At 39.1% G+C, this 72089-nt stretch overlaps 2 protein-coding genes across 10 annotated transcripts; both read left to right on the top strand.

Annotated features, from left to right (window-relative positions):
• The first annotated feature begins 33481 nt into the window (after positions 1-33481).
• On the top strand, positions 33482-36380 carry LOC107824008 (uncharacterized). 9 transcript variants are annotated; one of them, XM_075248368.1, is made up of 7 exons: positions 33482-33625; positions 34442-34529; positions 34635-35005; positions 35088-35245; positions 35316-35610; positions 35712-35780; positions 35889-36380. In XM_075248368.1, the coding sequence occupies exons 3-7, from the start codon at positions 34931-34933 to the stop codon at positions 36018-36020; spliced, it is 729 nt and encodes a 242-aa protein (XP_075104469.1). In that variant the 5' UTR covers positions 33482-33625; positions 34442-34529; positions 34635-34930; the 3' UTR covers positions 36021-36380. The 9 variants fall into 9 exon arrangements, with proteins under 9 accessions (XP_075104469.1, XP_016506222.1, XP_075104468.1 ...); XM_016650736.2 differs by having other exon boundaries at positions 33482-34354; positions 34817-35005; XM_075248367.1 differs by having other exon boundaries at positions 33482-34354.
• On the top strand, positions 34090-34515 carry LOC107824007 (uncharacterized). Its single transcript, XM_016650728.1, has 2 exons — positions 34090-34354; positions 34442-34515. Exons 1-2 carry the CDS (start codon positions 34090-34092, stop codon positions 34513-34515), a joined length of 339 nt encoding a protein of 112 aa, XP_016506214.1.
• Positions 36381-72089: the final 35709 nt, after the last annotated feature.

Raw genomic sequence — 72089 nt, 5'->3', positions numbered from 1 at the left:
CCCATTTGTGTTTTAAATTTTAATTTATAAGTTGGGACTCTCTCTTAAGTGTTAGGGCACATGGGATTTGAGTTGTGAATTTAATCCAATTTCCAATTGGGAGGAATGAACAAGGGAAAATTGTTTATGATAAAGAGGCAAATTTTGAAGCTTTAGTGTCATGATTTGATTGCTACTTTGATTAACATGATGTTTGAGCGTTTGAATTGAAATGCAATTAGTGAGGAGTTTGTGATTTATATGCTTTGGATTAATTGTTACTAACAACGGATGTCACTAGATTTTGTTTAATTTATACCTTCTTGACTTGAAATGACCTTTGGTATGCCATTGAGCTTAATTGTTGATTGTATTAAAGGATGTTCTTAGTAGTTGAATTGCTTGAGGACAAGCACGAGTTTAACTTTGGGGGTTTGATAAGTTGGTATTTTACAAACTTATCTCTTCTTGATACTTAGGTTTTTGTATGATTTTGTTGAAAAACTAAGGCATTTGTTGAGGTTTATTGGCACATTTCTGGTATCATGTGATTTAGAGAAGATATAGAAGAAAACAAGTCAAACTGTGTTAAAAATGAAAAAATTAACTACAACCAGTTAATGCTCTTTGTGATCGTAAGTGATCGCGAAAATCCATGATAACAGTCATCGCGAACGCGATGGAAGTGTTGCGAACACAAAGAAAGACGGCTGGCCAGCCATAGTGTCACGACCCAAAACTCAACATATCGTGATACCGGCTATCATAGAATTAGGTAAGCCGACAATCACAAATAACTACGCATTTTGAATTTAAAACATGATGAAACAAGTTTCAGAGTGATAAATTTGCAGAAATAACGGATAAGAATATACCCCGACTGAATACAAAATCCCCAAAATTCGGGTGTCACTGAGTACATGAGCTATTAAAATGTCAATACAGACAAGCAGCTAATACAACTGTCTAGAAAGATAGAACAGTGCTAAATAACTGAAAAGAAGGAAAGCCGAGGTTTAGGGACGCCAAAGCAGCTACCTCAAAAGTCTCCAAGCAGATGAAGCTCCAAATCAAGCAACTGCCGTGTCTGGATATACCTAGATCTTCACATGAAGTGCTGAGTCTAGTATGAGTACAACTGACCTAATGAACTCAATAAGTAACAGGACTAACCTTGGGCTGAAAGCAGTGACGAGCTCGGAAAGGTACAGTCCAAATCCGGATAATAACAACGCAGATATGACAGGAAAATGACAGTAATAACTCAAAGGAAATCTCATAATCAGTTAGTAGACAGTGTAGAAATGTAGACATGCTTTCAAGTATTTAACAGTTTGAGCTCAACACAGATAAAATATGCCAAATATGACTAATATGAGGTATGTTACATCTCGATATCTACATGTCAAATATGCGTGTCAACTATAATGCAACAAAGTGATAAAGCCATATACTCATACTCTCGGAGTATTCAACCTCACTCAACACGCTCAATCACTCAGTACTCCCAATCACTCAACACTCTCAATGACTCAACACTCTCAATGACTCAACATTCTCAATGACTCAACACTCTTAATCACTCGGCACTGGCACTTGGCACTCGTTGATACCTGTGCTCACTGTTGGTATGTCACACTCCGGAGGGGTGGATCCTAGCCAAGCGCTAATATAAGCTAATCATGGCATGCTGCGGCGTGCAGCCTGATCACATAATGAATCAATAAAGCCTGCTGCGGTGTGCAGCCCGATCCCATAAATATCACTCATAATCAAGCCCTCGACCTCACTTAGTCATCAATCTCTCCAGTCTCTCGGGCTCACAAAACTCATGCCAATCAGCCCAAAACAATGATACATGATGTAACAATATATGATAACAGAGACTGAGATATGATATGCAAATGATGAATGTGATTGAGTACATAACTTCAATTTAAACAAATAACTCGACAACAAAAATGACCTATGTACGTCCCAACAGTACCAGCATATAGCCTAAACATGACTTCTAACATAAATCACGGCTCAGTTTCTCTAACACATGGAGAATACATGAATAATAACAAGATTAGATAACTAAACAGTTCCACATAATCAACTGAGTAACAATTACTGCGGTGCATGCCCACACGCCCATCACCTAGCATGTGCATCACCTCAACACCAACAACATAACACGTAGTTCAGGATTCATACTCTCAGTATCAAGTTTAGAAGTGTTACTGACCTCAAACCATGCAAATATCTACTCCAACAAGCCCTTGCCTCATGAATGTAACACCCCAAAATTTTTTGAAGTACTTAAATGTAAAGCCCGGTAAAATTTGCAAAGAAAATAATGTTTCATGGTACCGGACTAGGCTTACGTGTTGAGAATTATAGAAATTCTTCATGGCGAGCTGCGGCTCGGACTTTTTGGAAAGTAAAGGAAAATGTTTGGCGGAAAAGTACGTTTATGCGGTCCATTATGCGACCGCATAATCACTCTGCGGGCCGTATAATGACCGCATAAGCGAGTAGAAGAGGGCCATTCTGGAAGCAGCTATGCGGTCGACTATGCGACCGCATAGCTGTTATGCGGTGCATTAAGCAACCGCATAACAGTTATACGGACCGCATACACAAACAGATTTTTGATCATTTTTGTCAGCAATTATGCGACCGATATGAGATCCGCATATCCATTATGCGGTCGCATATGCAACCACAAAACCGTTTCGGAGCTCCATTTTGGGGTTTTTAAACCCGACCCTATTTTGTTAAATACACTCTTTGGGCCATTTTTGAGCAATAATCTGACACTTTAGAGTGAGGGAGAGTGCCCTAGAGTGAGAAGGTATTCTTCAATAATTTTTCTTGAATTCTTGCTCAAGTTTTGGAAGATTAAGGAGGGAAACTCACTAGATCTTCATCCTAGAGGTAAGATTCTACACCCTAACCCTCAATTTCGAATTTTGTGTAGGAATGGATAATTAGCAAGATAATTTTTGGGCATGAGGGTTGTTTATTTTACATGCATATGTTATCAAAGGGTGTAGGAAGATTGTTGAGCTAAAAATGGTAAAGATTTGGTTGTGGGATGATGGAATCCTTCATAAAAAGGACCTTGAAATCTTATGCACACCTAGTGTTTGATAAAATGCTCAAATGAGCTAGAACCATGATCATCTTCCTAATTTTGGTGCAATTTGTTATATTTCTAAAATAGATTGAAGTTGCTAAGAATTCCAGAATATTTAGAGTGTAAGGAAGCTTAAGTGAGGTATGTTAGATAAACTCTTCTCTTAGAATTGAATCCCACGATATTCATGTAAATTATGAAAGTCTCGAGTGATTCATTATGAAACTGGCTATTCCGAGTAAGAATGGGTTGGAAGATATATGTTCAACAAGCATCCCAAATGCTTTATTCATGTTATGTTACCAATTGAGGATGTGTTAAAATATGGGCTGTGCATTAATAACGTTTCGACTTTAAGTCAAGTTCAAATGAAGTCTATTATGCCAAATTTTGTGAAATATCTCTATGTGCCTTAGACTCTAAATTGCTCACATGTGTACTACACACCTTGATTTGAATTGTATTTGTTGTTGTTGATGATAATGATATTTGAAATATATAAGGTGAGCATGAAATATTAAATATGGCCAACGTGCCAAGAATGATCTTATAATTATGGTCATTAGTACCAATGAAATGAAAAGATGTGAAAGTAATATGAAATGCGATGATTGATATGAAAAGGTTGATGTCTCAAATAAGACAGCCTAGCTGGTCGGGTCGTGATCGGACACCATGCCGCACACATGGTGGTAATTGTGCATGAAATTGTGATTGTGGTCGATGTCCCTAATGGATTGCCTAGCTGATCGGGTCGTGATCGCACTCCGTGTTAAAGACGGTGGTATTGATATTGAGAGAAATTGTGGTTGATGTCTTTAATGAGATAGCCTAGCCGATCGGGTCGTGATCGAACTCTGTGTTAAGAGTACGGTTGTACCGATTTTGTGAATAACGGTATTGTGTATAATGGTATCGTGGATAATGGTATATCGATACTAAAAATCTCCCAATGTGAGATATGGAATTTAATTTGAACATTGTCTTGATCCTAAATTGAGGTCTGATGTTGATTAAGGATTTCATTGATATTATGATAATCTTGTATGTATTATTTGTCATTATATTGAGAGGGTGTTTAGTTATACATACTAGTGCTATTCAACGGTACTAACGTCCCTTTTGTCGGGGGCGCTGCATCTTTAAATGGATGCAGGTGGTTCCACAGTAGGAGACATTGATCAGTGATAGCAGTACACTCTTTTCAGCTGATTTGCTGAGCCCCACTTCATTTCGGGGTCATGTATCTTTTGTTTCTCATGTACCGTGTTTTGAGGTATAGCCGGGGCCTTGTTGCCGACATTTCCATATTACTCTTCTATTGTACTTAGAGGCTCCGTAGACAGATTGTGGGTTATGGTTGATGTTGGGAATTAAACAAGAAATGTTGGTACTTTGAAATCATGTTTTTCATTAATTCTATAAACTCGTAATATTTTGGAATTATAAATGAAGCTGCTAATAGGAATGAAATGGAAGTTATTAATGAAATCTTTTCCGTGTTGATTTATGGAGTAAATCTTCTCTTTATTCATGGAAGAGTTTGGTAGAAGGAAATCTAATAGGCTTGCTCGGCCGGGTTCTCTCGATTGAGTGCCGGTCACGCTCCCTGAGTTTGGGGCGTGACAAACTTGGTACCAGAGCCTAATGTTTTAATGGGTCCTAAGATATCTCGGAGCCGTGTCTAGTAGAGTCCTTATTATCGGTGTGTTGTCAACCACATCTATAATTAGGATGCTACATGGGCATTTAGGAATAATACCCTTCTTTCATATTCTTGATCGTGCGATAAAGCTGGTTATAAGATTGTTCCTCCTTTAACTCCTGAGTTGCTCTAATTTTCAGTACATGGCACCTAAGAAGAAGGCAAGAACTGGCCAAAGAGCCAATGTCACCCCATGAGTGTCAGTTGATCGTATAATTGATAATGCAGGTGAGCACCCAAGGAGTGAGGATATTCCTCCAGTTACTACACTGCCTGACTCTACTACAACTGATCAGATCGCACGTGTCCCTACACCTACTGAAGGTGCAACAGTTCCTCCAACTGATATACCAGTTCCAGCTTCTGATTCTGGTATTTCTGATGTTGATCTTAGGGGAGCCATACAGATGTTGGCTCAAATAGTGGCTCCCCAGACCCAGAGGTCAAATGTTGCACCCACTTCTTCCAGTCAGCCATGGGATTCAACTGGTTCCAGGGTGAACAGGTTTTTCCAGTTGGATCCTCTAGTGTTCACGGGTACTAACCCAGAGGAAGATCCCCAGGATTTCATTGATGAGATGCAAAAAACTCTCAGAGTTATGCGTGCTACTAAAACAGAGGCAGTGGAATTGGACTCCTACCGCCTGAAACAGGTGGCATATTCTTGGTTTGAACTATGGGAGGAGTCCCGTAAAGAAGGGAGCCCTCCGGCGAGGTGGGGTGAGTTTGCCAATGCCTTCATTGATCATTTCTTGCCTGCCGAGACTAAGGCATCCCATGATGCTGAGTTTGAGAACCTGATGCAAGGTAGCCTGAGTCTGTGGGATTACCATATGAGATTCATGTACCTGTCTAAGTATGCTATTTACATGTTGCCCACTATGGAGGCTAGAGTTCGCCGATTTGTATATGGCCTTAGTCCTTTGGTAATTAATGTGGCTGCTACAACTGCCTTGAATTCTGATATGAACTATGGAAAGATGGTGGCATTCGCTCAAGCCATATAGACCCGAAAATTAAGGAACAGAATGAAGCGAGAGGGTAGTAATAAGGCCCGGTCTACGGGCAACTTTGGTGGTTCTTTGGGTGGTGGCAAGTCAACATTCAGAGGAGGGTCGTCAGGGCCATCACAGTCCTTTGCTCAGTCTTCAGCTAGTGCAACGCCATCAGGGCCTAGTCAGTAGCAGCAGTGGAGTTGTTTGAGGCCCAGTCAGGGCAACAGGGCCTCATATCAGCATGGGCGTCATGGTGGTAGATCCCAGCAGCAGAGGAGGCCTCCATGTCCTCGTTGTGGAAAGATGCACCTAGGAATATGCTACATGGACTTACCCATATGCTACGGATGCGGATTGAGGGGTCACATTCAAGGGGATTGTTGATCGTCCTACCAGGGTACGAGCAGGGGCATGGCACAGCCAGCCAATTCTGCAGCTACTACATCTGTAGCACCTCCTCCAGCTCGAAGCAGTCCAACACCCACAGGGCATTGTGCAGCTAGGGGTGGAGGAAAGAGTTCGGGAGGATCCGACCATTTCTATGCTATGAGGGGTCGTCAGAATTCAGAGGCTTCTCCAGATGTTGTCACAGGTATATTGACTATCCAATCTCATGATGTATATGCTCTTATTGATCCCGGTTCCACTTTGTCATATGTCACACCTTATGTTGCTGTGGAATTTGGGATAGAACCAGAACAGCTTTATGAGTCGTTCTCTATATCTACTTCGGTTGGTGAGTATATTTTGGTCGCGCGGGTTTATAGGGATTGTGTTGTCACGTTGCATGGTCGGAACACCGTGGCCGATCTTATTGAATTGAGAATGATCGATTTTGATATGATAATGGGGATGGATTGGCTTTATTCATGTTTTGCCAAGCTTGAATGCCGAACCAGGACTGTTAGGTTTGAATTTCCAAATGAGCCAGTTGTTGAGTGGAAGGGTGATGATGTAGTGTCAAAGGGTAGGTTTATTTCTTACCTTAAGCCACAAAGATGATCAACAAGGGATGTATTTACCATTTGGTTCGGGTTACGAACACCAATGCTGAGGCACCTACACTTGAGTCTGTGCCTGTTGTGAATGAATTTCCATAAGTCTTTCTAGATGAACTCCCTGTGATCCCACCAGACAGGGAGATTGATTTTAGGATTGATGTGATGCCAGACACACATCCTATATCTATTCCACCCTATAGAATGGCACAGGCAGAATTGATAGAGCTAAAGGAACAATTAAGAGATAGGTTAGAAAAGGGTTTGATCCGGCCGAGTGTGTCCCCTTGGGGCGCATCGGTCCTTTTTGTAAGAAAGAAAGATGGGTCACTAAGAATGTGTATTGACTATCGGCAGCTTAATAAGGTAACAGTCAAAAATAAGTACCCTCTGCCAAGGATAGATGACTTGTTTGACCAATTGCAAGGTGCTAGGTACTTCTCCAAAATTGATTTAAGATCCAGGTATCACCAATTGAAGATCAGGGAGCGGGATATTCCGAAAACAGCTTGAAGGACCCGGTATGGGCATTTTGAATTTTTGGTGATGTCTTTTGGGCTAACAAATGCCCTAGCAGTCTTCATGGATCTTATGAATTGCGTTTGTAAACCATTCCTCGGCTCCTTTGTGATAGTGTTCATTGACGATATTCTTGTATATTCATGAAGTCAGGAGGACCATGCTGACCATCTCAGGGTAGCTCTGCAAACCCTGCATCAGCACAAATTATATGCAATGTTTTTAAAATGTGAATTTTGGCTCGAGTCGGTCATATTCTTGGGTCATGTTGTCTCTAATGAAGGAACTAAAGTTGATCCTCAGAAAATTGCAGCTGTGAAGAATTGGCCGAGGCATACAACTCCAACAGAGATTCGTAGTTTCTTAGGCTTAGCTGGATATTACATAAAGTTCGTGGAGGGGTTTTCTACTCTTGCCTCTCCATTGACTAAATTGACGCAGAAGGCAATTAAGTTCCAATGGTCAGATGCTTGTGAAAAGAGTTTCCAGGAATTGAAAGCAAGATAGAGTACGACACCGATGTTGACTCTACCAGAGGGTATAGATGGATTTGTGGTATATTGTGATGCTTCAAGAATCGGGCTTGGGTGTGTATTAATACAACATGGGAAGGTGATAGCTTATGCTTCTAGGCAACTTAAGAATCGTGAAAAGAACTAACCAAAACATGATTTAGAACTTGCAGCAGTGATATTTGCATTGAAAATTTGGCATCATTATTTATATGGGGTCCATGTGGATATATTTATGGACCATAAGAGCCTTCAATATATTTTCAAACAGAAGGAACTGAATCTGAGGCAGAGAAGATGGCTTGAATTACTCAAGGATTATGACATTGATATTTTATACCATCCGAGGAAAACTAGTGTTGTAGCAGATGCTCTTAGTCGAAAATCTATGGGTAGTTTAGCACACTTGGAGGCATACCAAAAGCCATTGGCCTAGGAAGTTCATCGATTGGCTAGTTTGGGAGTTCGTCTTATGGACTCTAGTGAAGGAGGGGTAATTGTGCAGAATAGGGATGAATCATCGTTTGTTGTGGAAGTGAAAGAGAAGCAACACAATAATCCATTATTGGTGCAATTGAAAGAGGAAATTCATAAACATAAGACCATGGCCTTTTCTCTTGGCATGGATGATGGTACACTAAGGTACCAAGGGCGACTATGTGTTCCAAATGTGGATGATCTCCATGAAAGAATTTTGACTGAAGCTCACACTTCTAGATATTTCATGCACCTAGGTTCTACAAAAATGTATCATGATCTTAAGGAAGTCTATTGGTGGAATAATATGAATAGGAATGTGGCAGAATTTGTGGCAAGATGTCCGAATTGTCAGCAAGTAAATGCCGAACACCAAAGGCCCGGTGGATTGGTACAGAACATACAAATTCCAATGTGGAAGTGGGAAATGATTAATATGGATTTTGTGGTTGGATTACCTCGCACCCCATGTAAGTTTGACTCGATTTGGGTGATTGTGGAACGACTCATGAAATCAGCACACTTTTTGCCGGTTAAGTCTACCTACATGATACAGTGGAGCAGTATGCTCAGTTGTATATTAAAGAAATAGTCAGGTTGCATGGCACTCAGTTTCCATCATTTCTGATCGGGGAGCACAATTCACTGCTAGCTTTTGTAATAAATTTCACTAAGGTTTGGGTACTCAAGTGAATCTTAGTACAGCCTTTGACCCGCAAACTGACGGGCAGGTAGAGCGGACTATTCAGACGCTTGAGGATATGTTGTGTGCTTGTGTTCTAGACTTCAAAGGTAGCTGGGATGATCATTTACCACTCATAGAATTTGCATACAACAATATCTATCATGCTAGCATTCAAATGGCACCGTTCCAGGCTTTATATGGTAGAAGATGTAGATCTCCCATTGGGTGGTTCGAAATTGGGGATGCAGAGTTGATAGGGCCAGACCTCGTGCATCAGGCTATGGAAAAAGTTAAAATCATTAAGGAGCGATTAAAGACTGCTCAGAGTCGTCAGAAATCTTATTCGGATGTTCGTCGTAGGGATTTGGAGTTTAAAGAAGATGATTGGGTATTCTTGAAAATTTCCCCTATGAAAGGGGTAATGCGATTTGGTAATAAAGGGAAATTGAGTCCGAGGTATGTCGGACCATACAAAATCATTCAGAGGATCGGTGAGGTGGCGTACAAGCTTGAGCTACCACCTGAGATGTCATTAGTACATCCGGTGTTTCATGTGTCAATGATGAAGAAAGTAGTTGGAGATCCGACACTTATTGTTCATGTCAAGACTATTGAGGTAAATGAGAAATTGACTTACGAAGAGATTCTAGTTTCTATTATTGATCGCCATGTCCGGATATTGAGAAATAAAGAAATTACCTCCGTGAAAGTGCTGTGGTGAAACCAATAGGTTGAAGAAGCTACTTGGGAGGCCGAGGAAGAAATGAAGAAAAAGTATCCTTATTTGTTTGAATGACCATGTATTTATAAAGTTCTGATCTAGGAAAATTATAAGACTTACTTTCTATGAATTATGTATGATTTGTACATTTGATGTTGAGGGTGTTCCGTTCTGGAAATATATTGCTTATGAGGCCACAGTTGGTGTTGTTTCGTATTATGTTACATCGTTGGATTATGTATATGCCCTTAGGATGTGTTTTTGGGGCTCTCTGACAGGTGGATAGGCCTAATTACAAAGGAAACTCTGGCGAAATGTTTGGAAATTTAGGGAGTTAGTCAAATTTGGGGTTGCTAGTTTATGGTATAAAACAAACTAAGTTGCATAAGATGTTAATGACGGATTTTTACCCTCATTCGAGAGCGAATGATCCTAAGCGGGGGAGAATGTAATACCCCGGAACATTTCGAAGTACTTAAGTGTAAAGTCCGGTAAAATTTGCAAAGAAAATAATATTTCATGGTGCCGGACTAGACTTACGTGTTGAGGATTATAGAAATTCTTACCTTTTAGAAAGTAAAGGAAAATTTTTGGCGGAAAAGTACGTTTATTCGGTCCATTATGCGACCGCATAATCACTCTGCGGGTCGCATAATGGCTGCAGAAGTGAGCAGTAGAGGGCCATTCTGGAAGCAGCTATGCGGTCAACTATGCGATCGCATAACTATTATGCGCTGCACTATGCGACCGTAGAACAGTTATGCGGACCGCATAGTGACCGCATACACAGACATATTTTTGATCATTTTTGTCAGCAATTATGCGACCGATATGTGATCCGCATATCTATTATGCGGTCGCATATGCGACCGCAGAACCGTTTCGGAGCTCCATTTTTGAGTTTTTAAAACCCGACCCTATTTGGTTAAATACACTCTTTGGGCCATTTTTGAGCAATAATCTGACACTTTAGAGTGAAGGAGAGTGCCCTAGAGTGAGAAGGTGTTCTTCAATAATTGTTTTTCAATTCTTGCTCAAGTTTTGGAAGATTAAGGAGGGAAACTCACTAGGTCTTCATCCTAGAGGTAAGATTCTACACCCTAACCCTCAATTTCAAATTTTGTGTAGGAATAGATAATTAGCAAGATAATATTTGGGCATGAGGGTTGTTTATTTTACATGCATGTGTTATCAAAGGGTGTAGGAAGATTGTTGAGCTAAAAATGGTAAAGATTTGATTGTGGGATGATGGAATCCTTCATAAAAAGGACCTCGAAACCTTATGCACACCTAGTGTTTGATAAAATGCTCAAGTGAGCTAGAACCATGATCATCATCCTAATTTTGGTGAAATTTGTTATATTTCTAAAATAGATTGAAGTTGCTAAGAATTCCGGAATATTTAGAGTGTAAGGAAGCTCAAGTGAGGTATGTTGGCTAAACTCTTCTCTTAGAACTGAATCCCACGATATTCATGTAAATTATGTAAGTCTCGAGTGATTCATTATAAAACTGGCTATTCCGAGTAAGATTGGGTTCAAAGATATATGTTTAACAAGCATCCCAAATGCATTATTCATGTTATGTTACCAATTGAGGATGTGTTAAAATATTGGTTGTGCATTAATAATATTTCGACTTTAAATCAAGTTCAAATGAAGGCTATTATGCCAAATTTTGTGAAATATCTCTATGTGCCTTAGACTCGAAATTGCTCACATGTGTACTACACACCTTGATTTGAATTGTATTTGTTGTTGATGATGATAATGATATTTGAAATTGATAAGGTGAGCAAGAAATACTGAATATGGCCAACGTGCCAAGAATGATCTTATAATTATGGTCAATTATGCCAATGAAATGAAAAGATGTGAGAGTAATATGAAATGCGATGATTGATATAAAAAGGTTGATGTCTCAAATAAGACAGCCTAGCCGGTCGGGTCGTGATCGGAAACCATGCCGCACACATGGTGGTGATTATGCTGGAAATTGTAATTGTGGTCGACGTCCCTAATGGATAGCCTAGCCGATCGGATCGTGATCGGACTCCGTGTTAAAGATGGTGGTATTGATATTGAGAGAAATTATGGTTGATATCTCTAATGAGATAGCCTAGCTGATCAGGTTGTGATCGGACTCCGTGCTAAGAGTACGGTGGTACCAGTTTTGTGAATAATGGTATTGTGGACGATGGTATATCAATACTAGAAATCTCCCAATATGAGATCTGGAAATTAATTTGAACATTGTCTTGATCCCAAATTGAGGTTTGATGTTGATTAAGGCTTTCATTGATATTATGATAATCTTGTTTGTATTATTTGTCATTCTATTGAGAGGGTGTTTAGTTATACATATTAGTGCTATTCAACGGTACTAACGTCCATTTTGCCGGGGGCGCTGCATCTTTAAATAGATGCAGGTGGTTCCATAGCAAGAGACATTGATCAGTGATAGCAGTACACTCTTTTGAGTTGATTTGGTGAGCCCCACTTCATTTCGGGGTCATGTATCTTTTGTTTCTCATGTACCGTGTTTTGAGGTATAGCCGGGGCCTTGTTGCCTGCATTTCCATATTACTCTTCTATTGTACTTAGAGGCTCCGTAGACAGATTGTGGGTTATGGTTGATGTTGGGAATTGATCTAGAAATATTGGTACTTGGAAATCATATTTTTCATTAATTCTATAAACTCGTAATATTTTGAAATTTATAAATGAAGCTGCTAATGGGAATGAAATAGAAGTTATTAATGAAATCTTTTCAGTGTTGATTAATGGAGTAAATCATCTCTTTATTCATGGATGAGTTTGGATAGAAGAAAATCTAACAGGCTTTCTCGGCTGGGTTCTGTTAGTTGAGCGCCGGTCGCGCTCCCCGAGTTTGGGGCGTGGCAATGACTCAGCCTATGAGTGACTCGAATCTAGCCACAAACAACTCCAAGATCGCCTTTAACACAAGCTATAGGAATCAATTCCATATGATAAAACTATGGTCTTTAACAAAAGTAAAAAAGTCAACCCAAAACGTCAAACCCCGGGGCCACGTCTCGGAATCTAACAAAATCTGAACATTCATTCAATAATGAGTCCAAACCATAGAAACATTATCCAATTCCGACATCAAATCGCCACTCAAATCCCAAAATCTTACTCTCCAACCCCTAGCCCAAAATACCCCAAATTCCATCTTAAGAACACATAATCTAAGTGGGAAATTCAATGGGTATTCAATATTAATAGATAAAAATACCATAAGTTGCTTACCTATTGAAATCTAGCAAAACCCCTCTTAAAAGATCGCCTCCAACCGAGCTTGCAAGGTCAAAAAATGAAGAAATCTCGGAACACTTCAAATTAATACATTGCCCAGGCATTTCGCACCTACAGTTCACTTAATCGCTTCTGCGTCTCCTCATGTGCAGCCAAATCTCCGCTTTTGTAGTTTCCCTTGAAGGCCCCTACCTTCACTTTTGCAGACCAGACTCTGCTTCTGCGGAGTCGCAACTGCGACCTGGGCTCCGTTTTTGCAGAAACGCCTGCCTCACCCAACTTTGCACCAACCCATCTCTTTCTCGCATCTACGATCTCGAAGGTGCGACCAAAACCTCACACCTGCGCATACCCTCTGCCCAGCAAAATTTCGCACCTGTGATGCCAAACACGCCTCTGCGGTCTCGCACCTGCGACCAAATCCTTCGCAGGTGCGATCTCACCAGACCTGGTGCACTTCAGCAATTCCTAAGTCCAAACTCATTCTGGTTTCAACCTGAATCACCCCCGAGGCTCCTGGAACCCCATCCAAACATACCAACACATCCCAAAACACAATTCGAACTTAGTCGAGGCCTCAAATGACATCAAACAACATCAAAAACACGAATCGCACCCCAAAACAAGCCTATTGAAACTAATGAATTTCTAACTTCTATAATTGATGCCGAAACCTATCAAACCAACTCTGATTTACCCCAAATATTTCACACAAGTTATAACTGAAAGGATGGACCTATGCAACTTCCGAAACACAAATCCGAGCCCGGTAACCACAAACTCAACTCTCGGTCAAACTTCTCAACTCTCCAAACTTCAACTTTCCCAATTTTTGCCAATTCAAGCCAAAATAATCTACGAACCACCACATCAATATTTGACCACACTCTTAAGTCCAAAATCACCCTACAAAGCTATCAGAACCATCAAAACTCTATTGCGGAGCCGTTTATAAATAACTCAATATCTGGTCAACTCTTTAACCTTAGGCTTCCAACCTTTGGACTAAGTGACCCAATTCATTCCGAAACTTCCTCAAAACCAAACTAACCACCCCGACGAGTCACATAACAACAAATGAGCATGGAATAAGAAATAAATAGGGAAACATGGATGTAATACTCAAAAAGACTATTCGGGTCGTTACAGTGATGTGGAAGTTGCTTAAAAGGTGTAAGGTTAAAAAGACAAAAAATATAGTAACAAAAAAATAAATAATAATAATGGTGGAACCTTCCTTGATTATTTAAAAAAGAAAAAAGAGTAAGAAAGAAGATAAAGGAAGAAAAAATAAGGAGTTGTGAATAAAGGGAAGATAAGGCGGTGGAATGAAAAATGAAGAAAATGGTGAAATTTTAGGAATTGTGCTTGTTGTTGCAAATTGTAGTGCTTTAGGAGATTTTGAGTCACTCTTACCCAAATTGTGTCCTACCTTAACCAAAAACCTACATTACAACCTTTTAATTCCTACTTGATTTTGAACCAAGTGTGTCTATATTAGTAGAGAAATACACGAAGGGCAAGCCTATGCCACTACTTGTGTGCATTTGAATATCATTGTGGGAGAGTGAGTTAATTCTTTCCATTTGATATCCCATTTGTGATTTAAATTTTAATTTATAAGTTGGTACTCTCTCTTAAGTTCTAAGGCACATGAGATTTGAGTCATGATGTTTGAGCGTTTGAATTGAAATGAAATTTGTGAGAAGTTTGTTATTCATATGCTTTGGATTAATTGTTAGTACCAACGGATGTCACTAGATTGTATTTAATTTAAACCTTTTTGACTTGAAAAGACGTTTGGTATGCCATTGAGCTTAATTGTTGATTGTATTAAAGGATGTTCTTAGTAGTTCAATTGCTTGAGGACAAGTAGGAGTTTAACTTTGGGGTTTGATAAGTTGGTATTTTAGAAACTTATCTCTTCTTGATACTTAGGTTTTTGTATGATTTTGTTGAAAAACTAAGGCATTTGTTGAGGTTTATTAGCATATTTCTGGTATCATGTGATTTAGAGAAGATATAGAAGAAAACAAGTCAAACTGTGTTAAAAATGAAACAAATTAACTACTACCAGTTAATTCTCTTTGTGATCGTATGCGATCGTGAAAATCCATGATAACAGTCATCGCGAACGCGATGGAAGTGTTGCGAACACAAAGAAAGACGGCTGGCCAGCCATAGTGTCACGACCCAAAACTCAACATATTGTGATGGCGCCTATCATAGAACTAGGCAAGCTGACAATTACAAATAACTACACATTTTGAATTTAAAACATGATGAAATAAGTTTCAGAGTGACAAATTCGCAGAAATAACGGATAAGAATATACCCTGACTGAATACAAAACCCCCAAAATCCGGGTGTCACTGAGTACATGAGCTACTAAAATGTCAACACATACAAACTACTAATACAACTATCTAGAAAGATAGAACACTGCTAAATAACTAAAAAGAAGGAGAGTCGAGGTTTAGGGATGCCAAAGCAGCTACCTCAAAAGTCTCCAAGCAGATGAAGCTCCAAATCTAGCAACTATCATGTCTGGATATACCTAGATTTGCACATGAAGTGCAGAGTCTAGTATGAGTACAACTGACCTAATGAACTCAATAAGTAACAAGACTAACCTTGGGCAAAAAGAAGTGACGAGCTCGGAAAGGTACGGTCCAAATCTGGATAATAACAACGCAGATATGACATGAAAATGACAGTAATAACTCAAAGGAAATCTCATAATCAGTTAGTAGACAGTGCAGAAATGTAGACATGCTTTCAAGTATTTAACAGTTTGAGCTCAACACGGATAAAATATGCCAAATATGACTAATATGAGGTATGTTACATCTCAATATCTACATGTCAAATATGCATGTCAACTGTAATGCAACAAAGTGATAAAGCCATATACTCATACTCTCGGAGTATTCAACCTCACTCAATACGATCAATCACTCAGTACTCTCAATCACTCAACACGATCAATCACTCAACACTCTCAATGACTCAACACTCTGAATCTCTCGACACTCACACTCGGCACTCGTCGATACCTGCGCTCACTGTTGGTATGTCACACTTAGGAGGGGCGAATCCTAGCCAAGCGCTAATATAAGCCAATCATGGCATTCTGCGGTGTGCAGCCTGATCACATAATGAATAAATAAATCCTGTTGCGGTGTGCAGCCCAATCCCACAAAGATCACTCACAATCAAGCCCTCGATCTCACTTAGTCATCAATCTCTCCAGTCTCTCGGGCTCACAAAACTCATGCCAATCAGCCCAAAATAATGATACATGATGTAATAATAAATGATAATAGAGATTGAGATATGATATGTAAATGATGAATGTGATTGAGTATATAACTTCAATTTAAGCAAATAACTCGACAACAAAAATGACCTATGTGGGTCCCAACAGTACCAGCATATAGCCTAAACATGACTTCTAACATGAATCACAGCTCAGTTTCTCTAACACGTGGAGAATACATGAATAATAACAAGATTAGATAACTAAACAGTTCCGCGGAATCAACTGAGTAACAATTACGGCGGTACATGCCCACACACCCGTCACCTAGCATGTGCATCACCTCAACACCAACAACATAACACGTAGTTTGGGATTCATACTCTCAGTATCAAGTTTATAAGTGTTACTTACCTCAAACCATGCAAATCCCTACTCCAACAAGCCCTTGCCTCGCAAATCAGCCTCCTAACGACTTGTATCTAGCCACAAACAACTTAATACATTCAATACAAGCTATATGAATAGATTCCATACGATAAAGATAAGTTCATTAACCAAAGTCAAAAAGTCAACCCCGGGCCCACGACTTGGAATCCGACAAAATTAACAAAATCCGAACACCCAGTTAACAACGAGTCCAACCATATCAAAATTACTCAATTCTGATCTCAACCCGACCTTCAGATCCTCAAATTATAGTCTATGAAGTTTCATAAATTTTTCCCAATTTTTCAAACCCATAACACTAAATAAATGGTAAAAACAACGATAGATTCATGTAAAACAACCAAATCCGAGTTAGAATCACTTACCCTAATTAACTCCTTGAAAATCCCTTCAAGAATTGCCCAAATCCGAGGTCTCTAGCTCAACCTATGAGAAATGGGTTCAAACCCTCGATTTTGATATTTAACAATGCTGCCCAGTGATTCCTCTTCGCGATCGCAAAGAACAAAATAATGCTGCCCTCACAGATGACCATCGCGAATGTGGAAATCCAGTTGCGAACGCGATGCATAGGAACTAGAAGCTATGCGATCGCGGGCCACCTCACGCGATCGTGAAGAATAAACGTGTGGCTTCAGGCCATCCTCCATTCCTTCTTCACGAACGCGGTCCACCTCACACGTTCGCGTTTCACACTCTCCCCAAACACTGTGATCACGACCCATACTTCGCGAACGCGAAGAGTAAAATTCCAGCTGACACAAACTATTCTACACGATCGCGGCACCTCCTCCGCGAAAGCGATGAAGGAAATCAGACTCAGAAAAACCAGCAATCTCATATCAACAACATTTGGTCCGAACTCAATCCGAAACACACCCAGGGCCCCTGGACCCCGTCCGAACATACCAATAAGTCCAAAATTATCATACAAACTTAGTTCTTGCTTTCTTCTTAGGCGCCATATACTGAAAATTAGTGCAATGCACGAGTTAGAGGAGGAACAATTTTACAATCAGCTCTATCGCACGATCGAGTACATCAAAGAAGGGTATTATTCCTAAATGCCCAAGTAGCATCCTAATTATAGATATGATTGACAACACACTGATAATAAGGACTCTACTAGACACGGATCTGAGACACCCTAGGATACTTTAAAACCTTAGGCTCTTATACCAAGCTTGTCACGCCCCAACCTCGAGGAGCGCGACCGGCGCTCAATCGAGATAACCCGGCCAAGCAAGCTTGTACAATGTCTTCTACCCAGACTCACCCATGAATAAAGAGAAGGTATATTTCATTAATTAGACAATGAGAAGGTTACATGAACAATCCAAATTTCATTACCGTTATAACTTCATTCAAGATTCCCCAAAAATATTACATTACACATTTATAGTTTAGAAGTTGAAACATACGATACAAATACAACAGTTCTAATTTGATTTCCCAAAACATAGGTACCACCCACGCTATGTCTACGGAGCCTCTAATAGATACAAAAGAGTAGCATGATGATGCCAGCAACAAGGCTCTGGCTATACCTCAAAACAATATACATAGAGGACAAGAGATACAAGACCCCAAAATGAAATGGAGCTCACCAAGTCAGCTTAGGAGAGGATGTGGTACTATCACTAATCAATACCGCCTGTTATGGAACCACCTCCATCCATAAAAGATGCAGCACCCCCGGCAAAGGGGACATTAATACATATGGAATAGTACTGATATGTAAAACTAAACACCCTCTCAATAGAACGAGTAACAGTAAAAGGAGAAGGAAACATGAAATCAATAAGAGCCTCAAACAGTATCAAGGTGTCAAGTTAGGAGAAAAGTAAATTTCAAGTAAGTTTCAATATTTTTAAGTTGGGAGATCTTTAGTACCGATATACCACCGTGGTTTTAGAACGGAGTCCGATCTCAGCCTGATTGGCTAAGCCATCTCACCACGAGACATCCAATCACAACACCACCATGTACGCAGCATGGCATCTGATCTCATCCCGGTCGGCTAAGCTGTCTCACCATTTAAGATGGGTCGACATCACATCACATCCTGCTAGCAATAATCTCATCCCATTTAAGGGGAAATATCTCAACACATCAATCACATCCCATATAAAGGGAAATAATCTCGTCACATCAACACGGGAATTTACCCCCCAATCACTCCTACACCAGCATGTGTAGTTTCGGGGTTAGATTATATTGACCTTCCCCTACTCGGTGACTAAACGATACTCCCAAAGCATTTATTATTCAAAGGATTTACAACTCAATTCATAATCTTTCACACATCTTTCCATTTTTATTGGCACTAGTGGCCACAATTGTAATATCATTCTCGGCACGTCGGTCGTATTTCATATTTCATACTCACCCCTATAACATTCAGGCGTTACCAAGGATAATCATCAATAAGAGAATTTCAAATCAAGACCTTAAGTACACATATAAGCAAACAAGAGTCTTAAGCACATTGAGTTTCCCTACCACGATTAGGCATACTAGCTTGCAATTGAAACATGGTTTTTAAATCACAACACCTTTGATATATTGATTATACTAAATTACATTCTCAGAAGGAATCATGATATAATAGGAACATTTGGAACACATTTTGGGTACATACATCTTTCAACACAACACTTATTTTACAATAATCAACTCTATTAGGATGGACGCGGAACTTGAGACTTAAGAAATTGAGCCAAACATAATCGCAACTTACGAGGACATCATGGAAATTGATTTTACAAGAGGAGTTTAGCCAACATACCTCACTTGAGCTTCCTTAAATTATTATAATATTTCGAAAATCCTAGCGACTTCAATCAATTAGAAACATGACAAATTTGAACCATAGTTAGGACAATACTCGGGGTTTCAGCTCATTTGAGCATTTTATCAAGCACTAGGTGTACATTAAGGTTTCAAGGTTTTCCTATGGTGGATTCCTTTACCCCACAATCAATCCCCACTTCATTAGGCCACCCAGAAATACTCCACAACCTTCCTACCACCTTTATTAGTACATGCATGCATAAATAACAACTCTTATTCTCAAAACCTTCTTCCTCATTGCCTATTCCCAACCCAAATTTCGAAATTGAAGCCTAGAGCTAGAATCTTACCTCTTGGATGAAGGCCTTGTGCGTTATCCTTGTGAATTCTTCCAAACTTGAGCAAAGAAGGATGAACAAATAGCTTGGGAATTCTTCTTCTCACTCTAGACCACTTTCCTCTCTCTAAAATATCAGTTTGAACCTTTTAAAATGACCCCTAAGATTGTTTTATAAAAATAAAATGGGGTCGGGATTTAAAACCAGAAAATGATCCCTCTAAACTGAGTTTTGTGGTCGCAGAGTGAAACGTAGATCAGGTCTGCGGCCCGCAAAATGGACCGCATAAATAGTCCCAAAAATTGGGCTGGTCCGGTCCAGTCTGCGGCCCGTATATCAATTGTGCAACTGATGTGCGACCCGCAAAATAATTATGCGCTCGCATCGTTAACCGCAAAACAACCTCCAAAATTGGCCCATTTCTCTGCTTCACTCTACGGCGGATCTGCGGTCGCATAATGGACCGCAAAAATGCCCTGTTCTGCAACAATTTTTCTTCAACTCCCCAATGCTCTGCTCAACCCAAAAGGTCCGTACCGCAACTCGCTGATTGTCTAAAACCCTCAAATACATTAGCCTACCTCGGCACCATGAAACCACGGATTTAGGTAAAATTTTACGGGGCCTTACATCCTCCCCCGCTTAGGATCATTCATTCTCGAATGAGCGTCAAGATCTGCCATTAGCATCCAATGTGACCCAACTGTTACTTCAAACCAGCAGTTCCAAATTTTAACTAACTCCCTAAATTCAAGTTTCGCCAGAGTATTACATCTCGCATTTTCGTATGTTAAAGTTTCGTCTTCAGTTAATCGATGTAGACTCGGGGATGAGATTATCTTGAGGTTATAAACATTTATGTTATTTAAGACAAGAGATAAGTAAATGACGTGAAGGTTAAAGGGTGAGTGAATCAAAGAAAGTGAGTTTCGTCGAAGTTTGTCAAGATGGGATAGAATATGGTCCGAGCTATAATATCCGGTATTTATGGACTACTGCCATACAAGACACCCCATAACCACGATAAGTAGGGTACATAAAGTGTGTTAAAAGTGAGTAGTATTTTAAGTAATTTGAGATAATTTTTAATTATGTGGGTAATTGGTTAATTATTGCGTAACGGGATATTACCTAATTAACTAAGGAATTATGGGATAAGGATTAACCTCCCCCCTCCTAACGTGGCAGCACCCCCCATCACATTTAAGTGACTCTTAAGTCTTCTATAGATGTCACATTTTGAGGAATTAGGGTGGATTAGTCATCCACTAAGTAGGTCACACCCACTAAAGGCTTTCCAACAAATTAGTAAGGTGTTACATGCGATCAAGTTTTCTTCACGTTTCTGCAAATGTGAATTCATGTGTGCCTTACAAATCCAATTGAATCTCTTATGTAAAGATCGTGAGTCCTTTAGAAAGCAAAACAATTCCATACCAAATATATATAACGTTGGTTGTTGATTCTATAAAGCGTTAATTGAAAATTCAAAAAGAATCGGTTTAGGTATGTTAAGGCTATCCCTTCTTTCTTTTTGGCATGATCCATACGATACAAACGAAACGAGCAAATGCACAACTTCCATAAATGACTCTATTCATATAAGTATTATAGGTGCCTATGTTCTTGAACTCCCATGTATCTTATTATTACATCTTCTGTTCATGAGTCTCAGAAAATAATACGTAGTTGATAAAGATTATTCGAAAGGTATATTGATCTTATTAACATATTTTTGTGCATTCCATTCATTTATACATGTACATTGACCCATGACCAGATGGCGTTATATATCCGTATATATGTAAACATATATATATGTACATGGGAAAAGGTTACGGTGTTATATCCGCACCACCACCTGATCAGCTGGTACATGTTGATAATTTTGCCTACAGTGGCCTAGATGATATGATGGATTTTCCTCAGAGACTTGATGATGTTATGTAGACCTATACATAAGCATGACACGACAATTATATGCACGTGCATGACATTATAAATATTTCAGGATTTACAAAGTGATTTAGACTTACACGCGGAATTTTTTATTCCATGTTTCATCTATGTCTGTTATGTACTGATTTTTATGCCTTACATACTCAGTACATTATTCGTACTGACGCCCTATTTCCTGGAGCATGTGTTTCATGCCCGCATGTATAGGTAGACAAGCTGACGATCCCCCTTCTTAGGATCCTTGATCAACGAGATTTGCCGTGCTCTACTTGATCCGGAGCTGCTTTTAATTTTGGTACGATATGCTTGAATATGTATATGGGTATGACGGTGCCCAGTCCCTTCCTTGTACAGTTGTATATACTATTAGAGGTTTGTAGACAGTATGTATAGTTGGATAGTATGTGGCCTTGCCGGCTTCCAGTTTTGGATATGTAGTTGTCTATTGCAGCCTTATCGGCTCGCCCTATGTATTCCTCACGTATATGTACATATGTCTTTTGGACAGGCTCTCCTCATGCATGATATTATCGTAATTCAGTAGATGTTATTCACGTTTATATCTTAGTCGCATGATTAAGGGTGTTCGATAGGTAGAACTCGGGCACCCGTCGCGGCCCATCGGGTTGGATCGTGACAAAAGTTTATATAAATCCTGGGGAGTTAAACATTCGAGGACGAATGTTCTAGGGGGAAGGATGTTACATCTCGCGTTTTTGTACATTAAAGTTTCATCTTCAGTTAATCGACGTAGACTAGGGGATCAGATTAACTTGAGGTTATAAGCATTTATGCTATTTATAACAAGCGATAAGAAAATGCCGTGAAGATTAAAGGGTAAGCGAATCAAAGAAACTGAGTTTCGTAGAATTTTGTTAAGATGGGATAGAATACGATGCGAGCTATAATACTCGGTATTTATGGACTACTGCCATACAAGACACCCCATAACCACGATAAGTAGGGTACATAAAGTATGTTAAAAGTGACTAGTATTTTAAGTAATTTGAGATAATTCTTAATTATGTGGGTAATTGGTTAATTATTGGGTAACGAGATATTACCTAATTAACTAAGGAATTACGGGATAAGGATTAACCTCCCCCCCCCCCAACGTGGCATAACCCCCCATCACATTTAAGTGACTCTTAAGTCTTCCATAGATGTCACATTTTGAGGAATTAGGGTGGCTTAGTCATCCACTAAGTGAGTCACACCAACTAAAGGCTTTCCAAAAAATTAGTAAGGTCTTACATGCCATCAAGTTTGCTTCGCGTTTCTGCAAATGTGAATTCATGTGTGCCTAACAAATCCAATTGAATCTCTTATGTGAAGATCGTGAGTCCTTTAGAAAGCAAAACAATTCCATACCAAATATATATAACGTTGAATGTTGATTCTGTAAAGCATGAATTGCAAATTCAAAAAGAATCGGTTCAGGTATGTTAAGGCTATACCTTCTTTTTTTTGGCATGATCCATACGATACAAACGAAACGAGCAAATACACAACTTCCATAAATGACTCTATTCATATAAGTATTATAAGTGCCTATGTTCTTGAATTCCCATGTATCTTATTATTACATCTTCTGTTCATGAGTCTCAGAAAATAATACGTAGTTGATAAAGATTATCCGAAAGGTATATTGATCTTATTAACATATTTTTATGCATTCCATTCATTTATACATGTACATTGACCCATGACCAGATGGCGTTATATATACGTATATATATGTATATGGGATATTGGAAAGGGTTACGGCGTTATATATGCACCACCACCTGATCAGTGACTAAAATGATATGATGGGATGCCCTCAGAGGCTTGATGATTCTATGAATGTATATACCTATGCATGGTATGATGTTATATAGACCTATACCTAAGCATGACACGACAATTATATGCACGCGCATGACATTATAAATGTTTCAGGATTTACAAAGTGATTTAGACTTACACGCGGAATTCTTTATTCCATGTTTCATCTATGTCTGTTATGTACTGATTTTTATGCCTTACATACTTAGTACATTATTCGTACTGACGCCCTATTTCTTGGAGCCCGTGTTTCATGCCCGCATGTACAGGTAGACAAGCTGACGGTCCCCCTTCTTAGGATCCTTGATCAACGAGAGTTGCCGTGCTCCACTTGATCCGTAGCTGCTTTTAATTTTGGTACGATATGCTTGAATATGTATATGGGTATGACGGGGCCCAGTCCCTTCCTTGTACAATTGTATATTCTATTAGAGGTCTATAGACAGTATATATAGTTGGATAGTATGTGGCATTGCTGGCTTCCAGTTTTAGATATGTAGTTATCTATAGTAGCCTTGTCGGCTCGCCCTACGTATTCCGCAGGTATATGTACATATATCTTTTGGACAGGTTCTCCTCATGCATGTTATTCTTGTAATTCAGTGGATATTATTCACGTTTATATCTTAGTCGCATGCTTAAGGGTGTTCGACAGGTAGAATGCGGGCACCCGTCGCGGCCCATCGAGTTGGGTCATGATAAAAGTTTATATAAATCCCGGGGAGTTAAACATTCAAGGACGAATCTTCTAAGGGGGAAGGATGTTACATCTCGCGTTTTCGTATATTAAAGTTTTGTCTTCAGTTAATCGACGTAGACTCGGGGATGAGATTATCTTGAGGTTATAAGCATTTATGCTATTTAGAACAAGCGATAAGTAAATGCCGTGAAGGTTAAAGGGTAAGTTAAGCAAAGAGAGTGAGTTTCGTCAAAGTTTGTCAAGATGGGATAGAATAAGGTCCGAGCTATAATACCCGGTATTTATGGACTAGTGCCATACAAGGTACCCCATAACCACGATAAGTAGGGTACATAAATTGTGTTAAAAGTGAGTAGTATTTTAAGTAATTTAAGATAATTCTTAATTATGTGGGTAATTGGTTAATTATTGCGTAATGGGATATTACCTAATTAACAAAGAAATTATGGGATAATGATTAACCTCCCCCCCTCCCCCCAACATGGCAGCACCCCCCATCACATTTAAGTGACTCTTAAGTCTTCCATAGATGTCACATTTTGAGGAATTAGGGTGGCTTAGTCATCCACTAAGTGAGTCACACCCACTAAAGGCTTTCCAACAAATTAGTAAGGTGTTACATGCCATCAAGTTTGCTTCACGTTTCTGCAAATGTGAATTCATGTGTGCGTTACAAATCCAATTGAATCTCTTATGTAAATATCGTGAGTCCTTTAGAAAGCAAAACAATTCCATACCGAATATATATAACGTTGGTTGTTGATTTTGTAAAGCGTGAATTGCAAATTTAAAAAGAATCGGTTCAGGTATGTTAAGGCTATCCCTTCTTTCTTTTTGGCATGATCCATACGATACAAACGAAACGAGCAAATGCACAACTTCCATAAATGACTCTATTCATATAAGTATTATAGGTGCCTATGTTCTTGAATTCCCATGTATCTTATTATTACATCTTCTGTTCATGAGTCTCAGAAAATAATACGTAGTTGATAAAGATTATCCGAAAGGTATATTGATCTTATTAACATATTTTTATATATATATATATATATATATATATATATATATATATATATATATGTATATGGGAAAAGGTTACGGCGTTATATACGCACCACCACCTGATCAGCTGGTACATGTTGATAATTTTACCCACAGTGGCCGAGATGATATGATGGGTTTCCCTCAGAGACTTGATGATGTTATGTAGACCTATACCTATGCATGACATGAAATTTATATGCACGTGCATGACATTATACATGTTTCAGGATTTACAAAGTGATTTAGACTTACACGCGGAATTCTTTATTCCATGTTTCATCTATGTCTGTTATGTACTGATTTTTATGCCTTACATACTCAGTACATTATTCGTACTGACGCCCTATTTCCTGGAGCATGTGTTTCATGCTGACGGTCCCCCTTCTTAGGATCCTTGATCAACGAGTGTTGCCGTGCTCCACTTGATCCAGAGCTGCTTTTAATTTTGGTACGATATGCTTGAATACGTATATGGGTATGACGGAGCCCAGTCCCTTCCTTGTACAGTTGTATATTCTATTAGAGGTCTGTAGATAGTATATATAGTTGGATAGTATGTGGCCTTGCCGGCTTCTAGTTTTGGATATGTAGTTGTCTATAGCAGCCTTGTCGGCTCGCCCAATGTATTTTGCATGTATAGGTACATATATCTTTTGGACAGGTTCTCCTCCCGCATGTTATTCTCATAATTCAGTGGATGTTATTCACGTTTATATCTTAGTCGCATGCTTAAGGGTGTTCGACAGGTAGAACTCGGGCACCCATCGCGACCCATCAGATTGGGTCGTGATAAAGTTTTATATAAATCCCGGGAAGTTAAACATTCAAGGACGAGTGTTCTAAGGGGGAAGGATGTTACATCTCGCATTTTCGTATGTTAATGTTTTATCTTCAGTTAATCGACGTAGACTCGGGGATGAGATTATCTTGAAGTTATAAGCATTTATGCTATTTATAACAAGCGATAAGTAAATGCCGTGAAGGTTAAAGGGTAAGTGAATCAAAGAAAGTGAGTTTCGTCAAAGTTTGTCAATATGGGATAGAATACGGTCCGAGCTATAATACCCGGTATTTATGGACTAGTGCCATACAAGGTACCCTATAACCACGATAAGTAGGGTACATAAAGTGTGTTAAAAGTGAGTAGTATTTTAAGTAATTTGAGATAATTCTTAATTATGTGGGTAATTAGTTAATTATTGGGTAACGGGATATTACCTAATTAACTAAGAAATTATGGGATAAAGATTAAACCCCCCCCTCCCGAACGTGGCAGCACCCTCCATCACATTTAAGTGACTCTTAAGTCTTGCATAGATGTCACATTTTGAGGAATTAGGGTGGCTTAGTCATCCACTAAGTGGGCAACACCCATTAAATTCGTACAAATTAGTAAGGTGTTACATGTCATCAAGTTTGCTTCACGTTTCTAGAAATGTGAATTCATGTGTGCCTTAAAAATCCAATTGAATCTCTTATGTAAAGATTGTGAATCCTTTAGAAAGCAAAACAATTCCATACCAAATATATATAATGTTGGTTGTTGATTCTGCAAATTCTAAAAGAATCGGTTAAGGTATATTGAGGCTATCCCTTCTTTCTTTTTGGCATGATCCATACGATACAAATGAGTAAATGCACAACTTCCATAAATGACTCTATTCATAGAAGTATTAGAGGTGCCTATGTTTTTGAATTCCCATGTATCTTATTATTACATCTTCTGTTCCTGGGTCTTAGAAAAAAATACGCAGTTGATAAAGTTTATCCGAAAGCTATATTGATCTTATTAATATATTTTTATGCATTTCATTCATTTATATATGTACATTGACACATGACCAAATGGAGTTATATACACATATATATATATATATATATATATATATATATATATATATATATATATATATATATATATATATATATCATGGGAACCGGAGTTTCTTCTGTTTATTTCTGATATTTCATTTCCACTTGATCAGCTGGTACATGTTGATGATGATATGATGGGTTGCCCTCAGAGGCTTGATGATATTATATACACCTATACCTATGCATGACATGATATTTATACGCACGTGCAACATTATAAATGTTTCGGGATTTACAAAATGATTTAGACTTACAGGCGGAATTCTTTATTCCATGTTTCATCTATGTCTGTTATGTACTGATTTTTATGCCTTACATACTCAGTACATTATTTGTACTGAAGCCCTATTTCCCGGGGCCTGCGTTTCATGCCCGCAGGTACAGGTAGACAAGCTGACGGTCCCCCTTCTTAGGATCCTTGATCAGCGAGAGTTGGCATGCTCCATTTGATCCGTAGTTGCTTTTGATTTTGGTACGATATGCTTGTATATGTATATGGGTACGACGGGGCCCAGTCCCATCCTTGTACAGTTGGATATTCTATTAGAGGTCTGTAAACAGTATGTATAGTTGGATAGTATGTGGCATTGCTGGCTTCCAGTTTTAGATATGTAGTTATCTATAGTAGCCTTGTCGGCTCGCCCTACGTATTCCGCAGGTATATGTACATATATCTTTTGGACAGGTTCTCCTCATGCATGTTATTCTTGTAATTCAGTGGATATTATTCACGTTTATATCTTAGTCGCATGCTTAAGGGTGTTCGACAGGTAGAATGCGGGCACCCGTCGCGGCCCATCGAGTTGGGTCATGACGCAGAGTCTCCCATGTAATTGGGCCTATCCACCTGCCGGAGAATCCCAAAACCAGTCCTAACAGCATTACCATAACACAACGATGTAAGATAACATGGGAACAACACCGGCCACAATGCCATACACATTATATTACCAAGAAGGAGTATCCTTAAAATAAGTTGTACAGGGAAAACATAATTTGTAGAAAGTTAGCTTTTAACATTATAGACACAACTACATAGCTATTCAAACAAATAAGGATACCACTTCTTCATCTCTTCCTCGGCTTCCCAAGTTCCCAGCTTTTCAAAAAGTCTGTACCGCGGCGAGCTTTTCTACAACCCTCAAATACATTAGCCTACCCCGACCCCACGAAACCCTGCATTTTAGGTAAAATTTTACGGGGCCTTACATGAACCGTGCTGAAATCCAAAACATGAGACGAATCACCAAAATACTTCCAGAGCATGGAAACATGAAATATTGGATGAACACTCGATAGACTAAGTGGCAATGCAAGCTTGTAAGCCACCTCTCCAATCCTCTCAAGCACCTCAAAAGGGCCAATATATCGAGGACCCAACTTTACCAGAATAACTGCTAGAAAAACCTGGCATAGATGAACCCTGAACAGATCGAGCACAAGACCGACTCTGAGCTGGGAGGGCACTGAGAGATGATTGACCCGGACAAGCACTGTATGAACGATGGCTAGCTGATGCACCACGATGAACCGGACGAGCCTATAAGGACGATCCTTGCTGAGGCAGAAGAAACACCGCTGAAACCACCCAAACCACGAGTCCTCTTGGCCTCCCTTTCCTCACGCTCCTGACTACGGACCTGCTCTAGCCGCCTAGCAATATCAACCACCTCGTCGAACCTAGCACCTGATGCAATCTCCCGAGTTATGATAAAGCGCAGTCCATAGTTGAGGCAATCAATGAACCTCCTAATCCTCTCCCTCTCTATGGAGATCAACCAAATCGCGTGACGAGCAAACTGCCTATGCAACTCCTCCCTGCAGGTCTGTGGAACAAACTTCTCCAAGAAGAGAATAGAGAACTCCTGCTACGTAAGTGGTGCAGCACCGGCTGGCCTGCTCAACTCATAACCATCTGAAGGCTGCCCCCGACAGTTGAAAAGTAGAACATGAGACTCCACTAGTCTCCAGAATACCCGTCGTGTGAAGAATCCGCTACCACCTATCCAAGAAGTCTTAAGCATCCTTTGACTCATCCCCACTGAATGATGGAGGCCTGAGCTCCTCGTCACTCATCGGTGGACCCACCTAGGCCTGAGCAACTACAACTGGCTGGGCTGGTAGTACCCCTGGTGTGTGAAGTCCCTGAATCACCTGCTCTGGTGTACGGGTGGCGGGAGTCTGAGAACCTCCCCCAGCCTGAACCGAAACTGCCTAAGCAAGGCTAGTGCATGCAGTCAATATCAGGGCCAAAGCCTCCTGAGCCCTGGAATCACAATGGGCATAGCTAGTGCTTGAGCTGGTCCCACCTGCTCAACCACATCTGGTGTCTGCTCCTGAGCTGGAGCAACTGGTGGATCTATAAGTGCTGCTCTAGCTGTTGTACGAGCTGCACCTCGGCCTCTACCGCGGCCCCATCCTCTCGTGGCCCTAGCTTGTGGTACTGGTGACCGTTCTCCCGATCCGGTAGCACATCTCCTCACTATTTGTGAGAGAATAGAATAATAGAACTTTAGTTTCCGGAATCAACAAATCAGGACGACAAGAATACAAGAAAGAGAAGTTTTCATAATGGTTTGGTAGCCTCTCGAAGATAAGTATAGACATCTCCGTACCGATCCGAAAAACTCTACTAAACATGCTCATAATTCGTGAGACCTATGTAACCTAGGCTCTGATACCAAATTGTCACGACCTAAAACTCAACATGTCATGATGGTGCCTATCACAGAACTAGGCAAGCCGACAATCACAAATAACTACGCATTATGAATTTAAAACATGATAAAATAAGTTTAACAGTGACAAATTCTCATAAATAACCGATAAAAATATATCGCAACTTAATAAATCCGGGTATCACTGAATACATGAGCTACTAAAATGTCATCACAAACAAACTGCTAATACAACTGTCTAGAAAGATAGAGCAGTGCTAAATAACTGAAAAGAAGGAGAGTCGAGGTCTGCAGATGCCAAAGCAGTTACCTTAAAAGTCTCCAAGCAGGTGAAGCTCCAAATCTAGCAATCGTCGTATCCGGATACACCTGGATCTGCACACGAAGTGCAGAGTATAGTATGAGTACAACCGACCCAATGTACTGAATGTTGCACCGTATTTTTCACAAGACAAAATAAACTACAACTTATAGTACTCTACAAGGTTAATTAAAATTTAGAATCGCCACCTATTGTTTAAGGTACACAAGGATACCTATATTACACTATATATTGTACACTTCGACTATGGTCTACGAAACCGTTGAGATTCTGAGTAGGGGTTCACGTTATCTCGAGAAAAATGTGTTAGGCATCCCTCAAGATCCACAAAATGTGATTCCTGCGAACTCGACCAAATCAGGGAGGGAAGGTTCAAAGATAATTAGCAAATGTTCATAACAATTACAAAGAATAAAAGAATGATTAACGTGTACTAGAATGAACAATAACGATATTAAACATGTAATGAATTATGTGTGGATGAAGTTTGCAAGTATTTTTGGTGTTTTTGAAATGAAATGATTAAAATATATTGACACATATGAAGGCCCCGTTTGGCCATATATTTTGCCAAAATAAACTTGGGTTTTATTTGGTAAACACATGTTTGGTCATAGATTTTACCTACATTTTGCCAAATTCAAAATCCCAAAACCAGCTCAATAGCTGGTTTTGGGCCAAAATATCACTATTATATTTTTTTTAAAATTACGTCAAATTTTTGTATTTTATAAAGGAGCCCACCATTTATTATTTTGTAACGGTATTATTTCATCTTCTCGGTCATCTGATAGTGTATCATGTAGTTCATTATAAAAATGATAATTTTGTATCAAATTTATTTATGTTCAGGACTATAGTTTGCGATAATATAATGAATGTTATTGATAATAGTATTGTTGGGTATTTGTGATAGTTTTTAGAACTTGTGGGTATAAGTCATGTTTCATGTTTTTCCAAACCAAACTTCACCCAAAACAGATGTCCAAACACATTTCTATCTTCAAACCAAACTTCACCCAAATCAGATTTTTCAGAATAAATTTGGGAATCTATAACCAAATGCTACCGAAATATATATATAAAGTGGACAAAGGAATCGTATTCCAAAAGATAAGTTGAGTATGAAGTGAGTTCTAGATAAGAATAGCAAAGTATTTGATAAAAATATTTGTACAACAAAATGTAGTATGTGAAGAAATAAAAAGGATATTAATGAATGGTATTTTAGTGTAAATTGAGTGATATGAAAAGAATTGCATTTAAAGAATGCATGTTAACTCAAAATGTTAGAACAAAATTTTAAACTTGCAAGAATAAACTAGAGATGACTCATAATTAGAGTTTAAAAGTTTAGATTGATGACTACAACAAGGAAAACATACACTAAAGGATTGAGAAAAGGGGGAAAGAATATTTATTTGCACATGAATAGATATTTAACAAGTAATTTGATCAAAGAGTGTTGAAGAAATTATCTTAATATATAATTAGCAAAGTGAAGGAATTATTTTGATGAGTAAAGAATGATATGTATTCATAGTAAGGCATAATGCTCGAAATAAAATATGTAATTAAATATGCACAAGAAAGTAGACAAAATATGTAAGAGAGATAGAAAGCTTTGAAGAAGGTATACGTTTTAATAAATGAAGTACAAAAGTTATGTTTTGACAAATAAAAATCCTTGGATGGGGGCTTAAATTAAAGAACAGACCCATGAGAGTCAACACGAGATTAACAACTTTGGGATAGAATATGTGAAAGAATGTTTGTCTTAGAATGGTCTTGAAAAGAATGGTGGCTGAAGCTTTTAACAAATGCATGGCTAACAAAGAATTGGTCAAGGAATATAGACAAGCACAATGATTGCACTCACATGAATCTAATGGATGTACAATTTGTAGAATATTCCGGACTTTTGAGAAAATCAAAAAAGATAATCAATTATGCACAATTATATGTAAACTAATCATACTAAATATTATTCATAGAAAAAGAATTAATTATCATAGATTTGTACCGAGTATGTATTTACTTAGAGTGAAGCAAGTAATTTACAAATTGAGTGACCTAAATGTATAACCAAACATGATAGCTCACACATAAAAGAAATATACAATTATCTTGTTAGAAAGGAATGTCATGCTTATGTAGTGAACAACTAGTTTAATTAATTAGGTTCATATCGATCCTAGTCAATTAATCAAGTTGCGAAAACGTATCTAATAATCTAATTAAAGATGTAAGCTACATATTTATTTGACATACTTGTTGAGTGTTAATTATTTATCTAGATGTATTTTGTCCTAAGCGTCGTTACACAAAACAAAATATCAAGCAAGCATAAATAAATAATTAGACATGATATCTATCTACGATTATAGTATACTTGCATTTTTTGGATACATCCTAGAATAGGAAGTGCGAAGCGTGGATTTGATGAGGGGTTCATCTTCAATCTTTCTCCAAATGCCATCTTTCGAAAGCGACTTCGTATGATAGTACCTCGCAAGACAAGAGAAGTGAAATTATTAGTAAAGTATAAAGTAAACAATAAATTAATTTATTTTTGAAATGATTTTATTTGAAAATGTTTTTGAAAGATTGTTTTTTAAAAAAATATTTTTGGAAAATGATTTATGGAAATAGTTTGAAAACGTTTGGGAAATCGTTTTTGTAACAAAGCTTTGGAAATGTTTTTGAAAAATTATTTTTGAAAAATAGTTTAGAACAATATAGGAGGCTCAGATATGTGTAATATCCGTCTAGACATGAGAATGAGAACTGTCTCGGTAGCGACTCCGGTGGCCAACAGTGTCGCCCTCCACAAGTTGTTAGTACGCGTTCTCATCTTTCTCTTTTCCGGTGTTTATCATCATCGCCTCGTTATTTCAGGCCCATTCCAGAGGGTCATTCAAGGCATCGTGGCCTCAAAAAATTATTCTCATCGGCATGGTTCCGGTAACATATCCGATATATATATCTATATATATATATATATATATATATATATATATATATATATATATATATATATATATATATATATATATATAAGTTGGGAATTGGCTAGCTGATGTGGCATCCTTGTATAGTCAGCTTTCATATTTATCTTTTTTCTTATTTTTTTGAATTTTTTCTGTTATTTCACTCCTTCACTCCATTTATTTCAAATAATTTATTAGCCCACTACTCAAAATAATAAATACTACTAAACACCCCAAAACACTTAGCCCAATAGTCGTTTTGTTAACCCTTTCACAATAAAAGTCCAGATAGACGTTTTGTTTCCTCTTACCCCACGTTCTGAGCAACTCTTCCCTCAAAGGTCAGAGCTTCATCCAACGTAAAATTCCCAGCTTTTCTTCAGTTCATGCCATGGTATAGCCGTTTGGTTTTCCCAACTATCTTCTCCTAATAATTCTCCATTCATCTCATAATTTCTAATTACAATGATATTTAATGTGTATTAATTTCTGATTATTAAATTGATGATTAATCTTGTGCCTATTGATACTCTATTTTGATGGACTATATATAAATAGTGATGAATGTTGTTCATACTGTAACTTGCTTGCTTTCTCTTGCTTTTCATTATTTTCTTAGAATGACATACTCTTTTCTTTTAGAGTTGGGTCTTCAGAGGGATGATTGGTTGATAAGGGTTAGAATTTGTAGAATGTGGGATTCTTTTAATTTCAAGAAAAATGGAGAGTTAATTGGCTTGGATATGATATTTATTGATGAAAAGGTACCTATATGATTCTTAATCTTTTGTATGTAGAATTTTTTTGTAGTTTTTAACTTCAAAATACTTACCTCTTTTCTTTTATAAGGAAAATTTAATGCATGCTACGATCAACAAGAAACTATATAACAAGTTTAAGGATAAGTTGACTGAAGGTTCTTTGTCTGTTATCAAGAATTTCAAAGTTGTTGAAAGTAGTGGTGGATATAGGCCAGTTGAAAGTGATTTTAAAATTAATTTCTTACTTAAAACTGCTGTCAAGAGTCTAGAGGAAGATATTGTTAGTATTCCTATAAATGGATTTCAGTTTATCACACCAGATATGATTGAATCAAGGGTGAACAATAACACTGTGCTATCAGGTATATTTATTATAATTGTTTGCTATTATTTTTTAAAAAAATATCTATGTAATTGTGAAATAACTACTTTATGCTCTTCATTTGTAGATGTGGTGGGTTGTTTGTGCGGAGTTGGAGACATGGAGACTGCTGGCTCGAGGTGGAAAAAAAGGGACATTTAAATTGTTACTGATTAGTGAGTCGCTTTTAATTTTATGTTCCTTTAATTTGTAAATCCTCTAGAACTTTCATTTCCTATTATGTTTCAACTCCTCTTCCTCAATCCGTCTTTCTGTTGTAGTTCTGTCAAAGCAAAAATTACTTTATGGGAAGAATTTGGTGAGAAATTCGATCCTTATTTGTACAAGAAGGATTTTGGCCCGTACATCGTGATAGTAACCGCTACAACAGTTAAAGAATTTTGTGGTAATTATTTTAGATTTAATGATTAAAGCTATATATTCTGTTACTTTGAATGGTTAGCTTCGCCACCAGCTACTCAAGCAAAATATATGTAAATCTTCTTTGAACCAAAAGTTTACAACCGTGTCTGCTGGAGTACAAACCATTGAACGCTCTAATGTTAATAGTATTCCGATGGAGGAAGAGATGTTTTTCAACAGGACGAACATCAAGGAGTTGTTGGATTGTGACTGGAGTCCTGAATTAGAGGTTCTTTCCCTATTTTGCTTCTTGAGTTTTCTGTTTCTCAAAATTGCAAGATGCTTCTAATAAATTATTTTTTAAATGGTAGGAATACATTGTTACCATGAGGGGAGAGATTACAAAAATAGACAACCATTTTGGTTGGTACTATATTTCATGCAATGCGTGCTCAAAGAAGATCGAACCTGCAAATGGTGTGTATAATTGCCATATTTGCAACAGAGAATGCAAGTTTCCTTTGGTGAAGTAAGGAACCAATCTGTAATGTGAATTTGATTCATGTTGTTATTTAAACTAACTTATTATGTAAAATAAGGTATAAGATACACCTAAAAGTCAAAGACAAAACTGGGGAGAGCAGTGTTGTCCTATTTAATGTTGTTGCAGAGAAACAACTTGATACCTCAGCTCACAAGTTATTAAGCAGGCTGTCATCAGATGACAATGATGTACCTACCCAAATCCAAAGCTTTTGCAAAAAAGAATTTATTTTCAAGATAAAATTGAACAATTATAATTTGCAAGAGGGGCTTGAAAATTTTACCGTATCAAAGGTTTTCGTTCCAGTTGAGAATTTGGAAATACAATTCCAATCGAGGAAAGATAAGAAGGTACTGTATATATAAAAAATTTTAATCCATAATTATATTGGACTTATATATATATATATATATATATCTGCAAATAAGCTTTATTTCTGTTGTTTTTGCAGGGAAAAAGCTTATTGGATGATGAAAATGAACCAAAGGAGCAGAAGACAAAAAGATTAATAATAAAAAAGGTAAGCTAATTTACAATTTATTAGGTATGTGAATAAATTATCTTTTTAAGATTTAAAATTGGACATGTTTAATAGATATGTGAACTTTTCTTTTTCAAAACCAAACAGGCAGCTGATGTCTCATTCGATAACTTGGAAGATTCTGATGAAGATCAACATGTCAATGATGGTGTAATGAGTAGAAAGAGAAGAAACATAATCATAGACAACGATGAATTTAGTGATGAAGACACCAATTAATGCAAATAGTAGAGTCTTTAGTATTGCTTCTAGCATATTGTCCCATTTTAAATAATAATGTTTGGTCCTCTTTTAGTTTTTTGTTTGGTTGTTTGTAAGACTGCGAAGAACCCTGTCAAAGTTGTTGGTCATACACACCACTTTAGAATATGAAAAGTGTTGGCTTCTTCACTCAAAAAACTTGAGCTCGGTTTGTCAACTGTCCTGAAGTTTGTTTTGATTTGATTTCTACCTCTTTGTTATGGCAAAGAACCAGAGTAGTTTCTTGCTGATATATTATTAGTTACATCAATTTAGTAGATTGATAACTTATATTTTCAATGTAATGACTGTTAAATTGGAAACTCATGGTTTTGGAGTGAATGTTGCGCTTCTCCTTCAATTTAGGTGTATTGAATTCATCAAGAAAGCATAATTAATGTACACGATGGATAAAGTCTCTTCATGAAACAATCCTTTGACAATTTATTTACTTCCTCTGTTTTCTGTCCCAAAGAAAAAAACCAGTTTAAGAGTTAAACAATCAGTAAAACTTAGTATACTGTAACTCTGTCCCCAAAGCTAATAGTCACTTAATTGAAATGCACATTTCAAACTGCGTCCATTAACCAAGTCAAAAGAGACACAACAAAACAAGGTAGATATTTATATGATTCTGAAATGAGGATTGAATTCTTCAGTAAAATTGTTGAGAACCAATTCATAGGCCGGCGACAAGCTTCTCCCCTGCTCAACCAATAAAGAATGTCAATACTCTATCATACAAGACAACAAAAACAAGCGTACATAACAAGCGGAATGGCCATAGGCTGGAAGGAAAAGTTAGAATTAGCAGTAGAGTAATACCAATTGTAAATGCAGCGTCGACGTCGATATCAGAAAATGAAAAAGAATCAAGCTTTAAAAAAATTCTGTTTTCTGATGTAGTGGTGAAGCGGCCTAAGAATGTACTTTTTGGTAGGCAGTGGAATTTAGTGGATATGGGCTCAGATGCTTGTGGCTATGCATTTGCTCTGTCTATTTGCACCCTTTAACTTCAATTGGGCTGCTGCTGGAATTGCTTTAGCTTATACATAATTACTGGACTTTTGGGTATTACTCTTTCTTTTCATAGAAACTTGTCTCATAGAAGTTTCAAACTTCCCAAATGGTTAGAATACTTTTAAACGTATACATAAATGCATAAGAACGCAAAAGAAAATAATAATCCTTATAAATTTGAACTAGAACATATAACCTGAAGCTTCCATGGATGAGATGTATACAAGAATCACACAAATGCGGATAGAATATTTGAAGTATGAACAAGTACAACTTAGAAACAAATTATATAAAGGAGTATTACCAGATAAATCATGCAAAGAATGACATCTGTATATTCGAATATTATGTTATTGCACTTACAAAATTTAACTTTACATTATTACAAATAAATGTTATTTACCTTCCATTTATTCGACGTTGAAATTGACGGACTTCGTTTTTCATTTATACAATATTCAATATCCAACGTGAGAATTTGACTATAAAATTATAGCATATTTTAACGATCGCACGAAGCGCGGTCAAGTTCCCTAGTTTATGAATAAATTGCATTGAAGTTAAAAATGTGCAAAATACTATATTTTATCATTTTTTGACAAGGAAGCCTGTAGACTTTAATTTTTAACTACGGAGGGTCAAAATTAACTATCAACAACTGCCCCTCTTTGACCGGAGATGATGTAAGAGTCATTGGGCAAAGAAATTGACAACATACTCAATTTTGACCCGACATGACAGAGTGAAGGGATGAGGAAGTTTTGAAGATTGTGACCGAAGTCTGGTATTTTAGTTACCTACATATCTCGGGTTACACGAGAATCAGGTCGCGTGTAGTTGTAGAATGCAACTAAGTGCTACTTGTGGATTGTAGCCTCATGGGATGGAACACAAATGTTCGAGGACGAAGCGGTTCATGTGATCTCGACATTTCTTCCAAAAATGCCCCAATGTCGGGCTGTGGTAACACTGGGATGTGGTCTTGGATGGACAGATAGATTGATTGAATGGATTTTGATGTGGATGCGGCTGGGCTCAGCGTTGAGTTTTCCTGCATAAGTCGGATGTAACGAGAATCAAGCCAGTTGTAGTTCGAGAAGCAATGGATGATTTGATTTTGATTTTTGATTTGAAAATTGCCCCATCGTCAAGTTGTGATGAAAATGGGTGTTATTTTGAATATGGGGGTTCCAATTGCCTACACACCCCATGTCAATGGGACATAAGAACGATACTTGGGGACATGTCGCCGATTGCTGTTGGAAAGGCCGATGTCCGTCCTCAAAATCTTTCCCAGTTTATTTGCTAGGAGATAATCCCACATTGAGTCACATCTCTGATTAGTAGAGTTGACAACGTGTGGATTATGCTTTCGTTGATTTAACACAGATGGATTGTAGTGATTTGAATGATGACTGTATGCGATACTAGAATGATACGATTTTTATTTTTGAATCAATTAGAGTCTCAAGTTGGAACTCTAATTCGAAAGGGATTCGAGTGATCAGAGCACTTTGATTTTTTGAAAGCAATCTAGGCTGTATACCGGTCCTATGCGATATCGGAGCATCTGAATGAAAAAGGAAATTCGGGTTGTATACCGGTCCGATGTGATATCGGAGCATCTGAATGAAAAATCGGCTGGTAGTTACGGTTATGAAGCGATATCGGAGCATTTAAATTTAAGATACTCGCATTGGAAGGTAGGCGCATGTAAAATTGAATTTGAAATAAAATGTCCATTATTCAGGAGAGCGCTTGGAGAATTTTGGATTTGAAATGAAATGCTCACTATTCAGGAGGGCGCATGGAAAAGCAAGAAGCTATATTTTTTTTTTGCAAGAAATTAATGCAAAGGGTTCTGTTATTAATGGTTCAAGTAGACAATAGATGCAAAAAGATAGAATTTGAAATGATATGGCTGAGTCTGACTAAGATTGCCTACGTATCCCAATAGAATCAGACAAAAATATAGTTCGATTGCAAAAGATGAGTGAATCCGATGTAGATTACCTACGTATTCCTACCAAAGGAAATTAAGTCGCGACGTTGTTCCGAACATATAGAAATGATTTTTGATTTTCTATTACAAGAGTGGGACCGTACCCTATGTGGGTTGCCTATGTACCCCCCTCCCTCCCTCCTCCCCCTACCCTCCCCGTGGGAAGTCATGCCGGGCGTAGTTCTGTCACAACAAAATCTAGCTTAATTGTCAGCAAAACATGACTCTCTTTTGTTTTCTATATTTTTGTTGTTTTGTAGCTTTTTGTAGAGAATATTAAAAATTATAGAAGTAAAGAGAGACTGAGATTTATTGATCAATCATCTTTTGACTTGACTTTGGCTAGTACCAACAATTAGTTTTGTGCATAAGAACTTTCACCATATACTTTCTATCAAACCGAGATCAACTTATGGGTAATTTCTATAGCTTCGAGTGATACCTTAGATATACCTAAGTTCGGCAAGATTTGTTCGTCTTGCTTCAATCAGAGGTTTTGAATTCTGCCTATCGTCATGTTTCACGTGCCCTCACCACAAAGAAAGTCATAATTTTCACACATTTTGAAGTATTTTTATTTTTTTTAGGACATTTTGAGAAGTACACTCACGCTCAGAAAGATGTTCAACGCATGCAGTTGAGATACCATATGCTTGACCTTTATATGAGTATCCACTAGTATGAGAACACTTGGAATATGATCATGCAAGGCTTTGTTATTGGCTTGTAATGTAGGCTTGGGGACACGTAGGATATATATTTTGATAAAGTGACTAATCCTCCTTAAGCGTTGCACTGTATCCGTGCCTTCGGTGTTCAAATCATGCTTCAGAGCTTGATCTTGTTTGGCTCGATGTCCCTTTCTTCGCTCTGACTTCTTTTGAACTTGTTGGAGGTTCTTCTTCCATTTTTGGAGGTTTTTTATTTCTTTTCTTTTGAGGTTTCTTCTAATTTGCAGGAGTTTTCCCTTCTTTTTTGAAGCTTCTCCTCTTTGAGTGGAGTTTTCTTTGAAATTTGCAAAAGTTCCTCCTTTTGTTGAGATCCTTCTTTTGAATTTGTGAAGTCCTCGTTTTTTCTTCTTTCTGAATTTGTGAGATCCTTCTTTTGAATTTGTGGAGTCCTCGTTTTGAAATGTGCAATTGAAGCCTCTCAAAATGAGAGAGACGAAAGGGGGAATAATGGGGATGGGCGGCTGATAGTTAAGGATGAGGGTGTGTGTGAAACTGAGAGGAGATAGGTTATTTTATTAGGGTTAGGGAGGTGTAGATATTTTGATATGTTTTTACCCATAGGATAAAACTCATGTTTAGTCCCATAAAAAGTCATGTCGCGTCAGATGATTTGTCACATCAAGTGGCTTGTCATGTCAAAGGTCTTGTCACGTCAATGTCATGTCGCATCAATATCTAGTCATATCAAATGTCTTGTCACATAGGATATTGACGGGATATTGAATTTGGCCGGACATGATCCGTATTTTAAAGTAAATTCTACTGGCTTTCATATAATTAATACACTATGCTATATACGAAAATATTTATTTAATCATCAAATCTTGTAGTATTTATTTAAAATTGTTACTACTATGATGATGTAGTAATTATTATTTATTTTTGAAGGATAATAAATTGATAGCATATCCTAATATTTAGAAAATAGAAAAATAATCAATAAATTGTTCTGATTTTTTGTAGAAAAGAAAATGCACAAAAATGGGATTATATAACTAATTGATGTAAAATGATAAAAATTCACATATTTGTAAAAATATGAGTAACTATCAATAAATTGCATTGAAGTTAAAAATGTGCAAAATACTACTATCTCCGTTTTAGTTTATGTGAATCTATTTTCTTTTTGATCCGTTCCAAAAAGAATGACCCCTTTCTAAATTTGGAAACAATTTTGCTTAAACTTACAATTCTACCCTTAATGAGAAGCTTTTATAACTACACAAATACTCTGGGCCCCTTTTTAAATTGTTTAAGACCACAAATTTTAAAAGTCTTCATTTTTTCTTAAATTTCGTGCCCAGTCAAACAGGTTCACATAAATTGGAACGGAGGGAGTATATTTTATTATTTTTTGATAAGGAAGCCTGTACACTTTAATTTTTAACTACGGAGGGTCAAAATTGACTGTCAACAACTGCCCCTCTTTGACCGGAGATGATGTAAGAGTCTTTGGGCAAAGAAATTGACAACATACTCAATTTTGACCCGACATGACAGAGTGGGGGGATGAAGAAGTTTTGAAGATTGTGACCGAAGTCTGGTATTTGAATTGCCTACATATCTCGGGTTACATGAGAATCACGTCGCGTGTAGTTCTAGAATGCAACTGAATGCTACTTGTGGATTGTAGCCTCATGGGATGGAAGACAAATGCTTGAGGACGAAGGGGTTTGTGTGATCTCGATATTTCTTCCAAAAATTCCCCAATGTCGGATTGTGGTAATACTGGGATGTGGTCTTGGATGGCCGGATAGATATATTGAATGGATTTTGATGTGGATGCGGCTGGGCTCTGTGTTGAGTTTTCCTGCATATGTTGGATGTAACGAGAATTAGGCCGGTTGTAGTTCGAGAAGCAATGGATGATTTGATTTTGTTTTTTGATTTGAAAATTGCCCCAGCATTAGGCTGTGATGACAATGGGTGTTATTTTGAATATGGGGGTTCCAATTGCCTACACACCCCATGTCAATGGGACATAAGAACGATACTTGGGGACATGCCGATTGCTGTTGGAAAGCCCGATGTCTGTCCTCAAAATCTTCCCCAGCTTATTTGCTAGAAGATAATCCCACATTATGTCGCATATCTGATCTGTAGAGTTGACAACGTGTGGATTATGCTTTCGTTGATTTGAGACAGATGGATTGTAGTGATTTGAATGATGACTGTATGCGATACAAGAATGATACGATTTTTAGTTTTGAATGAAATAGAGTCTCAAGTTGGAACTCTAATTCGAAAGGGATCCGGGCTAGATACCGGTCTGAAGTGATCGGAGCACTTCGATTTTTTGAAAGAAATCCAAGATGTATACCGGTACTATGCGATATCAGAGCATCTGAATGAAAAAGGAAATCCAAGTTATATACCGGTCCGATGTGATATCGGAGCATCTGAATGAAAAACTGGCTGGTAATTACGGTTCTGAAGCGATATCAGAGCATTTAAATTTAAGATACTCGCATTGGAAGGTAGGCGCCTGTAAAATTGAACTTGAAATAAAATGTCCATTGTTCAGGAGGTCGCCCGGAGAATTTTGGATTTGAAATGAAATGCTCATTATTCAGGAGGGCGCATGAAAAAGCAAGAAGCTATATTATTTTCTATGTAAAAAATTGATGCAAAGGTTTCTGTTATTAATGGTTCAAGTAGGAAATAAATGCAAAAAGATAGAATTTGAAATGATATGGCCGAGTCTGACTAAGACTGCCTACATATCCCAATGGAATCAGGCCAAAACATAGTTCGATTGCAAAAGATGAGTGAATCCTATGTGAATTACCTACGTATTCCTACCGAAGGAAATTAAGTCGCGACGTAGTTCCGAACATATAGAAATGATTTTTGATTTTCTATTACAAGAGTAGGACCGTACCCTACGTGGGTTGCCTACGTATCCTCCCCCCACCCCACCCCCTCCCCCCACCCCGTGGAAAATCATGTCGGGCGTAGTTCTCTCACAATAAAATCTAGCTCAATTGTCAGCAAAACTTGACTCTCTTTTGTTTTCTGTATTTTTGCTATTTTGTAGCTTTTTGTATAGAATATTGGAAATTATAGAAGTAAAGAGAGACTGTGATTTATTGATCAATCATCTTTTGACTTGACTTTGGCTGGTACCAACAATTAGGTTTGTGTATAAGAACTTCCACCATATACTTTCCATCAAACCAAGATCAGCTTAAGGGTAATTCCTATAGCTTCGAGTGATACCTTAGATATACCTAAGTTCGACAAGATTTGTTCGTCTTGCTTCAATCAGAGGTTTTGAATTCTGCCTATCCTTATGTTTCACATACCTTGACCATAAAGAAAGTCATAATTTTCACATATTTTGAAGTATTTTGATTTTTAGAACATTTTGAGAAGTACACTCACGCTCAGAAAGATGTTCAACGCATGCAGTTGAGATACCATATGCTTGACCTTTATGTGAGTATCCACTAATGTGAGAACACTTGGAATATGATCATGTAGGAATTTGTTATTGGCTTGTAATGTAGGCTTGGGGACGCGTAGGATATATATTTTGATAAAGTGACTAATCCTCCTTAAGCGTTGCACTGTGTCCGTGCCTTCGGTGTTCAAATCATGCTTCGAAGCTTGATCTTGTTTAGCTCAATGTCCCTTTATTTGCTTTGACTTCTTTTGAACTTGTTGGAGGTTCTTCTTCCATTTTTGGAGGTTTTTTCTTTCTTTTCTTTTGAGGTTTCTTCTTCTTTGCAGGAGTTTTCCCTTCTTTTTTGAAGTTTCTCCTCTTTGAGTGGAGTTTTCTCCTCTTTTGTTTTTTTTTTCTTTGAAATTTGCGGAAGTTCCTCCTTTTGTTGAGATCCTTCTTTTGAATTTGTGGAGTCCTCGCTTTTTCTTCTTTCTGAATTCTTGTCTTTGGTTGTCTTAGACTTTGCATCTTTTGCCTTTACACGCTTGTTGCCTTCACTTTTGTCTTCATCCGACGTTACACGTTTCAGTGCGCTCAAGGAGGTTGGGCTAAGAGAGGGATTGTGCATTAAGCACAAGAAAGGGTATGGGCTAAGATGTGGTTGTCCAAAGAAAAGTCTTAAGCCTCAAAGTGAGAAATGCTAGGGATTGACGCCATTTGGTTGGCTAGAAAGGCTCAAACGGGTCAAAGAAGGCCTACGATACTTTCCCAAACCAAGCGTTACTCAGGATTTTGCCTCAACAAATATTCGGTCCAAGTTCTAGATCAACAATACAATGCAGTGAATTTTAAATCTAAAACTCACCTCACAATGCACTAGAAACGATGAGGTCGTCTTTGTTCTTACCCTAACTATAAGTAGGAGATTTTCAAGCGTTACCAAGGCATAATTAAGAGGTACCATAAGAGTCTATGATTTACCCGAAGTTGATCCTCTCCATCATACCAATTAACACTAGTTACTTTCTCATACACACTTCTAATTATGTCGCTACCAACCAAGTCAATATTAGGTGATTTTTCCTTCTTTTTGTTTTTTTAATTTTTGATAAATGGGACCAGAGTCAAAGAAAAGTTTTTCCTCTTATTTTTTTGATTTTTGATAAATGGGACCAAACTCGAAGAAGGGTTCCCCCTTTTTTTGGATTTTGGATTTGACTTAGCAACAATTTTTGAATCTTCAACTTAATAAAAAAAAATTGCGATTTTTGAAAAAATGAGACTGAACCTGAAGGTTGCCTACGTATCTCGTTAAAATGAGAATCAGGTCAAGCGTAGTTTGGGAAAGGTAGAAAGAAAATATTTTTAGATTTTTATTTTTTTGAATTTTTGAATAAGAGAATTTTTTGTGATTTTTGTTAAAGAGAATTGAATGTAAAACAGGCTTTGTGATTACTGTTCTAAAGTGATATTGGAGCATTGAATATTAGATGGGTTTTGTTACTGTTTCGATGCGATATCAGAGCATTAAATATTAGACGGGCTTTGTAGTTACCGCTCCGTATAGGAGCATTGAACAGAAAAGTAAAATGACGGGTTGTGTACCATTCCGTATAGGAGCGTTGATTGTTAGACGGGGCTGGGTGCTGTTCTGTTTAGGAGCGCTGACAGGAAAGTAAAATGACGGGCTGTGTACCATTCCATATAGGAGCATGGATTCTTAGACGGGGCTGGGTACTATTCCATTTAGGAGCACTGATAGGAAAGTAAAATGACTGGCTGTGTACCGTTCTGTATAGGAGCATTGATTGTTAGACGGGGCTGGCTACCGTTCCGTTTAGGAGCGCTGACAGGAAAGTAAAATGACGAGCTATGTATCGTTCCGTAAAGGAGCATTTATTGTTAGACGGGGCTGGGTACCGTTCCGTTTAGGAGCGCTAACAGGAAAGTAAAATGACGGGTTGTATACCGTTCTGTATAGGAGCATTGATTGTTAGATGAGGTTGGGTACCATTCCGTTTAGGAGCGCTGACAGGAAAGTAAAATGACGGGTTGTGTATCGTTTCGTATAGGAGCATTGATTGTTAGACGGGGCTGGATACCATTCCGTTTAGGAGCACTGACATGAAAGTAAACTAACAGAATATGTACCATTCCGTATAGGAGCATTGGTTGTTAGACGGGGCTGGGTACCGTTCAGTTTAGGAGCGCTGACAGGAAAATAAAATGACGGGCAGTGTATCATTCCACACGATAGGAGTATTTTTTTTCATCTTTAAAAAATGAGATCGAACCCGGGAAGGGTCCTTGATTGATGATTTTTTGATTTTTTAGAAAACGAGATTGAACCCGAGAAGGGTCCTTTATTGATGTTTTTTTGTTTTTTTTTATAAAAAATGAGATCAAATCCAGGAAGGTTCCTTGATTGATGATATTTTTTGATTTTTAAAGAAAATGAGATCGAACCTGGGAAGGGCCCTTGATTGATGTTTTTATTTTTTGAAAAATAAGACCGAACCCGAATGTTGCCTATGTATCTCGTCGAAACGAGAATCAGGTCAGGCGTAGTTAGAGAAGATTAGGGATAGAGGAAGATGTTTCGGATTTTTGAATTTCCTCAAGGAGGAATTATGCAGGAATATTTTTTGGATTTTGATTTTTCTTTGTTGTCTACAGAAAGATTTCGAAGCACCAGGGGAAGATGTATACATTTTACATTCTTTTCAAAGATAACCCTTTCGCAAGGATCTTCGGTCAACTATGACCCAAGTGGCCAAACTTGACCTACTCGTCCAACTAAGGACGAGAAAGACCGGACCCATGAAGGGTTGCCTATGTATCCTGACACAAGGTCAAGAATTAGGTATGTGTAGTTCGTGAAGATTGGAGAGTATGAAATATGGGTTTCAACACTTCTTTTACTCTCATACTTCAAGGTATTACAACTAACTATATTAATTTCATCAAAAATATGTATGAAATGTAAGCTCGGAGCGATTCCTCATTGTACCCATGATTGGGTATGGTATCTCTGAAGTTGAAGAGTGACTCCCTCCAGAAGATGTGCCCCGGTTGCTCCTTCGAACAGTTGCTTCGATGCCCCTGACTGTTTTCGAGATAGTTATTGTGGTTGTCTCCCAATTAGCTATAGGGATATTTTGTCGCGATCTCTCAATTGTCCACAGGAACATCTGGTGATCGCTCTTGCTATTAGCCAGGGCGATTATCTGATGCAGATATAGAAATATAGTGAGAGTAGTGTCATCATAAAATGATGGAATTGAGAATTGTAACTAACACTGCCCTGATTGTTTGATTGATGTTCTACAATGTCTGATGTCGAATGCTATTTTCCGTGTAGTCCCAGGATGATGCATCTTTCAACTGTTCACAGGAACCATTTGATGATAGTCCCCGGTGTCATGCCCCGACCTCGGGGAGCACGACCGGCGCTCAACTGAGATACCCCGGTCAAGCAAGCCTTTACAATACCTTCTACCCAACTCGCCCATGAATAAAGAGAAGAACATATTTTATTAATTAGACAATAAGAGGTCATGTGAATAACACCAGTTCATTTCCATTAGTTACATCATTAACAAGTCTCCAAAAGAGTACATTGTACAATCATAGTTAAAGTAGAACAGATGATGCGATTGCAATATTTTTAGTTTAACATTCCCAAAAATAGATACAACACAAAAACATATTATGACAGTGCCGGTAACAAGGCCCCGGTTATACCTCAAAACGCTATGTACAAAGGACAAGAAATATAGTACCCCGAAATGAAGTGGGGCTCACCAAGTTAGCTAAGGAGAGGGTGTGATGCTATCACTGATCAATACCACCTGCTATGGAACCACCTGCATCCATTAAAGATGCAGCGCCCCCGACAAAAGGGATGTTAGTACATATGGAATAGTACTAGTATGTAAAACTAAACACTCACTCAATAGAACGAGTAACAGTAAACGGAGAATAAATCATGAAATCAATAAGAGACTCAAACAGTATCAAGGTGTCAAGTTAGGGGAAAGGTAAATTTCAAGTAAGTTTCAGTAATTTAAGTTGGGAGATCTTTAGCACCGATACACCACCGTGTTTTAGCACGGAATTCGATCTTAGTCCAACCGGCTAAGCCATCTCACCCTGAGACATACACTCATAATACCAGCATGTGCGTGACATGGCGTCCGATCTCAGCCCGATCAGCTAAGCCGTCTCACCACAATGTCGTGTGGGTCGACATCACATCACATCTTGCTCGAATTAATCTCATCCCATTTAAGGGGAAACATCTCAACACACCAATATCATCCCATAGAAGGGGAAATAGTCTCAATACATTAACACATGGATTTACCCCACAATCACTCCTACACTGACACGTGTAGTTTCGAGGTTAGGTTGTTCCGACCTACCTTTACTCGGTAGATAAACGATACTCCCAAGGTATTTATTAATAAAAGGATTTGCCACTCATTTCATATTCTTTTACATGTCATTCATTTAATTGGCACCATTGGCCATAACACAATGTCATTCTTGGCACGTTGGCCGCACATCATATTTCATGTTCTCTTCTTTCACTTTCAAATATCATTATGTATAATCAACAACAAGGCCTTTCTAATTAAGACTTTAAACACATAGTTGAGCAATTTAGGGTCTTACGCACATGTGATTTCTTACACAATTTACATGAAAGCTTTCATTAGAATCATGCTTTTAAATCATAACGTAATAACACACAACCCATATTTAAACCACATTCTCAACGGTGACTCAACATAACAAGAATATTTGGAATTTATATTGAACGCATATTTATTTTGACACAAGGCTTATTTGGAATAATCAATTTATAATAAGCATCACGGGACTTACAAGAATATTGTGGGGTTCAATTCTAAGGAAGAGTTTAGCCAACATACCTTGCTTTGAACTTTCCTTAATTCACTACACAGTTACGGAATCCTAGCAACTTTGATCTATTTAGATATATAGAAAAATTGAACATAAATTAGGAAGGAGTTCAAAGTTCCGGCTCACTTGAGCATTCTATCAAACACTAGGTGTGCATTAAGGTTTCAAGGTCCTCCTATGGTGGATTCTTTCATCCCACTACCCAAAGTTTACCCAAATGAGCTCAACATTCTTCCCACTAACCTTGATGGTACATGCATGTAAAATAAATAACTCTCATCCTCAAAACCTTCCTCCCTATTATCTATTCCCAAACAAAATTTTGTAATTGAGGGTTAGGGCTAGAATCTTACCTCTTGGTTGAAGGCCTTTTGAGCTTTCTTGTTGAATTTCCAAACTTGGACAAGATTTTGGAGGAACAATTAGCTTAGGGACTTCACCTCTCACTCTAGGGCACTCACTCTCTCTAAAAATACCAGATATCCCTTTATAAATGGTCCCTTATGTATAAATATCGAGATAGGGTCGGGTAAAAAATTTAGAAAAATGAAACCCCAATGCAGATTTATCGTCGCATATGCAACCGCATAATGCTTCTACGGTCCGCACAATGGGCCGCATAATGCCCTCCGGCACTGGGCACCCCTGCCTCACTCTGCGACCGATCTGCAGTCCGCAAACCTATTTTGCGGTCGCATATTGTGCCGCAGAACTGCCCTCAAGAATTTATTTTGTGTTGGATCTGCTATGGGTTATGCGGGCCGCAAAATGATTATGTAACCACATAATGGTCCAAACATTTGCCCAGATTTTTCCCTTAGTATGCGGCAGATCTGCGGTCCGTAGATCAGTTTTGCGACCGCAGAATGGGTTGCAGAAACGCCCTACATTTCCAAAAAAATTTCTTCAACTCCTTAACGCACTGTTCAACCCAAAAAGTTTGAACCATGGCGAGCAATATCGCCGCGAAGAATCTCTACAATCATCAATGCATAAGTCTACTTCGTCACCACGAAACCCCGGGTTTTAGGGGACTCAAACAGTATCAAGGTGTCAAGTTAGGGGAAAGGTAAATTTCAAGTAAGTTTCAGTAATTTAAGTTGGGTGATCTTTAGCTCTGATACACCATTGTGTTTTAGCACGGGGTCCGATCTCAGCCGGATCGGCTAAGCCGTCTCAGCCCGAGACATACACTCATAATACCACCGTGTGCGCGACATGGCATCCGATCTCAGCCCGATCGGCTAAGCCGTCTCACCACAATGTCGTGTGGGTCGACATCACATCACATCTCGCTAGCAATAATTTCATCCCATTTAAGGGGAAACATCTTAACACACCAATCTCATCCCATATAAGGAGAAATAGTCTCATCACATTAACACGGGGATTTACTCCTCAATCACTCCTACACCGGCACGTGTAGTTTCGATTTTCGGTTGTTCCGACCTACCCTTCCTCGGTAGATAAACGATACTCCAAAGTTATTTATTAATAAAAGAATTTACCACTCATTTCATATTCTTTTACATGTCATTCATTTTATTGGCACCATTGGCCATAACGCAATGTCATTCTTGGCACGTTGGCCGCACTTCATATTTCATGTTCTCTTCTTTCACTTTAAAATATCATGATGGATAATCAACAACAAGGCCTTTCTAATTAAGACTTTAAACACATATTTGAGCAATTTAGGGTCTTAGGCACATGTGATTTCTTACACAATTTACATGATAGCTTTCATTATAATCATGCTTTTAAATCATAACGTAATAACACACATCCCATATTTAAACCACATTCTCAACAGTGACTCAACATAACAAGAATATTTGGAATTCATATTGAACGCATATTTATTTTGACACAAGGCTTATTTGGAATAATTAATTTATAATAAGCATCACGAGACTTACAAGGATATTATGGGGTTCAATTCTAAGAGAAGAGTTTAACCAACATACCTTGCTTTGAGCTTTCCTTAATTCACTACACAGTTCCGGAATCCTAGCAACTTTGATCTATTTAGAGATATAAAAAAATTGAACATAAATTAGGAAGGAGTTCATAGTTCCAGCTCACTTGAGTATTTTATCAAATAATAGGTGTGCATTAAGGTTTCAAGGTCCTCCTATGGTAGATTCTTTCATCCCACTACCCAAAGTTTACCCAAATGAGCTCAACAATCTCCCCACTACCCTTAATGGTACATGCATGTAAAATAAACAACTCTCATCCTCAAAACCTTCCTCCCCATTATCCATTCCCAAACAAAATTTCGTAATTGAGGGTTAAGGATAGAATCTTACCTCTTGGTTGAAGGCCTTGTGAGCTTTCTTGTTGAATTTTCAAACTTGGACAAGATTTTGGAGGAACAATTAGCTTAGGTACTTCACCTCTCACTCTAGGGCACTCCCTCTCTCTAAATATACCAGATATCCCCTTTAGAAATGGTCCCTTACATCTAATTATCGAGATAGGGTCGGGTTAATGATTTAGAAAAATGAAACCCCGATGCAGATTTGCTGTCGCATATGCAACCGCATATTGCTTTCGTGGTTCGCTCAATGGGCCGCATAATGGCCCTCTGGCACTGGGCACCCTTGCCTCACTCTGCGACCGGTCTGCGGTCCGCAGACCTATTTAGCATAATGTGCCGCAAAACTACCCTTCGGAATTTATTTTATGCTGGATTTGCTATGGGTTATGCGGCCCGCAAAATGATTATGCGGCTGCATAATGGTCCAAACATTTGCCCAGATTGTTCCCTCAGTATGTGGAAGATCTGCGGTTCACAGATGTGTTTTGCGATTGCAGAATGGGTCGCAGAAATGCCCTGCATTTCCAAAAAAAAATTCAACTCCTCAACGCACTGTTCAACCTAAAAAGTTTGATCCATGGCGAGCAATATCGCCGTGAAGAATCTCTGCAATCATCAACGCATACGTCTACTTCGGCACCACGAAACCCGGGGTTTTAGGTAAAAATTTACACGGCCTTACATCCTCCCCCACTTAAGATCATTCATCCTCGAATGAGGGCCAAAATTTGCCATTAGAAACCAATGTAACTTAGCTTCCATAACACACCAATAGTTCCAACTTTTGACTAACTTCCCAAATTTCCAAAATATTCGCCAGATTTTCCCCTATAACTGGGCCTATCCACCTGTCATAGAATCCCAGAAACCAACCCTAACAATATATACATGAACCAATGACGTAACATAACATAAAAACAACGGCAACCATGGCCTCACGAGCAGTATATCACCAAAAAGGAACACCTTTAACATCAACTATACAAATGATACATAATTCATAGAAGGTAAACTCTTAACATTTTCAGAGAACACAACTTTATAAATATATGACTACTCAAACAAATGAGGGTATTTCTTCTTCATTTCTTCCTCGGCCTTCCAGGTAACCTCTTCGACCTGTTGGTTCCGCCATAGCACTTTCACGGAGGTAATTTCTTTATTTCTCAGCTTACGGACTTGCCTATCAAGAATGGCAACTGGAATTTCTTCATAAGTCAATTCTTCATTAATCTCAATAGTCTCAACCGGGACAATAAGCGATGGATCTCTAACCACCTTCTTCAACATGGATACGTGGAATACCGAGTGCACTAAAGACATCTCTAGAGGTAGTTCTAGCTTGTAAGCCACCTGACCAATCCTCTGACTGATTTTGTACGGTCTGACATACTTCGGACTCAATTTTCCTTTCTTACCAATCCGCATTATACCCTTCATAGGAGAAACCTTCAAGAATACCCAATCATCTTCTTTGAACTCCAAATCCCTACGTCGAATATCCGAATAGGACTTCTGACGACTCTGGGCAGTTCTCAACCATTCTGTAATAATCTTAGCCTTCTCTATAGCCTGATGCACGAGGTCTGGCCCTATGAACTCCGCTTCCCCACTCTCGAACCACCAAATGGGAGATCTACATCTCCAACTATATAAAGACTCGAACAGTACCAACTGAATGCTAGCATGGTAACTATTGTTGTAGGCAAACTCTATGAGCGGCAAATGATCATCCCAGGTACCCTTTGAGTCGAGAACACAAACACGTAACATATCCTCAAGCGTCTGAATAATCTGCTCTTCCTGCCCATCAGTCTGTGGGTGAATGGCTGTATTAAGATTCACCTGAGTACCCAAACCTTGCTAAAACGTCTTCCAAAAATTAGCCGTGAAATGTGCCCCTCGATCTGAGATAATAGAAAATGGAGTGCCATGCAACCTTACTATCTTCTTGATATACAACTAAGTATACTGTTCTGTTATGTCGGTAGCCTTAACAGGTAAGAAGTGTGCTGATTTCGTGAGTCGGTCCACAATTACCCAAATCGAGTCAAACTTGTGGGGCGTGCGAGGTAGTCCAACCACAAAGTCTATATTGATCATCTCCCACTTCCACATTGGAATTTCTATGTTCTGTGCCAACCCACCGGGCCTTTGGTGCTCGACCTTCACTTGCTGACAATTTAGTCATTTTGTCACAAAGTCTGCTACATTTTTCTTCATATCATTCCACCAGTAGACTTCCCTAAGATTATGATACATCTTTGTAGAGCTCGGGTGCATGGAGTACCTAGAAGTTTGAGCCTCGATCATGATTCTTTCTCGGAGACCATCCACATTTGGAACACATAGTCAACCTTAGTACCTTAGTGTACCATCATCCATGCCAAGAGAAAAGGCCATGGTCTTATGTTTATGAATTACCTCCTTCAATTGTACCAATAATAGGTCGTTGTATTGTTTTTCCTTGACTTCCACAACAAGCGATGATTCAGCCCTATTTTGCACAATCACCCATCCTTCACTAGAATCCGCATGATGAACTCCCAAACTAGCCAATCGATGAACCTTCTTGGCCAACTGCCTTGGATATGCCTCCAAGTGAGCCAAACTACAAATATATTTCCAGGTAAGAGCATCTACCACAACATTAGTCCTCCTTGGATCATATAGGATATCGATATCGTAATCCTTGAGTAAATCAAGTCATCTTCTCTGCCTTAGATTCAATTCCTTATGTTTGAAAATATATTGAAGACTCTTATGGTCTGTGAATATGTCCACATGCACCCCATACAAATAATGACGCCAAATCTTTAATGCAAAGACCACCGTTACAAGCTTTAAGTCATGTGTTGGAGAGTCTTTTTCAGAATTCTTGAGTTGCCTAGAAGTATAAACTATCACCTTTCCATGTTGCATTAATACACACCCAAGTCCGATTCATGAAGCATCACAATATACCACAAACCCATCCATACCCTGTGGTAGGGTCAACACCGGTGCCATAGTCAATTTTGATTTCAACTCATGGAAGCTTCATTCACAAGCATATGACCATTGGAACTTAATCGCCTTCTGCGTCATTTTAGTCGGCGGAGAGGCAAGTGTAGAGAACCCCTCCACAAACTTCCTGTAATATTCCGCTAAGCCAAAGAAACTACAAATCTCAGTTGGGGTAGTAGGTCTAGGCCAATTCTTCACAGCTGCAATCTTCTGAGGATCAACCTAAATTCCTTCTCTACAGATGACATGACCCAAGAACGTGACAGATTCAAGTAAAAATTCACATTTCGAAAACTTTGCATACAACTTGTGCTGATATAGGGTCTGTGTAACTGCCCTGAGATGATCGACATGGTCCTCTCAATTTCGCAAATATACAAGGATATCGTCAATAAACACTATCACGAATGAGTCAAGAAAAGGCTTGAAGACTCGATTCATAAGATCCATGAAAGCTGCCGGGGCATTTGTTAGCCTAAAAGACATTACCAGAAAATCAAAGTGCCCATACCGGGTCCTGAAAGCTATTCTCGAAATACCTTGCTCCCTGATCTTCAATTGGTTATACCTGGATCTTAAATCAATCTTGGAGAAATACTTAGCACCCTGCAATTGTTCAAACAAATCATCTATCCTTGGTAGTGGTTACTTATTTTTGATTGTAACCTTGTTGAGTTGCCGATAGTCAATACACATTCTCAGTGACCCATCCTTCTTTCTTAGAAATCGAACCGGTATGCCCTAAGGGGACACACTCGGCCAGATGAAACCCTTTTCTAACAAATCCTTCAATTGTTCCTTTAGCTCCTTTAATTCCGCAGTGCCATTCTGTAGGGTGGAAAAGTTATAGGCTACGTGCCTGGAATCACATCAATCCCAAAATCAATCTCCCTGTCTGGAAGGATCCTAGGGAGCTCATCCAGAAAGACCTCCAGAAATTCATTCACAATCAGCACAGACTCAAGTATATATGCCTCAGCATCGGTGTCCGTAACCCGGACCAAATGGTAGATACAGCCTTTGTTAATCATCTTCGCGGCCTTAAAGTAAGAAATAAACCTACCCTTTGGCACCACAACATCCCCCTTCCATTAAATCACTGACTCATTTTGAAATTCAAACCTAACGGTTCTAGTTCAACACTCAAGTTTGGCAAAACATGAATAAATCCAATCTATTCCTATTATTCCATCAAAATCAACCATCCCCAATTCAATGAGATCGGCCATGGTGTCCCGACCATGCACCATGACAACACAATCTCTATAAAATCGCACGGCCATAATAGACTCACTAACTGGAGTAGATACAGAGAGCGACTCATGGAGATATTCCAGTTCTATCCCAAATCCCATACCAACATAGGGAGTAACATAGGATAAAGTGGATCCGGGATCAATAAGAGCATACACATCATGAGATTGGATAGTCAATATACATGTGACAACATCTGGAGAAGCCTCTAAACTCTAGCGACCCCTCATAGCATAGAAACGGCCGGATCCTCCCGAACTCTGTGTACCACCCCTAGCTGCACCACGCCCTACGGGTGCTGGGATGCCTCGAGCTGGAGGAGGTGCTGCGGATGTAGTAGCTGCAGAACAGGCTGGCTGTGCTGCACCCCTGCCCATGCTCTGGTAAGACGAACGACAATCCCTATGAATGTTACCCCTCATTCCACACCCGTAGCATATATGGGCTGGTCCATCTAGCAGGCCCCAAAGTGCATCTTCCTGCACCTAGGGCATGGGGGCCTCCGCTGCTGCTGAAATCTCCCACCAGACCGACCCTACTGGTAGGATCCCCTATTGCCATGGCTGGGCCTAAAATGGCTCCCCTGCTTCTGACTGGGCCCCGATGGCGGTGCACTGACTGAATACTGAGCAAAAGACTAGGATGGTCTTGATGACCCTCCCCTGAATGCTGACCTACCACCACCACCACTACCACCAGAAGAACCACCAAAGTTGCCCGCGGACCAGGCCTTGCTGCTGCTCTCACGCTCCATTCTATTCTTCAATTTGGGAGTCTTTGTGGCTTGAGCAAATGCCACCATATTATCATAGTTAATATCAAAATTCAAGGCAGTTGTTGCAGCCTTATTAATAACCAAGGGGCTAAGGCCCTGCACAAACCGGCGCACTCTAGCCTCTATAGTGGGCAACATGTAGATGGAATATTTGGACATGCGCGCGAATCTCATATGATACTCCCACACACTCATGCTACCTTGTTTTAGGCTCTCAAACATGGAGGCATGGGCTGCCTTAGTCTTGGCAGGCAAGAAATGATCAATGAAAGCATCGGCAAACTCACTCCACCTCACTAGAGGGCTCCATTCCTCACGGGAGTCCTCCCACATCTCAAACCAAAGGTAGGCCACCCCTTTCAGGCGGTAGGATGTCAACTCTACTCCCTCTGTCTCAATAGCATGCATAACTCAGAGGGTCTTGTGTATCTCCTCAATAAAATCCTAGGGGTCCTCCTCAGGATCAGTACTTGTGAACACTGGAGGGTCCAATTGAGAAATCCATTCAACCTAGAACTAGCAAAATCCCCTAGATGACAAGAAGAAGTGGTTGCAACATTTGATCTCTGGGCTTAGGAAGCCATTATCTGAGCCAACATCTGTATGGCTCCCCTTAGATCCCAATTAGATACACCGGGACCGGAAGCTGGGGCTGCAGGTGGAGCTGGAATATTAGTTAGAGGGATCGTTTCTCCCTCAGTAGGTGCAGGAACTAGTGCGGTCTGATCAGGTGTAGTGGAATCAGGTAGTGTAGTAGGCAGGGGAATATTCTCACCCCTCGGGTGCTCACCCGCATCATCAAGTAAGGGATAAACTTCCACTCCTGGGGTGGCATTGGCCCCTTGGCTAGTTCTTGCTTTCTTCCTAGGCGCCATATACTAAAAATTAGAGCAACGCATGAGTTAAATGAGGAACAATCTTACAATAAGCTTTATCGCACGATCTAGAACATCAAAGAAGGGTATTGTTCCAAAATGACCAAGTAGCCTCCTGATTATAGATGTGGTCGACAACCCACCGATAAGAAGGACTCTACTAGACACGGCTCCGAGACATCCTATGACACTTTAAAATCTTAGGCTCTGATACCAAGTCTGTCATGCCCAGACCTCGGGGAGCACGACCTGCGCTCAACCGAGATACCCCGGTCAAGTAAGCCTTTATGATACCTTCTACCCAACTTACCCATGAATAAAGAGAAGAACACATTTCATTAATAAGATAATAAGAGGTCATGTGAATAACACCAGTTCATTCCCATTAGTTACGTCATTAACAAGTCTCTAAATAGTACATTATACAATCATAGTTAAAGTGGAACAAATGATGCAATTATAACATTTTTAGTTTAACATTCCCAAAAATAGATACAACCCACACTATGTCTACGGAGCCTCTAACAGGAGCAAAAGAGTGCTACGACAGTGCCGGCAACAAGGCCCCAGCTATACCTCAAAATGCTATGTACAAAGGATAAGAAATACAGGACCCCGGAATAAAGTGGGGCTCACCAAATCAGCTGAGGAGAGGGAGTGCTGCTATCACTGATCAATACCACCTTCTATGGAACCACCTGCATCCATTAAAGATGCAGCGCCCCCGAAAAAAGGGTCGTTAGTACATATAGAATAGTACTAGTGTGTAAAACTAAACACCCTTTCAATAGAACGAGTAACAGTAAACGGAGAATAAATCATGAAATCAATAAGAGACTCAAACAGTATCAAGATGTCAAGTTAGGGGAAAGGTAAATTTCAAGTAAATTTCTGTAATTTAAGTTGGGAAATCTTTAACACCGATATACCACCGTATTTTAGCACGGAGTCTGATCTCAGCCTGAACACCTAAGCCGTCTCACCCCGAGATATACACTCACAATACCACCATATGCGCGGCATGGCATCCGATCTCAACCCGATCAGCTAAGCCGTCTCATCTCAATGCCGTGTGGGTCGACATCACATCACATCTCGCTAGCAATAATCTCATCCCATTTAAGGGGAAACATTTCAACACACCAATCTCATCCCATATAAGGGGAAAGAGTCTCATCACATTAACACAGGAATATACCCCTCAATCACTCCTACACCGGCACGTGTAATTTCTGGGTTAGGTTGTTCTGACCTACCCTACTTCGGTGGATAAACGACACTCCCAAGGTATTTATTAATAAAAGGATTTACCACTTATTCCATAATGTTTTACATATCATTCATTTTATTGGCACCATTGGCCATAACGCAATGTCATTCTCGGCATGTTGGCCGCACATCATATTTCATGTTCTCTCCTTTCACTTTCAAATATCATCATGGATAATCAACAACAAGGCCTTTCTATTTAAGACTTTAAACACATATTTGAGCAATTTAGGGTTTTAGGCACATGCGATTTCTTCCACAATTGACATGATAGCTTTCATTAGAATCGTGCTTTTAAATCATAACGTAATATCACACAGCCCATATTTAAACCACATTCTTAACAGTGACTCAACATAACAAGAATCTTTGGAATACATATTGAACACATATTTATTTTGACACAAGGATTATTTGGAATAATCAATTTATAATAAGCATCACGGGATTTACAAGGATATTGTGGGGTTCAATTCTAAGAGAAGATTTTAGCCAACATACCATGCTTTGAGCTTTCCTTAATTCACTATAGAGTTCAGGAATCCTAGTAAATTTGATCTATTTAGAGATATAGAAAAATTGAACATAAATTAGGAAGGCGTTTATAGTTCCAGCTCACTTGAGCATTTTATCAAACATTAGGTGTGCATTAAGGTTTCAAGGTCCTCCTATGGTGGATTCTTTCATCCCACTATCCAAAGTTTACCCAAATGAGCTCAACAATCTTCCCACTACCCTTGATGGTACATGCATGTAAAATAAATAACTCTCATCCTCAAAACCTTTCTCCCCATTACTTATTCCCAAACAAAATTTTGTAATTGAGGGTTAGGGCTAGAATCTTACCTCTTGGTTAAAGGCCTTATGAGCTTTCTTATTGAATTTCCAAACTTGGACAAGATTTTGGAGGAACAATTAGCTTAGGGACTTCACCTCTCACTCTAGATCACTCCCTCTATCTAATAATACTAGATATCCCCTTTAGAAATGGTCCCTTACGTCTAATTATTGAGATAGAGTCAGGTTAAAAAGTTAGAAAAATGAAGCCCTGATGCAGATCCACGGTCACATATGCGACTGCATAGCACTTTTGTGGTTCGCAAAATGGGCCGCATAATGGCCCTCCAGAACTGGGCAGCCCTGCCTCACTCTACGACTTGTCTGTGGTCCGCTGACCTATTTTGCGGTTTCATAATGCGCTGCAGAACTGCCCGCCAGAATTGTTTTTGTGTTGGATCTGAGATGGGTTATGCGGCCGCATAATGGTCCACAAATATACCCAGAATTATTCCTGAGTCTGTGGTAGATCTGCGGTCTGCATATCAGTTCTGCGACCGCAGAATGGGCCGGAGAAATGCCCTGCATTTCCAAAAAAATATCTTCAACTACTCAACGCACTGTTCAACCCAAAAAGTCTGAACCGTGGCGAGCTTGCTCGCCGCAAAGAATCGCTACAATCATCAACACATAAGTCTACTTCGGCCACACGAAACCTCAGGTTTTAGGTAAAGTTTTACATGGCCTTACACCCGTTTAACAACCGGGAACGATGTTCTGATCTGAATATAGAAAAGTGGTGAGAGCAACGAAGTCATGAAAAATAGAGTTGATTGTAAAACTACTACTCCCCTGATTATCTGAATGATGATCCACCAAGTCCGAGACAAGATGTTATCTCTCATGAAATGCCCGAGATGACATACCTGCAAAACTCAGAGGAGAAAATGTTAGAGTTCCTCTTAGGTGAAGTTATAAAACTAAAAGGGTGCACAGTTAGGCCGTGCAGCCAGTGGTGTATCTGGTTGTGAACAAAAATGCGATATCCGTATTCCATGAGGGTTTCAAAAATTATGTTGTCCCTCCTGCATCCAAAGAAACATTCTTAGTTCGAGGGAAGGAAATGGATTCGTGTTGACTTGAGGCTTTGCTTGTTCTTCTTCGTTTGTCCGAGTCATGCATGCATGACACTTCTCAAAGGCTGACTAACAACTTGCCCCTGTAACAAAATAGGTTGACTTGTATTGAATCTTTGAATTTGGGAAGTGGGATTGAACACCATGACTCCATAGCCAGATGTTTGAATAAAGGACTTGCATCCCATATGTTGGGATTTAAGTCGGGTGAGGGTCAGAGTAAGGTTGTCATGGTGTTTTGATGTTTGGATTTTTGGGTGAAGTTTGGTTGACACTCTCGAAGATTTCTGGGTTAAGAGTATCATTGCACTGTTCCAAAAGAACTGCCCCAATTTCCAGTACTGAGGAAATTATTTTGAAATAGTGGGGAGACCAAACCCTTATGTAGGGTTGCCTACGTATCTTACCGAAGAAAGAATCAGATCAAAACGTAGTTTGGGCCAACTACTGAAACTATGAGATATGTATGATTATCATGAATGAGTGATTGTTCCTTAAGAAACAATTGTGACTATGAATAAGGATACTTGGGTGGGTGGATGGAGACTGGTAACTCCTGAATAAGAGATAGACAGTAGCATAGTGCATGAATTTGTCTCAAATGATGGAAGTCAGTGAGAGCATGATATATGATTGAGAGGAATACGTCAAATCAGCGAAAGATGTACCAAGCTAGATTGACGTATCATAAAGACAAGAATAGTATGTGAATTTGTGATTCAAGGTTCAATACAAGTCAACCAGAGGTTAGTCAGACAAAGAGAACCTAACAGTAGATAACAAATAGAATGTACATGTAATAGATGAAGAATACATAACAATGGCAGGCAAAGGATATGACCAATATACAAAGAATAATATGTTGCAAGTAAAGGATATACAAGGATTAATTCACCTAAAGCAAGCTGTAAGATTGTGTGTACAGTAACCTAGGAATTCTAAGAGTAGATTTACCTAGATTCGGACATGAGTTAAGGACAATTGCGAGATGGTACGTTGTAACCTTGTATGCCAATCTCTGAAACTAGAGAGTTTTGAAAGAAAGTTCGGAGGGGTGAAAAGACAACCCTCGCGCAACTTGTGTGTGATTGTGTACGACCAAGAGTCGATAGAAAAGTTATGACAATTTAATAAGGCAGTACCATACGCATGTGACAAAGAATATACAGCATAAGCATGTGTAAAAGAATATTTAACACTACTGCCTAGTGATTCCTCTCTGCGATCGCGGAAAGTCCCTCGCGATAGTGAATAACAAAAGAATGTTCCCCTCACAAATGACCTTCGTGAACGCAAAAATCCAGCCGCAAATGCGATGCAAAGGAACTCGAAGCTACACGATCGCGGACCTCCTCACGTGATCGCGACGAACAAACGCGTGGCTTCAGGCCACCCTTCCTTCCTTCTTCGCGAACGCGGTCCACCTCACGCGTTCGCGATTCCCACTCTCCCCAAACACTGCGATCGTGACCCATACTTCGAGAACATGAAGAGTAAAATTCCAGCTGACACAAACTACTCTACGCGATAGCGGCACCTCCTCCGCGAATGCGGTGAAGGAAACCAGACTCACAAAAACCAGCAATCTCATATCAAGAACATTTGGTCCGAACTCAATCCTAAACACACCCGGGCTCCCCAGTACCCTGTCCGAACATACCAACAAGTCCTGAAACATCATACGAACTTAGTCGAGGCATTAACTCACATCAAATAATATCAAAAACACAAATCATACCCCAATTCAAGCCTAATGAAACTAATGAATATCCAACTTCTACAATCGAATGCCGAAACATATCAAACCAACTCCGATTGACCTCAAATTTTGCACACACGTTATTAATGACACAACTGACCAATTCCAACTTCCAGAACCAAAATCCAAGCCCGGTAATAACAAAGTCAACTCTCGGTCAATCTTCTCAACTCTCCAAACTTTAACTTTTCTAAATTTTGCCAATTCAAGCCAAAATCACCTACGGACCTACGAATCAATATCCGGTCACACTCCTAAGTCATAAAATTACCATACAGAGCTATCATAACCATCAAAACTCCATTTCAGAGTCATTTAAGTATATGTCAACGTCCGATCAACTCTTTCAACTTAGGCTTCCAACCTTGGGACTACATATCCTAATTCATTCCAAAACATCCCTAGAACCAAACTATCACCGCGACAAGTCACCTAACAAGAAACAAACATAGAATAAGCAATAAATGGGGGTACGGGACTATAATACTCAAAATGATTGGCCGGGTCGTTACACACAGGTCGAGTGCTCTACATGATCGCGAGGTAGAGTGATGCGATCACGGTCAACCTAGAAGACGTCTATCACGAATGCGTGTGTCTTTACTCGAATGCGATTAAGGATAGCTGGTTAGTAACTGTTCAAATAGTCTACACGAACGCGAGGTTTAGTTTACGGTCGCTATTCTTTGAAGCATTGTTCATCATGATTGCAAAGTCTCTTTTGCGATCGCGATTCACATAACTGGGCAAAAAATGTAGATAGTTTTGGCATTTCATGTTTTTGACCCCCAAATCATTTAATACTCGACTCAGCTCATTTGGAAGACATTTATGGCAGTCTTTAGGCAAAAACACAAGTATTGGAGCTAGGGTTCTTACACACACACTTGGGAATTGAAGAGTTGAAGACTTTCGAAGGGATTTTCTTACCCATTTTTATTCATTTCATCATTTCCTTGATTTGTATTGAATATCTAAGTGTGTAGTATTTATTCCAATACTTGAATCTTGTCTGTGGGAATATTCATTATTAATGTTTGCATTAAATATCTTGTTGTGCTTATTTATTGAATGATTTTTATTAATTATGAAGTGAGTTGAATGTTTCTTCAATTATTCTTGTTCTTTAATGTTTCCAAAGGGATTAGCTGTTCTTTAACTTCGAACTAATCTTGGAAAAGGTGATTTGGGGTTGGAAAATATTAAATAACAAGAACTTGAGGTGTTAACCCTCATTTTATAGATTCTACCTAGGGATATGTCACGACCCAAAATCCCTTCTTAGGTGTCGTGATGGCTCCTAGTCTTCCATCTAGGTAAGCCGGTCGCTCAACATTATTTTAAACAATGAAAACATGAATTAACGATATTGGAGCTTAACATAAATGTGGAAATAAGAGTAATACAGGCCAAAGCTGCAATACTCAACATAATATCCCGGAACTAGGTGGTATAGAGTCACAAGCTCTAACTGAATACACTAAATCAATCTCAAAATATAGTATTGTCTGAAATACATAAACAACAAAGATGAAACAAGAGGGTGACTCTAATCCTAATCATGAAAATCAAAAATACTTACCCCAATCCTAATCTTGAAAATCTCCTCCAAAATCGCCCAAAATCGAGTTCTCTAACTCAAAGTGTGATAAAGGAAATAAAACCCTCGTCCAAGCTATATTCTGCCAAGGCTTTTCGCTTATGCGGTCCTTCAGTCAAATCTGTGACACCACATCTGCGGAACATGCATTGCAGATGTAGACTTCACTTAAGATACAACAATTCCGCTTCTGCAGACCTAAATGTGCACCTGCGCTCTCCCTTCTGCGGAGAAAGTACCGCACTTGTAGTCATCGCTCGTCTAGACCATATTGGCATCTGCAGAGAAGTCTCCGCTTCTGCGTTTGTGCATTTGCGATCCTGTATCTACACCTGTGGACCCAACCTTACCAATCAATCACCGCATCTGCCACCAACCAGCCGCTTCTGCGTCACTGCACCTGCGGCCCTAACAACTTAGGTGTGAAAGTACCAGTTCTCAGCAGACTTTTGGCAATTCCTCTATGTTCCCAATTGATCCGAACTCAAGATGAAATACACTCGAGGCCCCTGGAACCCCGTCCAAACATACCAACCAATCCCAAATCATAACAAGAGCCTCCTCGAGGCCTCAAATCACACCAAACAATATCAAAACAACGAATCGCACCTCAATTCAAGCCTAATGAAATGATGAACATTTCCAAATTCAAAACATGCGCTGAACAAGCCTAAACAACTCCGAATGACCCCAAATTATGCATGCAAGTCCTAAATGACATGACAAACTTATACCAAATCTCAGAATCACAATCCGAGCATGATATCAATAAAGTCAACCCTCGAACAAACCTATCAACCTTCCAAACCTTCAACTTTCCAGCTTTCGCAAATTCAAGGGAAAAAAACCTCCAAACCTCCTAATCCAAATCTGGACATATGCCTACAATCAAAATCACTATACGAAGCTATGAAAACCATCAAATTATAGTTTCAGAGTCATCTACACAAAAGTCAAACTCTGATCAACTCTTACATCATAAGCCTTCCACTATGGGACTAAGTGTCCCAAATCAATCCAAAACTCACCCGAAACCAAACCAATCAACCCCGCAAGTCACATAACCATAAATACACATATGTAAAGCATCAAGTAGGGGAATGGGGTCTAAGATATTCTAAACAACCAGCCAGGTTATTCTATTCTCCCCCTTTTAAATTTATGCTTGTCCTCGAACGAGTATAGATACATACCTTAAGTGCTAAAAAGGCGAGGATAATGGCTACGCATCTCATGTTCGGTCTCCTAAGTTGCCTACTCGGCTGGTTGACCTCTTCATTGAACCTTCACTGAAGCAATGTTGTTTGACCTCAACTTCCGGACCTGCCTGTCCAAGATAACCACCGGCTCTTCAACATAAGTCAAATCCTTGTCCAATTAGACTGACCTGAAACTAATACATGAGATGAATCACAAAAATACTTCCGGAGCATGGAAACATGAAACACTGGGTGAACTCTCGATAATCAGGATGGCAATGCAAGTCTTTACGCTGCCTCACCATCTCTCAAGGAGCTCAGAAGGAAAAATATACCGAGGGCTAAACATTTCCTTCTTCCTGAACCTATTCACATCCTTCATGGATGAAACTCTGAGCAAAACTCTCTCTCTCTCACCATGAATGCTACATCACGAGCCCTCTGATCAGCAGAACTCATCTGCCTGGACTATGTTGTACGAAGCCGATCCTGAATCAACTTCACCTTCTCCACAGCGTCCCGAACCAAATCATTGCCAAACAATCTATCCTCCGAAACTCAAACCATCCAACTAGAGAACAAAATTGCCTATCATATTAGGCCTCATAAGGATCCATCAGGATGCTCGACTGATAGTTTTTGTTGTAGGCAAACTCTAGGAGCGATAGAAATCGATCCCATGAACCCTCAAAATCAATAACACAGGCACGTAGCATGTCCTCCAATATTTGAATAGTACGCTCGCATTGTCCGTCCGTCTTGGGAAGAAATGTCGTACTCAGCTCAACCTGAGTGCCGAACACACACTGCACAACTCCCCAAAAATGCAATGTGAACTGTGTTCCCCGATCAGAGATAATAGATACTGGCACACCATGAAGACGAACGATCTCTCAAATGTAAATCTGAGCCAGTTGCGCTGAAGAATAGGTGGTCACGACCGGAATGAAGTGTGCAAACTTGGTCATTTTATCCACAATGACCCACACTGCGTCAAATTTCTTCATGGTCCATGGGAGTCCAACTACAAAATCCATGGTGATATACTCCTACTTCCACTCTGGAATATCAATCCTCTAAAGCAACCCACCCGGTCTCTGATGCTTGTACATCACCTGCTGACAGTTCAACACTGAGCCACATACTCCATAATAACTTTCTTCATTCTTCTCCACCAGTAGTGCTGTCTCAAGTCCTGGTATATATTTGCGGCACCCGGATGAATGGAATACCACAAATTATGGGCCTCCATAAGACTCAACTCACGTAACCCACTTACATTCGGAACACAGACCCGGCCCTGCATCCACAACACCACATCATCTCCCGTACTCACCTCCTTGGCATCATTGTGTTGCTCCGTGTCTTTCAGGAAAAGTAAGTGGGGATCATCATATTGACGCACCTTGATGCGCTCAAACAAAGAAGACTGTGTAACCACACAAGGAAGAACCTGACTAGGCTCTGAAATATCTAGCCTCATGAACCTGTTGGCCAAAGCTTGAACATCCAATGCTAATGGTCTTTCCCCAGTTGGGATATACGCAAGACTCCCCATGCTCTCAGCTTCCCGGGATGATAAAGAATTGTGATATTATAGTCCTTTAGTAGCTCTAACCACCTTTGTTGCCTCAAGTTTAGATCCTTTTACTTAAATAAGTGTTGTAGACTCCTATGATTTGTGAATACCTCACAAGACACGCTGTAGAGATAGTGCCTCCAAATCTTCAATGCATGAATAATGGCTCCAACTCTAAATCATGTACTCGGTAGTTCTTCTCATGGGGCTTCAACTGACGCGAAGCATAAACAATCACCCTACCCTCCTACATAAATACACATCCAATGTCAATGCACGAAGCATCAGAATAAACTTTATAAGAACCCGATGCTGAAGGTAAAACCAGAACTTGGATGTGGTCAAGGAAGTCTTGAGCTTCTAAAAGCTCTCCTCACACTCGTCAGACAACCTGAATGGGGCACCCTTCTAAGTCAATCTAGTTAAAGGAGCTACGATGGATGAAAACTCTTCCATAAAATAGCGATAATACCTGGCCAAGTCTAGAAAACTCTAGATCTTAGTACCAGAAGACAGTATGGGCCAACTCTAAATTGCCTCAACCTTCTTCAGATCCACCTTAATCCCCCCCACTAGACACCACATGGCCAAAAGGTGCCACCGATTCTCAAGATTGTACTAAACTTGTTTGTGACTCGTAGAACATATGAATCTGGAGCTCTGATACCAACTTGTCACGACCCAAGATCCTTCCTTAGAAGTCGTGATGGCACATAGTATTCCAACTAGGTATGCCGGGCACTCAAAATTAGTTTAAATAATGAAAAACGAATTAATGATAATAGAGCTTAACATAAATGTGGAAATAAGAGTAATACAGGCCGAAGCAGTGAATACTCAACATAATATCTCGGAACTAGGTGGTACAGAGTCACAAGCTCTAGCTAAATATACTAAATCAATCTCAAAATATAGTACTATATGAAATACATAAACATCAAAGATGAAACAAGAGGGTGACTCCGAGGCCTGTAGTCAGATCATGCTGGGATACCTTTGTAAGGCCCCGTAAAAAACAAATTCTAATATTAAAGACTTTATAGTGCACCAAAAATAATTAGGAATAATGTTTTTGTGTACTAAAGGAGACCTATAGGATATAAACACATCATTTTGACATGAAAATACATATGAAAAGTGTTTTGGAACATATTAAGGAGGTTTGTAAGTGGGAAGAAATTGTTTGGAATGAGTTGGAAATATTAAGTGGAAAAGGTGTCTTAATTTGCACAACACCTTCCTTTGAATGGGTATAACTCTCATAATATAAAGATATTTTCCATGAATTTTTTCCCTAAAGTGTATCCCTTCAAGTCTAGTTTCAAAAGCATCAAGCCATTCATCATTTGGACATTCCTACTAAAAGTTATGATCACATTACTAAAGTCAGGCCACCCAGTTATTTTAGTGGACAGCGAAGCAAGGCTCCATTCGTCAGACCGGGTGCGGATCATGTATTCCCTTGCATGCAATGGATAGCGAAGTGAGGCTCACTTCACCAGACTGGGCGCGCCCCAGCTTAAGGTCCTTTTAAATTATTTCGTGGGGGCTCATTTTCCCCATTTCACTTCGACGAATTTTGGAGCTTTCCTCCACTCTCTCAAGACCTCCAACTCCTCCCATCTTCAAGGTAAGCAATACCCATTGTCTTGGTGTGAATCCTATAATTTCCACACTAGAAGTAACTCAATCTACCATGCAATTCTTAGATTTTCAAGAAATTTCTTCAAGAACTCTAGGGAGGGTTTTGCAAGATTTCCTCCAAAAGGTAATCCTACACCCTTAGACTTATATGCATGGATTTATTATGGGAATATGAGTAAGAATTAAGTATTGGAATTTATGGGATGGTGATTGGAAGCCATAAGTTCCCAATTTAAATACGTGACCATTGTAAAGATTGAAAGGTGATTATTTGATATAATTTTGTTGGTTGGGTATGGATGGATGGTCATGCATGTGACGTTGGAAGTTATAAATTATTTAAGAATGATGGTGGGATAAATTGTTGGCAAATGATGGTGGGATAAATTGTTGGCAAATGATGGTAGTTGGATGAACTAATTCTATGGTTAAGAGATGTAGAGATTTATGCCTACTAGGTGTTTGATAAAGTGTCTAAATGGCCTAAACTATAGAATTTGTTACTAATATTGGTCCCATTGGATGTTGTTATTGTAATTTGAAGTTTCTTAGTGTAGTGGATCATTGTAGTATCATTAAGGGGCGAATTTGAGGTATGTTGGCTAAACTTCTCTCTTAGAATTGAATCCTGCGATGTTCTCGTAAGCCTCAAGTATGACGGGGCAATTTCGTATTTCTCATGTCCCAAGTTATTCATTATAAATTTGATTATTCCAAATAAGCTTTGTGTCAAAAGATGTATGTTCAAAATGTGTTCCGAATGCTCTTGTCATATTATGTTATCATTTGAGAATGTGATCAAAGTATGGGTTGTGTATTAAAATGGTATGACTTCAAGTCGTGTTCCAAATAAAAGTTATTATGCCAAAATTATGGAAGAAAACTCAATGTGCTTAAGACTCTAAATTGTTCATATGTGTACTTAAATTTTTTATTTGAAATGCCTTGTTGTTGATAATCCATGATGCTGCTTGAAAGTGAAAGAGGCGAGGGTGTAGGTTGAAATAACCTAACCCCAAAACTACATGTGTTGGTATAGGAGTGATTGAGGAGAAAATCCCCAAATTGATATGTTGAGAATATTCCCCTAAATGGGATGAGATTGATGTGTTGAGAATATTCCCCTTAAACGGGATGAGATTGATGTGTTGAGATTATTTTCCTTAATTGGGATGAGGTGATTACTAGCGGAGGGTGATGTCGATCCACATGGCATTGTGGTGAGACGGCCTAGCCGATCGGGTCAAGATCGGATGCCATGCCGTGCGTGATGGTGATTGTGATTGTGATTGGATGTCTTTGGGTGAGACGGCCTAGCCGATCAGGCCGTGATCGAACTCCGTGCAAAAGTCACGGTGGTATATCTGTACTAAAGATCTCCCAACCTAAAATAATGAAATTTACTTGAAAACTTATCTTGCTCCTAATTTGATGCTTTGGTATTGTTTGAGGATTCCATTAATTCTATGATTTGTTTATCCTTGTATGGTTATTCGTTTTACTGAGAGGGTGTTTAGTCTTACATACTAGTACTATTCCATATGTACTAATGTCTTTTTTACTAGGAGCGCTGCATCTTTAATGGATACAGTTTGTTCTACAGCAGGAGACATTAATCAGTGATAGCGGTACACCTTCTTTCCAGCTAACTTGGCGAGCCCCACTTTATTTTGGGGTCATGTATCTTTTATTTCTCATGTATTATATTTTGAGGTATATCCATGGATTTATTGTTGGCACAATCATAGTACTCTTTTGTATCCGTTAGAGGATCCGTAGACATAGTGTGGGTTGTACCTTAGTTATGGGAAAGTGTAAGGCCCCGTGAAATCTTTCCTAAAAATCGGGGATCCGTGATGCCGGGGTAGGCATAGAGGTTCGGACTTTTTGGATTGAACAGTGTGCTGGAGAGTTGAAGGAAAATATTTGGCAGAGATAGGCATTTCAAAGCCCCATTATACGGCCGCATAATCACTCTGCGGGCCGCAGAATGGCCGCAGAGTGAGACAGTCTTCTGGGCCATTTTTGATGTCAATTTTGCGGCCCATTATGCGACCGCAAAACCATTTTGCGGGCCGCACTCTGATCGCATATCCAACTTTGAGATTTTTGCGAAAGGAGGTTCTGCGGCGCATTATACGACTGCAGAATAGGTCTGCGGGCTGCATAACGACCACAGACCTAAGACAGATTTTTCTAGTTTTTTGGCAACAAATTATGTGGCCGATATGCAGACCGCATATCCATTATGCAGTCGCATATGTGACCGCAGATCCTGTCTTGGGGCTTCATTTTTTAGGTGTTTAAACCCGACCCTATTTCGTTAAAGCATATGCCATAGTCGATTTTGAGCAAAATTTCTGATACTTTTAGAGTGCTTAGAGTGGGGGAGTAACCTTCAACCTATTATCCATCAATTCATGCTCAATCATTGAAGATTATCAAGAAAGTCCTCATCCTAAAGGTAAGAATCTATGCCCTAGCTCTTAATTTCGAAAATCTACTAAAGGGGAGTAATTAGCAAGGCAATATTTGGGTGTGGGAGTTGTTATCTTGCATGCATGTGTTATCACATAATATAGGAAGGTTGTGAGCTAAAAATGGTAGAGAATGGGTTGAGGGATGATGGAATCATTCATAAAAGGGCCTTAATAACCTTAATGCACACCTAGTGCTTGATAATATGCTCAAATGAGCTAGAATCATGATCTTATTCCTAATTTTTGGTCAACTTGTTATATTTCTAAAATAGATTGAAGTTGCTAAGAATTCCGGAATATTTTAAAGGTTTAAGGAAGCTCAATTGAGGTATGTTGTCTAAACCCCTATCTTAGAATCGAATTCCACGGGGTTCATGTAAGTTATGTAAGACCCTAGTTGATCATTATGAAATCGGTTATCCCGAGTAATCTTGTGTTGAAAGATACATGTTCAATATGTGTTTCAAATGCATTTATTCATGTTATGTTATCTTTTGAGTATATATTCAAATTGTGGTTGTGTGTGTTATAATTGTTACGATTTCAAGTTATTCTTGAGTGAAGGTTATGATGCCAAATTATGTGAACAAAATCTCTATATGTCTAAGACTCTTAATTGCTCTCATGTGTACCTAAAAGCCTTGAATTGAAGAGTCTTGTTGTCTATAATGGTAATGGTGTGTGAAAATGAAAAAGGGAGAAGGAAATATGAAATTCGGCCAAGTGCCAAGAACGATATTATAATTGTGGCCATAAGTACCGATGAATTGAATAGATGTGAAGAAAGCATGACGTGAGATGATTGATAGAAAATGTAATATCTCGGGTGAGATGGCCTAGCCGGTCGGGCCGTGATCGGATACCATACCGCACTCATGGTGGTAATTGTGCTGGAAATTGTGATTGTGGTTAATGTCTCAAATGAGACGGCCTAGACGATCGGGCCGTGATCGTACTCCGTGTAAAAGTATAGTGGTATTGTGAATAATGGTATATTGGAATTAAAGAGATCCCCACCTAAAAACATGGAAAGTGACTTGAAAACTTATGTGGTTCTTAACTTGATGTTTCGGTATTCTTTGAGGCTTCTATTGATAACATGATTTTCTTCCGTGTATTATTTTTCATTCTATTGAAATAGTGTTTGGTTATACATACTAGTACTATTCGATAGTACTAATGTCCCTTTTGCCGGGGGCGTTGCATCTTTAATGGATGCAAGTGGTTCCACAGCAGGTAGCATTGATAAGCGATAGTAGTACACCTTCCTCATAGCAGACTTGGTGAGCCCCACCTCATTCCGGGGTCATGTATCTTTTGTACATTTTATTATCATGTTTGGAGGTATAGCCAGAGCCTTGTTGCCGGCACTATCATTGTACTCCTTTGTATCTTTTAGAGGTTCCATCGACATTATGTGGGTTGTATGTCGGTGTTGGGGGAAGTCAAACATTTCATGTTTATGTTTGAATGAATCACTTGTTCCACTTTAGCCTATAAAAATGTGTGTATTTTGAGATATTAAAGATGAAGAAACAAATAGAAAGGTTTTGGTATTGTATTCATGATCTCCCTGTTGTCTAATTAATGAATATATGTCACCTCTTTTTCCATGAGTGAGTTTGGGGTAGAAAGTATCTAGCAGGCTTGCTCGGCCGGGTTCACTTGGTTGAGCGCCGGTCGCGCTCCCCGAGTTTGGAGAGCGATAGAAAGTCAAACTAATGATGTTGTAATTGTATCACCTGCTTCCACTTTTAAACTATGAATGCGTAATGTACTATTTTGGAGACTTATAAATGACGTAACTAATGGTAATGAATTGGTGTTATTCACATGATCTTCTCATTGTCCAATCAACGAAATGTATCTTATCTTTATACATAGGTAAGTTCAGGTAGAAGGCATCGTACAAGCTTGCTTGACTAGGGTATCTCAGTTGAGCGCCGATTGCGCTCCCCGAGATCGGGGCGTGAAAAACTTGGTATCATAGCCTAAGTCTAAACGTTCTTCCGTCTATTCTAAGTAATATTGTCATATTGCATGATAAATGGGTAAAGGCTTGAATATTAAGGAGATGGCACATGTATCATGTTGAATGAATGGTATGGACATATAATATAAATATATAGTACCAAGAACATACTTTAGATGAAAAAAAGTGTTAGAAGTGATTACCCACCTCCAAAGAGGCATTGGCATGATAACTGAGACCTAGGCTTAACTATTACATGTAGATAGTGTGGGAACCATGTATATGATCCTAAGATGTAAAAGAAAATTTGTTACATAGGAATGTGATATATGA

This window comes from Nicotiana tabacum, chromosome 24, assembly GCF_000715075.1.
Source record: "Nicotiana tabacum cultivar K326 chromosome 24, ASM71507v2, whole genome shotgun sequence".
NCBI classification, from domain to species: Eukaryota; Viridiplantae; Streptophyta; class Magnoliopsida; order Solanales; family Solanaceae; genus Nicotiana; species Nicotiana tabacum.
This window is presented reverse-complemented; position numbering and strand designations above follow the sequence as displayed.

Excerpts from the sequence above, each read along its gene's own strand:
- LOC107824007 (XM_016650728.1), top strand. The coding sequence starts at position 34,090 with ATGCATGCTACGATCAACAAGAAACTATATAACAAGTTTAAGGATAAG. Across the intron at positions 34,355-34,441 it reads CAATAACACTGTGCTATCAG|ATGTGGTGGGTTGTTTGTGC; the intron begins GTATATTTATTA and ends CTTCATTTGTAG.
- LOC107824008 (XM_075248368.1), top strand. The coding sequence starts at position 34,931 with ATGGAGGAAGAGATGTTTTTCAACAGGACGAACATCAAGGAGTTGTTG. Across the intron at positions 35,006-35,087 it reads ACTGGAGTCCTGAATTAGAG|GAATACATTGTTACCATGAG; the intron begins GTTCTTTCCCTA and ends TTTAAATGGTAG. Across the intron at positions 35,781-35,888 it reads AAAGATTAATAATAAAAAAG|GCAGCTGATGTCTCATTCGA; the intron begins GTAAGCTAATTT and ends AAAACCAAACAG.